General features: G+C 38.4%; 3 protein-coding genes and 1 long non-coding RNA gene across 9 annotated transcripts; all 4 read left to right on the top strand.

The window, feature by feature from the left end:
• The first annotated feature begins 5,276 nt into the window (after positions 1-5,276).
• LOC134332828 (galectin-9-like) lies at positions 5,277-21,139 on the top strand. Of its 3 annotated transcripts, XM_063014657.1 has the most exons (12): positions 5,277-5,403; positions 5,564-5,652; positions 9,110-9,317; positions 10,453-10,572; positions 11,917-11,988; positions 13,055-13,132; positions 13,624-13,656; positions 15,578-15,655; positions 16,121-16,159; positions 17,047-17,135; positions 18,335-18,491; positions 20,712-21,139. In XM_063014657.1, exons 1-12 carry the CDS (start codon positions 5,374-5,376, stop codon positions 20,856-20,858), a joined length of 1,140 nt encoding a protein of 379 aa, XP_062870727.1. In that variant the 5' UTR covers positions 5,277-5,373; the 3' UTR covers positions 20,859-21,139. The 3 variants fall into 3 exon arrangements, with proteins under 3 accessions (XP_062870727.1, XP_062870729.1, XP_062870728.1); XM_063014659.1 differs by lacking the exon at positions 15,578-15,655; XM_063014658.1 differs by lacking the exon at positions 11,917-11,988 and having other exon boundaries at positions 5,278-5,403.
• A 2,213-nt stretch (positions 21,140-23,352) lies between these two features.
• On the top strand, positions 23,353-32,063 carry LOC134332827 (galectin-9-like). Its single transcript, XM_063014656.1, has 9 exons — positions 23,353-23,509; positions 25,227-25,315; positions 26,566-26,773; positions 26,867-26,986; positions 27,081-27,098; positions 27,372-27,467; positions 28,124-28,212; positions 28,297-28,453; positions 30,173-32,063. The coding sequence occupies exons 1-9, from the start codon at positions 23,480-23,482 to the stop codon at positions 30,317-30,319; spliced, it is 954 nt and encodes a 317-aa protein (XP_062870726.1). The 5' UTR covers positions 23,353-23,479; the 3' UTR covers positions 30,320-32,063.
• A 2,764-nt stretch (positions 32,064-34,827) lies between these two features.
• LOC134332170 (uncharacterized) lies at positions 34,828-39,518 on the top strand. 2 transcript variants are annotated; one of them, XR_010015223.1, is made up of 2 exons: positions 34,828-34,912; positions 38,189-39,518. It is a non-coding gene; the product is annotated as an uncharacterized LOC134332170 (long non-coding RNA). The 2 variants fall into 2 exon arrangements; XR_010015222.1 differs by lacking the exon at positions 34,828-34,912 and adding an exon at positions 34,925-35,077.
• Positions 39,519-40,211: 693 nt separating this feature from the next.
• On the top strand, positions 40,212-52,080 carry LOC134332169 (galectin-9-like). Of its 3 annotated transcripts, XM_063013697.1 has the most exons (10): positions 40,212-40,289; positions 41,335-41,417; positions 47,063-47,270; positions 47,368-47,487; positions 47,575-47,610; positions 47,848-47,883; positions 47,985-48,017; positions 49,042-49,130; positions 49,214-49,370; positions 51,693-52,080. In XM_063013697.1, the coding sequence occupies exons 1-10, from the start codon at positions 40,260-40,262 to the stop codon at positions 51,837-51,839; spliced, it is 939 nt and encodes a 312-aa protein (XP_062869767.1). In that variant the 5' UTR covers positions 40,212-40,259; the 3' UTR covers positions 51,840-52,080. The 3 variants fall into 3 exon arrangements, with proteins under 3 accessions (XP_062869767.1, XP_062869768.1, XP_062869766.1); XM_063013698.1 differs by lacking the exon at positions 47,575-47,610; XM_063013696.1 differs by having other exon boundaries at positions 47,368-47,610.
• Positions 52,081-52,863: the final 783 nt, after the last annotated feature.

Raw genomic sequence — 52,863 nt, 5'->3', positions numbered from 1 at the left:
CTCAACAGCTGTAAATCTCTGTTGCATGGAGTTTAGTTAATGTGAACATATCACATATTTGCTGCAGATTTAATATCTAAACGTTTATGCTGCAAGTCTTTCATTCTACCATAAAAAGTGCTATTCTGGATTAAAAATTAGTGACTGGGGGGGGGGGGGGGGCAGTAAAGCACATTAAACACATTGTCATGTTTATGGAACCAGTTTTAGATGAGTTGTGCTTTGTGTCATGGTGCATAATCAAGCTGGATGTAGCAGTTATACGATGGTAAATTGTGGCCATAAAGGGATGCACATGGCCAATAGTAGTAAAATAATACTAAATACTGTGGCAATAAGTACATAAATGATGCTTGATTGATATTAAAGAGCCCAGTGAGTACAAAGAACAGGCAGGCGGAACTATTGAGCAGCTGTGCTCAAAGGGCATTGTCATCAAGTAAGAAATGGCTTCTACGAGTGTTATTCAAAAAGTTTCCACACTATTTATTAAGAATTTAGATTTAAAAATTGTAAAAACTTTTCTACATAGTCACCGTCCTTTGCGATGCATTTTTTCCAGTGTCATACTATTTTAATGCCATCAACAAAATGTTTTTGGTTGACCCTGTAGCCACTGATGCACCGCTGCTTTCACATCATCACATGAAAATCTTCTTTCCCTTAAAGCTTCTTTGAACGGTCCAAAATGATTGAAATCAGATGGCACTAAATCCGGACTATAAGCTCTCTCTCAGTCTCTCAGACACGACCAATTACTACTCCTTCCGCCCTCACCGCTTCCAACAAAAATATAAAACTGTAAAAAATCAGTGGACCTCGAACATTTAGATCTGCACTGTCCTCTTGGTGTATGCCCAAATGCAGACATTGTATTAAAACAAAAGCTTAGTAAGTAGTGTCTAAATAAACCCTGATTAATGAACCTTGATCTTGATTCATAATTGAGGGGGAGCGCTGTTAGTTATTGTTAGGAATTGCATTTTTTTCTTTTCTCCCTAATCTAGTTGTGTCCAGTTCCCCCACAGTAACTCTGTCCACTGTCCTGACAGCAAGTTGCATAATATCACGTGAACCCCTTCAGACATGTGCATTGTTTGGTCACCTCACACACTGACTGTATAAATATGAATCCCAAACCCTCATGTAGGTGCATCGAACTGCCAGCAGAGGCCGCAACTACCGCAGCAATGAGGAACTTGGGCTTAGACAGTTGTCCTGAAGTCAAAAGCTCAAAAGATTGAGATTTCATTAGTGGTGAGCTGGTGCATTAGACCCGTGCACCACCTGAGAACCTCATAATATAGGTTAGATGGGACTTTTCTCCACTGGATAGTAATTATTTAACTGTATCATACACCGATCAGCCATAACATTAAAACCACCTCCTTGTTTCTACACTCACTGTCCATTTTATCAGCTCCACTTACCATATAGAAGCACTTTGAGGTTCTACAATTACTGACTGTAGTCCATCTGTTTCTCTACATACCTTTTTAGCCTGCTTTCACCCTGTTCTTCAATGTTCAGGACCCCCACAGGACCACCCCAGTGCAGGTATTATTTAGGTGGTGGATAATTCTCAGCACTGCAGTGACAATGACATGGTGGTGGTGTGTTAGTGTGTGTTGTGCTGGTATGAGTGGATCAGACACAGCAGCGCTGCTGGAGTTTTTAAATACCATGTCCACTCTATTAGACACTCCTACCTAGTTGGTCCACCTTGTAGATGTAAAGTCCACCTTGAGACGATCGCTCATCTATTGCTGCTGTTCGAGTTGGTCATCTTCTAGACCTTCATCAGTGGTCACAGGATACTGCGCACGACGCTGTTGGTTGGATATCTTTGGTTGGTGTACTGTTCTCAGTCCAGCAGTGACAGTGAGGTGTTTAAAAACTCCATCAGTGCTGCTGTGTCTGATCCACTCATACCAGCACAACACACACTAACACACCACCACCATGTCAGTGTCACTGCAGTGCTGAGAATGATCCACCACCCGAATAATACCTGCTCTGTGGTGGTCCTGTGGGGGTCCTGACCATTGAAGAACAGGGTAAAAGCAGGCTAAAACCGTATGTAGAGAAACAGATGGACTACAGTCAGTAATTGTAGAACTACAAAGTGTTCCTATATGGTAAGTGGTGCTGATAAAATGGACAGTGAGTGTAGACACAAGGAGGTGGTGGTCATCTGGTAGAATGTACTTCAGTTTGCCATCTATCTCTGACCTTGTCTACACAAGTACAGCACTTGGGATACTTCAAATGCCATCCAGTATGGTAACTTATGGGAATATTTAACATATCTTTGACATTTTACCACATATAATTATGAATCATTACATCTGATTGGCCAGGCATGCTGAAGTTGCATTTTTACAGCATTTTGCAGTTTTTTTAATGTAGATATCCATTTTAATATCAGATTTAACTGGAAGTACAGCATACCAGTAGAATAATGTTAAACTGAATGTGTTATGCTTTCATCCCGTTAGCAACTGAACCGTCAAACATGCAATGACATAAAATGAGGGGGGAGTTTAATATTTACAGCATTTAGCAGACACTATTATTCAAAGTGATGCAAGCATTGAGATTGAAGGGCCTTGCTTAGTTTCAGCTTCGTGGTGGTGACTCTTCACCCAGCAACCTTCTGATCATTAGTCCAGTATCTTAACCACAGAGATAGCACTGAAAGTTGTGTGTGTTTGATTTGCTGATTTGACTCCGAATGAGTCAGGATGAAATGCTGGACGATCTTGCGCTGTAAGAGCCATGGCTATGTCAGTCAGGGCAATAAATGATTACTTTTTAAAATAATGATATCATTTGCATAACTAATTGGGACGTGCACGTTGATTTTACTGAAATGAGACAATGAGCCAAAGAGAAATGCGGCCGTTTGTAGTAGATGTTCCTGCCTATGTAGCGTTTAGTGTTTATAGTAGATTATTTGCACTGGTTTTAGGTCGTCCTAGCACGGATGGTAGTGTTTCTTACCGAGCTGAGTGAAGACCTCTGTAATGTTTGTTTGCGTGTGGTGTTGTGTACATGTGAATGTGTGTGAATGTGAATGGGTGTGATATGTGGGAAATGTTAAAGCCTTGAGTGTATAGTGATATGGACAATAATAATGACATGTACAATTTGTATAAATCTGATTTATTTATTGTACAGTGAATCAACATATTTCTTTACACACACACACAACGTTTTTAAATATGTGATGCTCCCTTGTTCCAGATGTGTATATAAATATCTATATTTTTCCATGTACAAAAATGCTGTACATTAAAACTGTAAATTTTTTAGAACGGGCCAACACTTGTACAAATGTTCTGTCGTGTACAAATGCATATTTTTGTATTGCATGTGGCTGTTATTCTGTATACAATCAACGTTTCCTGTTTTCATCTTTGAGAAACAATAAAGCTGGATGCGTCATGTTGCCGTGCTTGCATTTCTGACATCAAGAAAACTGAAGATATTACAGGAACAGGAAAGTAATTAGCATTAGACTGCCTTCAGATGCAGCTGGTGACTTCTCTGTGTTCATATAAACGAATTGAGCTTGACTGCGAGCAACCTGTTAGGCAGAGCCACAAGCTTGTACAAATGTCAAAAACAGATTACATATAATCCCAACATATAACTCTATTGTATTTCTACACTCACTGTCCATTTTATCAGCTTCACTTACCATATAGGAGCGCAATTACTGACTGTAGTCATTTGTTTCTCTAAATACTGTTTTAGCCTGCTTTCACCCTGTTCTTCCATGGTCAGGACCACCACAGAGCAGGTATTATTTGGGTGGTGGATCATTTTCAGCACTGCAGTGACACTGACATGGTGGTGGTGTGTTAGTGTGTGTTGTGCTGGTATAAGTGGATCAGACACAGCAGTGCTGCTGGAGTTTTTAAATACCGTGTCCACTCACTGTCCACTCTGTTAGACACTCCTACCTATTTGGTCCACCTTGTAGATGTAAAATCAGAGACGATCGCTCATCTATTGCTGCTGTTGGAGTTGGTCATCTTCTAGACCTTCATCAGTGGTCACAGGACGCTGCCCACTGGGCGCTGTTGGCTGGATCATACCAGCACAACACACACTAACACCACCACCACCACACTGCAGTGCTGAGAATTATCCACCACCCAAATAATACCTGCTCTGTAGTGGTCCTGGGAGAGACCTGACCATTGAAGAACAGGGTGAAAACAGGCTAAAAAGTATGTAGAGAAACAGATGGACTACAGTCAGTAATTGTGGAACTACAAAGTGCTTCTATATGGTAAGTGGAGCTGATAAAATGGACAGAAAGTGAGTGTAGAAACAAGGAGGTGGTCATAATGTTATGTCTTATCACCTTATCAGTACAGTATATATATATATATATATATATATATATATATATATATATATATATATATATATATATATATAAACGACAAGTAAAGGCATTCTACTAGTGTTTGGAATTGTTCTTCTACACATGATCAGAGCATGTACAGTGGACACCCTTCAGCAACGTGTCCTGAGGACTTAGGTTCAGTCCTGCCTCCGGTCACAGTCTGTAAGGAGTTGTGCGTGTGTGTTTTCTACATGTACTGCAGTTGCTTCCCTGATCCAAAACATGCTAAATGCAAATTAGCTCCTCTTAAATTGCCCCTTGGGGGCGACACGGTGGCTAAGTGGGTAGCACTGTCGCCTCACAGCAAGAAGGTCCTGGGTTCGATCCCCAGGTGGGGCGGTCCGGGTCCTTTCTGTGTGGAGTTTGCATGTTCTCCCCGTGTCCGCGTGGGTTTCCTCCGGGTGCTCCGGTTTTCTCCCACAGTCCAAAGACATGCAAGTGAGGTGAATTGGAGATACTAAATTTTCCATGACTGTGTTCGATATAACCATGTGTGAACTGATGAACCTTGTGTAATGAGTAACTACCGTTCCTGTCATGAATGTAACCAAAGTGTAAAACATGACATTAAAATCCTAATTAACAAACAAACAAACAAATTGCCCCTAGGTGTGAGTGATTTGGAAAATTAGTGAGTGCATGATGATGGCCTGCGATGAATATCCGCTTTGTCCTTGGCGCAGGACCCACCTTAACTAGAATTCAGCAGTAAGTGAAACTGAATAAAAGAAGTAAACGTGCTATCGTGATTGCTGCTGCTTATGTTAATCATTAACCTGAGCTGTTTGTTTTAGCTGTGGCAGGTGAGATAACACACATTATTGCTATGATATGTTTTGTCCAGAAAATCGAAACTTATTCTGTAAACTAAAACTCAGGAGCAGCTTCTGATAGCTGACAGGTACTTAAAGAAGTCGAATCTTGTACCCTGTTCATTTTTACCTTGCTTTGCCATGGCCTACCAGAATCCGTACTTTAATCCGGTAAGCACTGTGTTTTAAAATGATTGTATATTTTAATTTGTACCAGGCTCTTAAAGAATGTACTTGTTCTGGTCATAAAAATCCTGTTTTTAATGATTTATTTATTTCTATATGAAATTACAGCCTTAAACTCAAAAATATGTCAATCTGTCTCAATTAGAAACTCCCATTTATGGGATTTATCCAAGGGGGCTTGTATGAAGGGAAGTCGATCACACTGATTGGACGAGTCAAGCCAGATGCAGAGAGGTAAGGTATACGCTGCCTGTTTGTCCATATATAACAGGCAGATTGTTTTTTGTACATAACACATCAAAGAAAAGATGTTTTTTTGCAACACAATCACAAAATTAAGATGATATATCAGAATCTGGTGTCCTATATATTCGGTGTGTACACTAGGATGAATATATATGTATGGCAACTAAGTGGTGTAGAAAGTTCTGAATTTCTGAATTCTTGTCAATAATTAAGGTTGATTAGGATTAGGTGGTGCATTCACTGGCTAGTTTAATTTATCCGATTAAAAGATACAAGAAACACTGGTCACTTGCCAAGGTCAGACAAGACAAGCTTATGCATAAAGGACATTTGTCTGGATGGCCAGACCTGAATTAAGAACAGTTTGGTTTTTCTTTATGACCTTGACAAGAGACCACTGTTTTATTAACTTTGTATGGGGTACGGTATGAGTAGGGTTGCCAACCGCCGCGTAAAATACGGAATCGTTCCTTATTTGGAAACCAAATGTCGTGTTTCGTATTGAACTGATATGGGACGTGCTTTGTTCCATATTTTATCAATGGGAGAGAAATGCTGCAGATTAGACTGAGACAGGGCGATATGTATGAAACAAAAGGAAACTGCTGCTATCGTGGGAATTAGAAAGCGTGTGGTTATTATTTTAAGGAGTGTTTACTTTTAGTCACACAGTGTGTGCGCAGGCATATCAGCATAACAACCTGGTTTTTTTTTTTTTACCCCTTTTTCTCCCACTTTAGCGCATCCAATTTCTACCCGTCAATCATCCTCACGGAGGGCCACACCCTCTACCGCACTCCTTCACCATCTCCGCACAGGCGCCACCAACCAGCCAGCAAAGGTCGTAATCGCACTAGTCTGAGAGAGTCCCCATCCGGCTTAGTCCTGCCCCTTATCTGAACAACAGGCCAATCGTTGTTCATGTAGCTACTCAGCCTCAGCCGGCAAATCTCAGCTCCGAGATTCGGTACGATGTATTCGAGATCTCAGCTCTGGTTAACAGCGTGTGTTTTACCGCTGCGCCACCTGAGCGGCATAACAACTTGGTTATTATTCCGCTGTTTGAGTAGTGCAGTGGGCAGAGCGCACATTCTTCCGCTCTAGGTTTGTATCCGGCTTAGGGCGAAACTAAAGCATTGTTTGGACTAAGAACAATGCAATAATTTCAACACAAAACAGTTACACATATCATTTAAACCCCATCAGAATGATCTTAATTAAGAATTAAGGACCCAGTGGCGCAGCGGTAAAAACACACGCTGGAACCAAGGTTGGGATCTCGAATACATCGTATCCAATTTCAGCTCAGCCTGCCGGCAAGGCTGAGCAGCCACATGAACAACGATTGGCCTGTTGTTCAGATATGGGTGGGATTAAGCCGGAGAGGGTCTCTCTCTCTTGCATAACTAAAGCAATTATGACCTCTGCTGGCTGATTGGTGGCGCCTGCACAGAAATGAGAAAAAAGTGCTCTCAGGGTGTGTCTCTCCGTACGCAATGCCGTGTCGGAGGGGGTGTGGGTTTGCTTCGTTCTCCTCAATCAGAGCAGTGACTGGCATTGGTGGAGAGGACGCATGACGCAATCGGGCAATTGGACGCGCTAAAAGGGAGAACAAAGGAGAGAAAATGCATAAATAATATATATATATATATATATATATATATATATATATATATATATACAGTGTATCACAAAAGTGAGTACACCCCTCACATTTCTGCAAATATTTCATTATATCTTTTCATGGGACAACACTATAGACATGAAACTTGGATATAACTTAGAGTAGTCAGTGTACAACTTGTATGGCAGTGTAGATTTACTGTCTTCTGAAAATAACTCAACACACAGCCATTAATGTCTAAATTGCTGGCAACATAAGTGAGTACACCCCACAGTGAACATGTCCAAATTGTGCCCAAATGTGTCGTTGTCCCTCCCTGGTGTCATGTGTCAAGGTCCCAGGTGTAAATGGGGAGCAGGGCTGTTAAATTTGGTGTTTTGGGTACAATTCTCTCATACTGGCCACTGGATATTCAACATGGCACCTCATGGCAAAGAACTCTCTGAGGATGTGAGAAATAGAATTGTTGCTCTCCACAAAGATGGCCTGGGCTATAAGAAGATTGCTAACACCCTGAAACTGAGCTACAGCATGGTGGCCAAGGTCATACAGCGGTTTTCCAGGACAGGTTCCACTCGGAACAGGCTTCGCCAGGGTCGACCAAAGAAGTTGAGTCCACGTGTTCGGCGTCATATCCAGAGGTTGGCTTTAAAAAATAGACACATGAGTGCTGCCAGCATTGCTGCAGAGGTTGAAGACGTGGGAGGTCAGCCTGTCAGTGCTCAGACCATACGCCGCACACTGCATCAACTCGGTCTGCATGGTCGTCATCCCAGAAGGAAGCTGACGCATAAGAAAGCCCACAAACAGTTTGCTGAAGACAAGCAGTCCAAGAACATGGATTACTGGAATGCCCTGTGGTCTGACGAGACCAAGATAAACTTGTTTGGCTCAGATGGTGTCCAGCATGTGTGGCGGCGCCCTGGTGAGAAGTACCAAGACTACTGTATCTTGCCTACAGTCAAGCATGGTGGTGGTAGCATCATGGTCTTGGGCTGCATGAGTGTTGCTGGCACTGGGGAGCTGCGGTTCATTGAGGGAAACATGAATTCCAACATGTACTGTGACATTCTGAAACAGAGCATGATCCCCTCCCTTCGAAAACTGGGCCTCATGGCAGTTTTCCAACAGGATAACGACCCCAAACACAACCTCCAAGATGACAACTGCCTTGCTGAGGAAGCTGAAGGTAAAGGTGATGGACTAAACCCAATTGAGCACCTGTGGCGCATCCTCAAGTGGAAGGTGGAGGAGTTCAAGGTGTCTAACATCCACCAGCTCCGTGATGTCATCATGGAGGAGTGGAAGAGGATTCCAGTAGCAACCTGTGCAGCTCTGGTGAATTCCATGCCCAGGAGGGTTAAGGCAGTGCTGCATAATAATGGTGGTCACACAAAATATTGACACTTTGGGCACAATTTGGACATGTTCACTGTGGGGTGTACTCACTTATGTTGCCAGCCATTTAGACATTAATGGCTGTGTGTTGAGTTATTTTCAGAAGACAGTAAATCTACACTGCTATACAAGTTGTACACTGACTACTCTTAAGTTATATCCAAGTTTTATTTCTATAGTGTTGTCCCATGAAAAGATATAATACAATATTTGCAGAAATGTGAGGGGTGTACTCACTTTTGTGATACACTGTATATACGTATATAAATAATTAAATTTTTCTATTTTGTGTGGATTTGTATTTGTGGATTTGTATATAACAATGTAATATCTCACTTAGTATTTTATTTATGAATTTTGATTTAAAGTAAAATACTAATATGGTTATTTTAACAACATATTTAAACAAATTTTTATGGTCAGGTTTCATGTGAATTTGCAATGTGGCATCCAAGCATCGGCAGATATAGCCCTCCACTTTAACCCACGCTATACCGGCAACTCAGGCTACGTGGTGTGTAACACACTGCAGAGTTCGTCCTGGGGTACAGAAGAACGAAGCAACCACACTCCACTTCCCAGAGGCTCTAACTTCATCCTCACCTTCTTGGTCAATCGGGACTACTATTCGGTTTGAAAGCAGAATTTTTATTAACCATTTTTATTCTCTTATTGCATATTTGTCAATGTTTAATTTAAGTTCATTAAACTGTTTAAATATAAATAATTTGATCCTCAACTCTTTTATGGAAGTATTTAATTATATAATTATTTGATAAGTCTGCAAAAATATAAATACAGAAATTTAGATTATTAACTTATTGATGTAGTTATATAATGTCATTTAACTTACTTCACCATTGTTCCTTGTTGGTGATTATGACTGACTACGGGGCGACACGGTGGCTTAGTGGTTTTGCATGTTCTCCCTGTGTCCGCGTGGGTTTCCCCCGGGTGCTCCGGTTTCCTCCCACAGTACAAAAACATTCCATCAGGCTCATTGGAAACACTGAATTGTCCTATAGATACCTAGCTGCTAGATGCACAAACCAGTGCATCGTAGTGCTGGTCCCAAGCCCGGATAAAATAGGGAGGGTTGTGTCAGGAAGGGCATCCGGCGTAAAATTGTGCCAAATCAATGCGGATCATGATCCGCCGAGAGCCGACCCCGCAACCAAACGGGACAAAGGCCGAGTTAGAAGAAGGAGAAGATGACTGAATACAGCTGGTGACTTCTCTGTGGCCATACAAATAGGGCTAGTTTGACTGTACCTATTACAAAGTACACAACAGTGAACAGTGATCTTTTAAAAGTTACCATGCTAAGCTTCTTCTTCCTTGACAAAACATGAATTAAAAGCAGCAGGAACATAGATGACACTCTCTACAGTCAATCAAGCATTACACTGCCATGGTTTTTAGAAAGAAGACAGAAGCCCCTACATCTGCCTCTTCTAAACCACTGCAATCAACAAGCTTTAGTCAAACCCATTATCATTATCAAGTTCATGGCAAAAAAAGCTGGTCTGATAATGAACAGTGCCACCTACAGTATGCTCCAGCAGCTCCTAATTCATGGCAGAATTCCTGCAGAACAACAAAGACTGTTGTTACATCTGCTTTTTATTGGGTGCAGTTAACTTAGATCTATTTTTATGGGTGCAGAGAAATTACTGGCTACAGCAATCATAAATATTAACTATAGTTCAATGACATTATAAAATCTAATATAAATATAAAAATAAAATTGTGTTATTCTGTCTCAGGTGTCCATAAATCAATCCCAGTTCTGGAATTATTTGCACCGCCTTCCTGTCTCCTATGTGAATGCCATCTCTGTGCAAGGGGGTGTGGAGATTACATCCATCACTTTCCAAAACACTTCTGTAAGTATCAATATTATCTAGTCGGCACGGTGGCTCAGTGAGTAGCACTGTCGCCTCACAGCAAGAAGGTCCTGGGTTCGATCCCCAGGTGTCGTGGTCCGAGTCCTTTCTGTGTGGAGTTTGCATGTTCTCCCTGTGTCCGCGTGGGTTTCCTCCGGGTGCTTCGGTTTCCTCCCACAGTCCAAAAACATGCAAGTGAGGTGAATAGGAGATACAAAATTGTCCATGACTGTGTTTGGCGTTAAAGCTTGTGAACGTTTCTGTTATGAATGTAACCAAAGTGTAAAACATGACATTAAAATCCGAATAAACAAACAATATTATTTAGTGCACTGATTAACTCAGTCAAGGTTATGATCATCAGCGCATGCAATGGTATCACATTCTTTATATAAAGATTCTGCAGGTCACCCAACTGAACTTTTTTTTAAATGTTAATGTAGAAGCCAAATACAGTATATCCAGACATGAGAGACATCAAAAAGATCATCATCTCAGTCATGTCTGATGGCCTGAGCTCATTATAAATATTTTTGGACTTCGGGGGGCTTTTCTTTTAATCTAGTTGTTTCCACTTCCCAATTGCAATTTTACTAACACACGCCCACAAACACCAGCTGCTTCTTTTTACCTGCCAGTGGCAGAGAGCTGTAACGCGTACAGAGAGCCACACTACGGCTCCCATCAATTATCCACCTCTCATGCAGGTTTCTCAGCCAAACAGCAAATTTCTTCCTCTATTCTCCCTTAGACACAATCATTTGTGTCTGTTCAACAGTAGGCAAGGCTGATTAGCACGGCTGAAATTTGAACTCAAGAGCTCCAACATTACGCAGTAGTGAGCTAGTATTGAAGACCTTACCAGCACCAGAGTGCCCCTAAAATTTTGACTTGTAATTCCAAACTTTGGGCAGTCTGGAGAAGAGATTATGTTTCTGATGTCTCTAAATAATGCTGAAATCTATTTTGTTGTACTGTATTTGGGATATTTTTTATAAATCAAAATATATTGGTTTTTTTTATTTTGGTGCTGATTATTTGGCATTGCAAAAGGCAAACCTATTTAGAGTTACAAACCTTCAACCTTTTAAAATTACTCAATATTTACATTACGGAACTGAGATAAAATGATTTAATAATTAATAAAGATCATTTCTAATTATTTTAATTAGTTCACAAAGACTGATTTATACCCTGTTATATGTTTTTATTTATTTAAATATGTTGCCACATAGAATCATTATTATTACTGGCCAAATGTAAATATACAGATATTATTATAATTATTTAATTATATATTTAATTAAATTATGCAAAAATCCTTCATAATTTTTTTACATACAGGAGCCACTGGGTCATCAAGGAGGATTACACCCTGAATTCATGGTAGTTCGGCCCAATGCTGGTCTAGTGCATGTAATACTCTTATTTTATTACTTTTATTTAGCATATTCTCTCAGCTCCAGAGTCTTGGTACCTTGGGTTAAGATGTGTGAACTAAGTTGGTGTGTTTAATTAGTTCAAAAATCAAATCTACTGTATAACTGTTTAGATCTGAAGATGTAACTGTGTTTGATTCATGGTGCATTTGATAAGGAATGTGTATTGATGGAGTTATTTTAGTGAACTGATTTTGGTATTTCATTTGGATCATTACATACAGAGCTGTAGCATTATTCCAAAAACATTGTTATTATCATTCTAAGGTACCTCGATAATTTATGATCGGCATACGGTGAGACTTTATTTGCTCTTTTCTAAATTGTTGAGACTTTATTTGCCCTTTTCTAAATTGTTGAGACCTTATTTGCCCTTTTCTAAATTGTTAGACCCACTTTTATAAATCTTGATTTAGGTTTTCAAATGATATGTCTCAGAATTCGGATCCTCTGGGCTACCCACACTTTACCCCTTGTAAACAATCCCATTAGTGATTTACTGGTCTATTTTTTGTTGTACTTTAATTTATACATTAATAATAAAATATTATACACATAAGTATATAAATAATTTGTACATAAGTAATAAATCAAAATTTGTTTTTGTGATTATTTGGCATTGCACCTTCAACCTTTTCAAATTAATCATATTAACATTAACATTTAGAAACATGATTTAATTATTAATTATTTAAATCATTTATTTCTAACTTTCTAATTTATTTCCAAATCAAATATTTAACTAAGCCTGATTCATAACATGTTTTTTTAAATTATTTAAATATTGTGCAAGATAGAATCCATATAATTACTGGCCAAATGTAAAAGTACAGATAATTATTATTAAAATAATTTAATTATATAATTAAATAATGTTATGGTGTAATTATATATTTAATTAAATAATGTAAGAGTTATTTATAAAGCGTGTAAAAATCTACATATTTGATGCAATCATGTAAGATAAATGGACTCTGTGGAGAACCATGAAATAAAAAATATATAGTTGAACGTCATAACATGCACAATTTTTTTACGTACAGGAGCCACTGGGTCGTCAAAGAGCATCACACAATAAAAAATTTGTCAAGACAATTCTGCCCAGTGCTAGTCTAGTGCAGGTAATACTCTTATTTTATTACTTGTACTAACTGTGTAAATTATTTTACCTTCATATTGTTGGTACCTTGGGTTGAGATGTGTGAACAAATTTGCCATATGGTTAAATGTGTTTAATATTTAAACAATCTAATGTATAGTTACTTTAAATGCACAATTAATTACTAATAAAATTAAGAATGGAGATGACTTTAGATTCTTTGATATTGATTATTTAATCTAATTAAACATTGTAGGAAAAGATAAATTAGTGATATATTGGTGGAAGGTGGCTGCACAAAGTACTAAATGCAGGGCTGCCATGTCCACAAGCACCTACACTTCCTTACTTGGATCTGGTCACATTTGTCTAATAAAAGCTCTTTAAGAGAAAGGTTCTTGTTCTGGTTTAGAGCTGCAAACAGATGTTTAGACTTAGAATTAGGCTTGATTGTGTCTAATCTTTCACAGTTTATCATCTGTCTAACCTGATACTGCTATTTTTTTTCCATAGCCACCTCCTCAGTGCAGAGCTCAACCGGCTTATGTAAGAACCACAAACACACAGTATTGCATGTGATTATGTGTAGTGGTCAGTAAACATGATTTCTTTAGTTGTTTTTTTATTTGAATTGGTAATTAAGACTAATTCAGTCTTGTGCAACACTTTGCCGAACTCTTTCTGATGTCTATCCGTGTGCTAGAGACTGTCCACAGAATCAATGAACATAGGATAGAATCAGTTGAACATTTAAAATATTTAAATATCTAATTATAGAAAAGTTCAGATGTGGAAAAGGACACATGCGTATGTCAAAGATTCTGAACATTCTGAAGTGAATGACTACTAACAAACTACTGTCTAGGTTGTTTAAGACTGAATAACAAAATGGCAGAAAGTTTTATTGTCTGATGAGACCTCAGTGCTTTTTAGCTTGGATTAAAAGTGGCATGTGTAAAATGTGGTGGTGGTAGTATTGGCAGTTAATGCATTTTAACAGACTGGATTGGCAATCTGGTTAGGGTTGATAATAAAATAAACGGTGCATGGTATGAAAAGATACTGGAGGAAAAACTGTCCGTTAGCAAGACTTTGACACAAAAGCAACACTGCAGTGGTTTCAAAATATAAATCTTTAAGTGGTGTAACGATTCCTTATCATAACCCTACCAACACGAATACCACCAACCAAGGGTGTAACCATAAATGAAATTTATTGGGATGGGGCTGGGGGCATATTAATAGCTAAGGGGAACACTGATGTATTCTAACATTACATGAAGCTTATGGGTGAAACATGTTTATTCATAAATTTAAATCAGTACATAGAGGGGCCTTTTGATTAATTTAAATGGTGATGGGGGGCATGGGATAATGGTCTTGCCACCAACCACTTCCGAACTAACCTGCTAAGGCTGAATTTTTTTTGTATTTATTGCATTAAAACACTAATGTTATAGCCGAAGAAAAGCTAAACTATGCAATAAACAAAGTAGTAAATATTTTTAAATGTACTGATATTTTAGTTTTAAAATGTGTCCTTTATAACTAGAGGGTGTGTTTGATCAAAGGGTGTGTTGGGTTGAGATGTGTGAACAAAGTTGCCGTGGTTAAATGTGTTTAATATTACACCAAATATTTGAAAAATCTAATGTACAGTTACTTTAAATGCACTGTGTGTACTGTATAACTGTTTAGATCTGAAGATGTAACTGTGTTTGATTCATGGTGCATTTGATAAGGAATGTGTATTGATGGAGTTATTTTAGTGAACTGATTTTGGTATTTCATTTGGATCATTACATACAGAGCTGTAGCATTATTCCAAAAACATTGTTATTATCATTCTAAGGTACCTCGGCATACGGTGAGACTTTATTTGCTCTTTTCTAAATTGTTGAGACTTTATTTGCCCTTTTCTAAATTGTTGAGACCTTATTTGCCCTTTTCTAAATTGTTAGACCCACTTTTATAAATCTTGATTTAGGTTTTCAAATGATATGTCTCAGAATTCGGATCCTCTGGGCTACCCACACTTTACCCCTTGTAAACAATCCCATTAGTGATTTACTGGTCTATTTTTTGTTGTACTTTAATTTGTACATTAATAATAAAATTTTATATACATAACATTTAGAAACATGATTTAATTATTAGTTATTTAAATCATTTATTTCTAACTTTCTAATTTATTTCCAAATCAAATATTTAACTAAGCCTGATTTATATCATGTTTTATTTTATTTTATTGATTTAGATATTGTGCAAGATAGAATCCATATAATTACTGGCCAAATGTAAATGTACAGATAATTATTATTAAAATGATTTAATTATATAATCGTGTAAGCGTGTAAAAATCTACATATTTGATGCAATCATGTAAGATAAATGGACTCTGTGGAGAACCATGAAATTAAAAATATATAGTTGAACGTCATAACATGCACAATTTTTTTACGTACAGGAGCCACTGGGTCGTCAAAGAGCATCACACAATAAAAAATTAGTCAAGATTATTATGCCCAATGCTAGTCTAGTGCAGGTAATACTCTTATTTTATTACTTGTACTAACTGTGTAAATTATTTTACCTTCATATTGTTGGTACCTTGGGTTGAGATGCGTGAACAAAGTTGCTGTGGTTAAATGTGTTTAATATTTAAACAATCTAATGTACAGTTACTTTAAATGCACAAATAATTACTAATAAAATTAAGAATGGAGATGACTTTGATAGATTTTACTTTGATATTGATTATCTCATTAAACATTGTAGGTAAAGATTAATTAGTGGTTAATAATTAATGCAGGGCTGCCGTGTCCACAAGCACCTACACTTCCTTACTTGGATCTGGTCACATTTGTCTAATAAAAGCTCTTTATCAAGAGAAAAGTTCTTGTTCTGGTTTAGAGCTGCAAATAGATGTTTAGACTTAGAATGAGGCTTGATTGTGTCTAATTTTTCAGAGTTTATCATCTAACCTGATACTGCTATTTTTTTTTCATAGCCACATTCTCTGTGCACTGCTCCACTTCCACTGCTTCATGTAAGAACCACAAACACACATTATTGCATGTGATTATGTGTAGTGGTCAGTACACATGATTTCTTTAGTTGTTTTTTAATTTGAATTGGTAATTAAGACTCATTCAGTCTTGCGCAATGCTTTGCCGAACTCTTTCTGATGTCTATCCGTGTGCTAGAGACTGTCCACAGAATCAATCAACATAGAATAGAATCAGTTAAACATTTGAAATATTTAAATATCTAATCATAGAAAAATACAGATGTGGAAAAGGACACATGCGTATGTCAAAGATTCTGAACATTTTGAAGTGAATGACTACTAACAAACTACTGTCTAGGTTGTTTAAGACTGAATAACAAAATGGCAGTTTTATTGTCTGATGAGACCTCAGTGCTTTTTAGCTTTGATTGATGTATTTTGCAATTAATGCATTTTAACAGATGCAGATGCAGAAGTGTTGAGCAATGGATACTGGTGTGCTCAGGTGGCAGAGCGATCAGGTGGTGCAGAATTCAAATAGCCTAGCCCACCATCTCCAAGACTCGAGTCTTATTTTCAAGCTCGATTTTCAACGTTCACGATCATCCGTGTCTGAGGGAAAAGAGGTTGAAAGTAGTGCCGTCTTGATGAAGCAAATAAAAGAACAATATGGCAAGAGTAGCATGGTCAGTACATCTCTGAAAATCAAATGCAAGATAGTAAAGATGTAACAGATGTCTTCACACGTGCTGGATGAGACCTGGATGATTGTGTGCAACCAGCAGAGGTCACTAAAGTGTAAAATAAAATTAATGTTCGAATTTAGACAATGCAAAAAAAATGCAAACACACACAAAAAAAATCCCAATTATTTGAAAAAGAGGGACGTGTTTGGTTTATTGTTTTAATCTATTCTATATTTGCAGGTTTTGCCATATAAAGCAGTTATACGGGGTGGATTTTACCCAGGAAAAGCCATTATAATCCAGGGCTCCATCAACCCAGATGCAGACAGGTGTGTATAAAAATACAAAATGTTTAGATTATTCCTGGATTAAAGTGGCTCATTCATTCCTCATCTGTTTACTTTATTAAATTTTTAGTTATGCTTATTAACTGCTTTAACCTGACCTGTGCCGAACCCACACTACCTGCTCCCCCATCAACCCATCCAAGATATGATTCATTTACTGATTCATTCAGTCATGTTTAGTGACTGCTTGGTCCTCATCAGGGTTTCAGTTGATCTAAAGCCACCTGGAAACACCGGGTGCAAGTTTGGAGTTCGACTCCGGACAGAGTGCCAGTTCATCACAAGGCATCAAACACTCGCTCATTTACATTTGCTTACATTTAGAGGTCATTCAAAGCAGCTGATCTACCTTTTGCATGTATCTAAAAGTGTGAGGAAATCAAAGTAAATAGGTCAAGGGAAACCCAAATGGCCACAGGGAGGACAAACTTTTCAAAGACTGAGACTAGAGGAAAAGATCAAACCGATGACTCCAGAACCCTGAAACTGTACAGCCCCCACACTACCTGTTGAATCACTAAGCCATCCTGGATATGGCTAAATTACTCATTTATTTATAATTGAGTGGAGTCAATCCACGTTTTGCTTGAACTTAAGCGTAAGGAAACCAGATGACACAGAGACCTATGCATATAATTTGAGAACATGCTCAACTCTCATTAGACTGTAACCAAACAGGAAGGTCCCCCCCCCATTTTCCTTCCAATTTAGCGCACTCAATTTTGTCTTCTGCTGCTGAGAGATACCAGATTGCATCCGAGGAGAGCACATCGCTGTACACGTCTCTTCTGACACTTGTACAGCCCTCCTCTTCTCGCCCCTGCTTTCTGCACAGGTGTCTCTTCCGCCAGTCAGGGTCCTTACACAGCGTATGAAGACCCACCCACCCACACATAGTCCGGCCCCCACCAATTAGTATCTGCTGCAGGCACTGCCAATTATGCCTGCTAGATGCGCCCAGCCGACCGGTGGCAACACCGAGTTTCAAACCGAGGAGTTCAGAAACTCGGTGCTGGTGTGGTAGCGGAATATCCCACTGCGCTACCTGGGCGCCTCAAACAGGAGGGTTTAATATAAAAAAAAAAAAATAAAGGTTCATAACCTCACTACCTGCCACAGTGTCATCCTAGACATAGCTTGTATTGCTGTTAATGGTATTTGTTTTTGATTGTTATTTTCAGCTTCTCCATTAACCTGCGTCATAACTCTGAAATTGCGTTCCACTTTAACCCACGCTTTAATGAGAACGTAGTGGTGTGTAACAGCCTGATGAAAGATATCTGGGGTCCAGAAGAGAGAGCAGGTGGCATGCCTTTCTACAGAGGCCAGCAGTTTACGGTAATACAAATCAAAATTAGTTAAGAACAATTACATACAGATTAACAGTGAAGGGAAACAAGTGTTTTGACCATGTACATGAAAATTACAACCCTTACTTTAAGCTCTCTGAACACCTTTGGGATGAAGTGGAGGCTTTCTTGTTCAAATGCTTGTTGGCATATGAGCACATGCCAACAGACACATTACAGAACCTTCCAAGAAAAGCAGAAGCTAATATAGCTGCAATAACGATTATATGAATGCCAATGGTCAGTCAGATGTCCACATACTTTTGGTCAACTACTGCATATTTGAAAAAGTTAAGTTATTTATATCTTTTCTACTGTCCCAACTTTTTTGAAAGGGGGTTGTACAGCAAGTTTTATACACACCAAGTTTTAATGTTTTGCTCTCAGTCAGTATTAGCAAGTAATGCCTAGCTCACACTACACGATTTTTGCCCTGACTTTCTCTCGGCGACAGGTTGCCGCTAGATGTGCCAGCTCGGAGGCAAATCGGCATTTGCTTGGGGCTTGAAAATCGGCTCGATCAGAGTGGCTTGCCGAGCACTCGCAGACTCAATAAATATCAGGCATGCTAAATATCTGGACCTGTTGGCGACTTATGTAGTGCTAAAGGTGTTGTGATCAGGTTGTAATTGTTGTTTACAGAAGAAACACCCTGGAGAGGAGGGGTTGTAAATGTGTGGGGAAGGGGAATAATATAGATTCTATCTGAATACATCGGCACACACACAAGCTTTACAGTATTTGTGACCTTATCGTTCATGGCAAACCAAAATACCAACGTTGCATTTTTGGACATGGTATCATTAACCCCTTTAAGACCAGACAGACTAGTCTGAGATTCTTCCTGGTGATATATCATGTAGTTTGTGACCTTCTATTGCTGATCATTCATGTAGTGTGAGAACCACAACGATTTAAAAGACTCATGATTACAAGAGATCAAGTTGTTTAGTGTGAACAGTGATCTGAACACTTAGTGTGAACTTAGCATAAGCTAAAACAGCCTTTATATACAAAAACAACCACAAAAAGGTTCACATGTTCAAGTCTCCCAAGTCAGGTTGGGTAACTGTATGATTCTGTTCAATACACAACAACAATTAGCACTTGTGCAATGTTGATCAACCGTGTGTCAACATAAAGCAGTGATTCCTGCGAAGTCAGCACAGTGGGGCAGCTTTGCTATTGGTTCCAGATACAAATTTGCAAGTTAGAATTAAAGCCATTTGAAATCTGTGCCTAATTTTATTTGCATTAAAGTTATATATTATCAATTGTTTAGCTTTGTGACACCTGTTTACATGCATGTCATGGCGGCACGGTGGCTAAGTGGGTAGCACTGTCGCCTCACAGCAAGAAGGTCCTGGGTTGGATCCCCAGGTGGGGCGGCCCGGGTTCTTTCTGTGTGGAGTTTGCATGTTCTCCCCGTGTCTGCGTGGGTTTACTCCGGGTGCTCCGGGTTCCTCCCACAGTCCAAAGACATGTAAGTGAGGTGAATTGGAGATACAAAATTGTCCATGAATGTGTTTGATATAACCTTGTGTAGTGAGTAACTACCGTTAATGTCATGAATGTAACCAAAGTGAAAAACATGCAATAAAATCCTGATAAACATGCATGTCATTTTTTTTTAAATGAATTTTCTCCCCCTTTAGCGCGTCTAATTGCCCAATTGCATCATGCTTCCTCTCCGCCTATGCCGATCCCTGCTCTGACCAAGGAGATCGAAGCTAACCCATGCCTCCTCCGACACGTGGGCAGCAAGCCGTATGCATCTTATCACCCACACATTGACGAGTGTTGTGCCACCTAGCGTTGTGTACGGAGAGACACACCCTAGGAGCACTCTTTCCTCATCTCTGTGTAGGCGCCTCTAATCAACCAGCAGAGGTCATAACCAGTCTGACAGAGACAGACCCCTATCCGGCTTAGTCCCGCCCATCTGAACAACAGGCCGATAGTTGTTCATGTGGTCGCTTAGCCTCTGCTGACAAGGTAGATCTGAGATTCGATACGATGTTTTCGAGATCCCAACCCTGGTTGCAGCGTGTGTTTTTACCGCTGCGCCACCTCAGCAGCACATGCATGTCATTTTATATGGAAATTTTACATTTAAAAAGCTGGTGTTCCACAGTTTGATAATAATGTTATCAGCACATCAATGTCTAATTTAAAAATTGATATAATAGGTGTGTAATATTCCTTTTAGGTGAACATCACATGTGACTTTGAGTGCTTCAGAGTCACAGTTGATGGAGTGCAAATGTTCACCTACAATCATCGTCACCTCCTCTTTCAGCAGATCGACATCCTGGAGGTTGAGGGCAACATCAGCCTCAGACATGTAACAGTTTAATAATCAAGATTGTGGAAAGATTTACTGGTTGTTGTGTAGCTATTTTACATAGCGTGTACTGGGAGGAAACATTACTGTTCCATTTACATTATCAACTAAAGTAAAAATGTAAATCATTTGAGAAATGTGATTCTATAATAATTATTTAGGTATACTGTATATATGACTATAATCTGCAGCAGTGTTTGATGCCAATGAAACAATGTTACTGTTTAGTTTTTGTTTCTCCCTTTACAGTATATACATCAATTTCATATAAAACATATAATAAAATAACTATGCTGTCACTTCAAGTATGTCTTCATTTGTCATATATTTGTCATATCTACACGTGTACAGTACAATGAAATTATTTTTCTTTTCCGCATATTCTGGCATGTTTGGAGGCTGGGGTCAAGCACCTTGCTCAAGTGCCCAACAGTGACTGCATAGCAGAGCCTGGATTTGAACTGCCAATCTTCCTTTTCCTTGTTTTTTCACTGTCCAGTCTATGTTTTTTGCATCTTTCCCATTCCAGTGGCCAGGACAAAAAATTAAGTGGCCATCCCAACTCTGTTCACACATAACAGGTTTTAGATAAGTACTGGAAATTGATGAAGGCTTTGATGAAGGCACTGAAACAGAAACTAGAAGAATGAAATTGGTTAAAGGTTTGAAGCATTGACTTGCAAATATAAACAAATCAACAAGACTAAAACTGGACATTGGCTTGACACAAGTGCTTTCCTGACAACATACCCAGCTTATCCAACGCTCAGTATTGGGTGGCAATTACATTCTCATGTAGTGTGGTGGTCCATATCAGACTTTATTCTCAACAAACCCCAGACTTGAAATTATTTTAGGTGTACCAGGTAAACCTGGTGTTAAAAACATACTACACTTACTGTCCATTAGGGGTGGGTTTATAAAATCGATTTTTCGATTCGAATCGATCTTTATTTGAACGATCCGATATCGATTCATATAAACGCGAGCTCGATCTTTTAAATACGCCCCTTTTTACGGTGCACACGGAAATCTGTTACCCCCTTTAATTTCGCGTGCCCAGCCAGTGTTTTTTCATGCAACGAGATCTGACCTGCACATCAGTTTAGCATGGCAGAAGCTCAAGTTATGACCACTACACAACCTTTTGCACTGATTTTCGCTCGGCGACGGGTCGGTGCTGGATTCGGGAGGAACTCGGTGTTCGCTCTGCGATCAAAACTCGGCTCTCAATCGATGTGAGAAACAGCGAGGGGAAACACAGGGGAGAGGTTGTAAACAGGTGGTGGAGCGCAATATAGTTTCTATCAGAATACATCAGCACACGCGAGTTTTACAGTATTTCTGACCTGATCGTTCTCTACAAAACAAAATATTTATTAACCTCCAACTCACTATAGAACAAGCCATGCTGCTCGTGTTGCCAAATCCACTCAGATTCATTTATTTCATCAGCGCACAAACTTTCATCTCTCGCTACTTGTTGATGTGCATGTTTGGACGTGGTATCATTAAACCTTTCATCACTTCTCACGTGTGTTTTCGTGACAAAACGTAGTTTTGGAGAGCAGAGAAGCTCGCCTGTGATTCTCCCTGTTGATGGATGGTGTAGTGTAAAACCCCCCATCACCCATGAGTCGTGCAGTGTGAACATTACAGCGACCAGGTGTTAATCAGAGTGTCGTGTAGTGTAAACTTGGCATAAGCTGTTCAACAGCCAGGTGTATGTTTACATTACATTTACAATGTTGTAGCGTGTCAGACATATAAAATAATAATAAAAAATGAATGTTACTGTTCTCTGTTTTGGATTAATTATTTATGTAAACAAAATACACAAATATTTTTAATAATGAGTGTTCTTTGTACAATTATCACATTCGTTCTCTGAACATCTGTACATATTTAAACAAAACCTGTTAATGTAACTCAAATATGCCTAAATGTGTTAAATCGAAATTGAATCGAAAATCGAATCGAAAATCGAAGATCGAATCGAATCGGGACCTTGTGAATCGGAATCGAATCGATCCAGGAAATTAGTGGCGATACCCAGCCCTACTGTCCATTTTATCAGCTCCACTTACTGTATAGAAACACTTTGTAGTTCTACAATTACTGACTGTAGTCCATCTGTTTCTCTACATAATTTTTAGCCTGCTTTCACCCTGTTCCTTAATGATCAGCACCCCTAAATGACCACTACATATTAGGTATTATTTGGGTGGTGGATCATTCTCAGCACTGCAGTGACATTGACATGGTGGTGGTGTGTTAGTGTGTGTTGTGCTGGTAAGAGTGGATCAGACACAGCAGAGCTGCTGGAGTTATTAAATACCATGCCCAATCACTGTGTGTAGTGTAGTTGCTCAAATGAACTGAACTCTCTGTACGAACAGAAGATTTGAAACAAAAGAAAGTTGCAGCACTGACTGAGGTCAGATCCTGTGGGTTGGTTTTACTCTGGGTAAAGTTCATGTCCACAGGATAGCAGAGGAGAAAAACAAACCACAGAGTTTGCATGCAATGTGGTACTTGCCTGAGTCTCTGCGTATCCGCCCTTACTGGTAAACCGAAACTTACTTCAACTGTGAGATTTTATCTTACTTTTAGCTGTCCCTTATTGCATCAATATGGCATTTCAGACTCCTTATACTAATCCGGTAAGCACTTTATTTTTATGGATTTATTATTAAATGTTCATTTTCTTGAAGAATTTAACAGTATAAGATGTTTATTCAGTTGAACTCTGGACTTCAGCAGATGTTTAACAGAATTGCTTGTGTGCACAAGGAAGGCAGGTTGTGCTTGGTGGGGATGAGGGCTCTCTGATTAAATTATTGTAAAATTACAGCACCGTACTTTCCCTTATAGTGGTGTAAAATAAGATAATGATCCAGAATTGTTAGGCTACAATTAAATTATTTTTCTAAAGCAGAATATTCACTTCTGGATTGTACAGGGTCTTGTAAAGGGTTGGTAATAAATGTAAAAGTAATTTCATTATGTTTATAGATGGGTTTATGTATTTTTTTTCATTTTGTGAGTTTACTTTCCACACTGGTGTGTCAGAGCGCTCAGCAGACACGACTGGCTGTGCCCAGAAGGGTAGAAGTTCTGAAAAGGTTTCACTGAAAGTAAAATCAAAATAGGATTATTTTTGTTTAAAACCAGAGGTGGAAAGAGTACTAAAATATTGTACTCAAGTAAAAGTACTATTACTTTGCTGATTTTTTACTTAAATACGAGTAATATTACTAGTAAAATTACGAGTAAAATCTACTCAAGTAAAAGTAAAAAGTAACTTTAAGTAAATTTACTCAGAGTAAATGTTATTTAGTTACTTATTAACAGAAGGAGGGGCTGTCTCCTGTCTAATGCAAGGACAAGTGGATATAAATCTCACAATAGCTGTTTTTAATTCAAATATAATTGAAAAAACCATGTTGATACAACATTTAAAACATTTAGGGATGTGTATAGTGTCATTTTAGTACAGACCATCATTTTCCAACAGAAGTTCATAGATACATTATACAACAGACTACACACAGCTCACCAGCCATGCAGTGCATATTAGCAGCAACTGTTGTTATCAATTCAAAATAGCTTTATTTCTGTTTATCCTCAATAATAATGTTAGCATTATTTTATAGCTTGCTGGACTTGATGCTAACTAACTTAGTCCAGGTCAATAGTGCCAACTAACATTAGCAATGTCTTGGCAGGCATCAACGTCTTATGGCTAATTTGAGCAACTAAACTATGAATACTACCAATTTTAATTTACAACTGCAACTGTACAAGTATTATTACCTTACCTCTACATGATCGTGCTGGTTTGATGTTGAGTTTTTATGAGCTGATAGTTCAGTCTCTCTGGGTAAACAGCTTACACTGCATAGTAAAGCTTTGCCTTTATTGGGCTTGAAGCCAAAGTGGTCCTTCAGATATGGCCAGGAGTTCGTTGTCTCCTTGTCTGTTGCCATCTTTTTGAGATTTTAGCGCCATCCCAGCATTCACTGCAGCAGTTTCCGAGACGCATGTTTTAAAGCATTTTTTCACTCAGTAACATGTTATTTAAAATGTAGCAAATTACAATTCCTAATACAAAACATACTTAAGTAAAAGTAAAATTACAGGTTGTAAAATCTACTTATAAAAAATACAAGTACACAAAAAAACTACTTAATTACATTAACGCGACTAAATGTAATTCGTTACTTTCCACCTCTGGTTAAAACCTAACCCAAACGAACCTTATGAACAAGCTCACCAGGAGAAAACAAAGAAATTGTTTCCTGAGAATCAATACAACATGAACAGGAAGCATAATTTATCATGTCTTATTCTAATGACATTTTTCTATATACATATTAGAAACTCCCATTTACAGGATTGATCCAGGGGAGCCTGTTTGAAGGAAAGATCATCTCTCTGACAGGTCGGGTCATGCCAGGAGCAGAGAGGTGAGCTACAGTACACAAAATATGATGGAAAACTTTTTCTTAATAAACTGTGGAAGAAACAGAACAGCGCTTTAGGAATACACAGGCAATGCATAACATTATGACCACTGACAGGTGAAGTGAATAACACTGATTATATCTTCATCACGGCACCTGTTAGTGGGCGGGATATATTAGGCAGCAAGTTGATGTTTATCCTCAAAGTTAATGTGTTAGAAACAGGAAGAATTCAAGTATGAAAAGGGCCAAATTGTGCTGGCTAGACGACTGGGTCAGAGCATCTCCAAAACTGCAGCTCTTATGGGGTGTTCCCAGTCTGCAGTGGTCAGTATCTATCAAAAGCGGTCCAAGGAAGGAACAGTGGTAAACCGGCGACAGGGTCATGGGCAGCCAAGGCTCATTGATGCACGTGGGGAGCGAAGGCTGGCCCGTGTTGTCTGATCCAACAGACGAGCTACTGTAGCTTAAATTGCTGAAGAAGTTAATGCTGGTTCTGATAGAAAGGTGTCAGAATACACAGTGCCTCACAGTTGCAGCGCTGTTTTGGCAGCAAAAGGGGGACCAACACAATATTAGGAAGGTGGTCATAATGTTATGCCTTATCGATAAAAATGCGCCATTATAATATATTTTTCTAAAATCATAATCATATTACATAATCATATTGTTTTACAGTGTTCTCACTGCTAGTTTTCCTTCTAGGCATGATGGACCAAATTCATTCGACCTAGTATTGCAAGCCTTTATAGGCTGGACAAATACTTTTTACATTATTAATTAAGAAAAAGTTATTTTAAGTAATATGAGACATGACTACAGAAAATGTGCGGAAATGACGATTGAACTTTTTAACCAAACATGGGCACGGATGTCAAATATCTAACATTTTAAAGTTCAGCAGATTTCTTGTAATGTCCTATCAATTTATTTTACTAACTAACTACATATAGCTTACGTTGGGTCTTTGAGAATAGACCAATTTTCGATTACACCTCTGCTTCAGCTCATAGACAGATAACCTTACATTTTCTATAAGAATGTATCATTGTCTTAACAATAGCAACGCTACCTTATCAAAATAATCCAATAAATACATTTGCTATAGGCTGCAATTAAACTGTTAGTTCAGGTTGTGTAAACTGGATTGACAGTATTTGCATGGAATATTCACAACAGTTTTTGTTCTATGACCAACCCAGGAATGTCTGCCAGGTTCTTATTTATTTATTTTATTTTTTTTTAATGGTCAGGTTTCATGTGAATTTGCAATGTGGCACCCAAGCATCTGCAGATATAGCCCTCCACTTTAACCCACGCTACTCCGGCAACTCAGGCTATGTGGTGTTTAACACACTGCAGAGTTCATCCTGGGGTACAGAAGAACATAGCAGCCCCACTCCAATTCCCAGAGGCTCTGACTTCACCCTCTCCTTCTTGATCAACCGCGACTCCTATTCGGTTTGAAAGCATAACATTCCATTATATGACTTCCTTATGATATTGTCTTAATTTCTTATTACACTGTTTATCTATTTTGTGAATCTGATTCAGGTGGTTGTGAATGGAGTTAATTTCCATGAGTACTTGCACCGCATCCCTATCTCCCGTGTGAACGCCATCTCCGTAGGTGGGGGTGTGGATATCCAGTCCATCTCTTTCCAAAATCCTGCTGTAGGTTTTGATCAATGCAGATGTATAAATAATGGTCAACATTTATCTCCACTAAACTGTTATAAAAAAAATTTTTTTTGTATTTACACCACAGGTCGGAAAGTCTGACTTGGTAAGAATTTAAGATCATCACAGACACTTTTTTATGATTCTGGCAGATTTAAGTTTTATGTCATGTTAGGTTCCTGTCAGAACAAATAGTGAAGCATATACATCATGCTAGGGCTATGTGCAGACCAGATGTTAACCCACAGATCAGTTAGCCTCCCAAGACATGTCATGAGATTTATTTTACTGTAAATCATTGGCAAAGACTGTGGTACACATGAGAGTTATGTCTTAGAAGCATCCCTGGTAAAATTATACCATATGATTTCTATTTCAGGTGAAACCTTCTTATGCACAGCCTGGTGTATGGGCTATGCATACAGGCAGTTCTTTTTTACAGGCACCTCCTCCATACAGTGCTCCAGAGACTTATGTAAGAACCATTTATATATTGGTCACATGCACTTTGGCTGCATTAGAACAATGCAAATGACTTTTTGTCACTGGTTTTCCTCTGTAAAACTCATATGGCTCAAGTGGTTCTCAATTAGATGCTTAATTAAAAGAAAAAAAAAACATGAAATTAAGCTTTGCAAGAATAACTTACCCAGACATGGCTGATTGTGGTGGCAGTGCCATGACTCAAAGTCAGAGCGTTTTAGTCACACCCTTTGCAAACAGGTGTATAAAACAATTATTTAACTTATATGATATGCTTTTATATTTCTGACAACAGTCTAGCATGACCACAAAGCAACATCCATAAATACATGGCTTGATGAGTCTGGACTTGAGGAACTGCTTTGATCAGCACATAATCCAGAGTTTAACGCTATTAAACACTCATAGAACAAACTGAAATGTTTATGGCTTTTTTTTTATGAAATAGGTCCTTAACCCTCAATTGCTTACATGTCAAACCCTGGGTTGTGGCCCTTAGGGTTTTTTATTATTATAATAATTAAATAAATTAAATAAATAAATTTTAACAGGAACATAAACACACATGAATGTGGAGCCCCTTGTGGAGGCTTTATGTTACATCTTGTAAAGCACAGTGGGACCATGCTATTTATTTGATCTCTCCAGATTGTGCCGTATAAAGCTGTTATCCAAGGTGGATTTTACCCTGGCAGAGTAATTATGGTTCAAGGCTTTGTTAACCACGATGCAGACAGGTGCGTCACGCCACTGTGTATAACTTCATCCTTCATTCTTAATGCTTTAAACACACTCTATATTTAAAGCTTTTTCTCTCTTAGGTTCAGCATTAACCTGCGTCATAACTCTGGAATTGCGTTTCACTTTAACCCACGTTTCAACGAGAATGTAGTGGTGCGTAACAGCCTGATAAAAGAACAATGGGGTCGTGAGGAAAGAGAGGGTGGTTTACCCTTCTACAGAGGCCAGCAGTTTACGGTAACAAAAAGCCAAATTATTTTGTCACCAAAAATTTTAAAACCTACATTTTAAGGTTTTAATTTACATCTTAAAATTGATGTTTAAAAAAAAAAAAAAAAAAAAAAAAAAACTATGCTGGAGTATGTTCATCAACATTTCTAACCATTAATGGTTAGCCGTAGCCTAGCCATAGCCTAGTGGTTAAGGCACAGGTGGTTAAGGCACAGGACTAGTAATCCAAAGGTTGCTGGTTCAAGCCCCACCACTGCTAGGTTGCTGCTGTTGGGCCCTTGAGCAAGGCCCTTAACCCTCAGTTGCTCAGACTGTATACTGTAACTGTAATGTAAGTCGCTTTGGATAAAGGCGTCTGCTAAATGCTGAAAATGTAAATTAATGAACTATAACTAGGGCCCTACTACATTCACAGACCTTGTTTTTTAAAAATTACAGATTTCACGAATTTTTACAAAAGTGCCACATTTCATGGCAGTCATTAAATTACATTCATAAATGAAATGATAGAATAAATGGAAGCTACAATACAACACCTAGTTTTCCAAACATAGACATTTTGCCTAACTGATTGCTAACTGAATGGCTGTAGGATTGCTAGGACCGCCTCATAGTGCAAACTAACCAGTAAACGTGAGGCACTTGAACACTACGCGAATGAAAAATGTTAAATTGCTAAATCCAAACCTTAAAGTTTGAATTTTTGAAACTTAAAGGAAAAAGGCTTGGTTCGCGGTCCGTGACGCGATTTTCATGGTCGTGAATTAGGTAGGTCCTGAACTATAACAAATAAAAAGAACAATTTCCTCATCCTCTGGAGTGTAATACATGTAATGTGAATATTAACTGCTACATTTCCCCTGATTGTGACCCTGGTCACATTCCATTGTCAATGTGCTTCCTGTCCTGTCTGTCCCTTTGGCTCAACATTGTCCTTATACAGTATATTAAAGTATAAGTAAAATTTGGATTGCTTTCTAAAATGCAAACCTGGTCTCCCTGTTTTACAGCTCAGTAGTCACCTTGCTGTATTTTTCTTACAATGCCATGGTTATGTGTAAAGTGAAATCAAACATTCCAAGGTTTTTTATCTAGAATAAGTTTCTCTCCACCGTGTCTGTGCTTCACTTTTAGATAGATAGATAGATACTTTATTAATCCCGAAGGAAATTAAGGATAGGATACACAAAAAACACACTAAATACACACTAAAAGTAACGCGACACGGAGCTACCGAGTAGGCAGCCACTCGCTGCGGCGCTGGAAGTGAAATTTAATGGTATTTATGAACAGTATGTCTCATTGGTGGCGCTAACTGGGTCAAAAGAGCAGCAGCAAGCTGGAAAACCCTTATATTCAATGTATGATATGAATGTCAGTAGGCAGGTTACTCTAAATTGCCCCTATATGTGAGTGTGTGATATCACTTTATTAAGAACCTGTCATGTCAGATGTCATAAATTGTTATGACAGCTTTTACCATATGTAATGTAACAGCTTGTCATATGCTAAAAAGCTTTCATGACATCACCTGCTACCAGCTTTAATGAAATAATGATCAGAAACGAATGAATGACTTTCAATTCTCTGACTAAAGTTGCAATCATGTCAACTCGGCTGATCCTCGCTTTTTATATGTCCTAGTGTATCATTCTGTCAGTCTTATTTATTACTTCTGCATGTGTTATAAAGCCTTTAAGTAGTATTTCTGTGTATTTGTTCCAGGTGAGCATTACGTGTGAACCGCAGTGCTACAGGATAATTGTCAGTGGTGTACAAATGTTCACCTACAACCATCGTTACTCCTTGTTTCAGGAGATCGATATCCTCGAGGTTGCTGGCAATATCAGCCTTAACTCTGTAAGAGTTTGAGTCTTTTTTTTGGGTTCCTGCAACCCCAACACAACTGCACTCATCAGTGATTTTTTCATTAAAAGGTCAAAATTAAGTCATTAGTACTGTTTAAAAGTGTGAGGGGCGCTGAAATTATGACGATTCCAAGTGCTCTAAGGTTGTGAACCACTGGTTTAAGTGCTATTGAACTAGTAGTTATAAGTATAATGGCTGTAACTAAGAGCTTACTAGGAGATACTTTCTTTTTATATACACTTCTTATATTGTATTAAAAACCTTTTTTCTTCAGTTCTTCAAAAATACTTTTGTTCTATAGTTCATTGTAATCATTAATTTTTTTTATATATTTCATTGTAATCTAATCCAATTGTAAATCGAGTGATACTATTTTTGTAAAGCAGAATAACTGTATATGACTTTCATGGTATATCAGTAAAGAACATTAGGCTGCAAAACAGGGCCGGAGTGGGCCCCTTTTTCAGCCCGGGAGTTTCATGCCCAAACCCCGCCCACTTTTTTCATGGAGGAATTAATGTGAATAAATGAAACAGCAGCTAGCTCTTACAATGCCTTTTTATTGGGTATATAACAGAAAACACTTCACTTCAAATTTAAATCAGATAAAGATTTAAAGGGTAAAAAATGTGATAAAAATGAAAACGTATTTACATTTGTAGAGGAGCAATAAGTTAACGGTGTCATTGTCTATAGACATGATACATGGCTTATCTGCTGCTCTGAGGCTAAAAAACATTTCATTAAGGGTTAGCCTATTTTGCTGAATAACATAACATGCTTGAAGTTTTTGTTTGTTTTTAACAATTTAGCCTATATTATGATGGTGTAAAATTGATAGTGATTTAGGCTATTTAGTGATTTAGTGATTAGTCTCTACTTGTTAAAATAAATTAGGCTATCATGCTGACATCTTTCTGAATGTCTAAACAATTTAACATATATCATGTATATTCTCTACGTTATATTTTACATTACAAATAACTATCTTAGTTTAAATAACTCTGTTAGACTATCCTCTACCTGTCCCTGCAGTAGTCATGGATCATCAGTACAGTAGCGTCGGAACAAAAACATTCCATTAATGAGTTAGGCTATTTAATATATTACACTTCAAATTATGTTTATTATTTTCATCTTGAAACTGGATATTTGTGATGAGTGGTGTGTATTGGGTTCTACAAAATAAACTACGCTAAGTTGACATTGCAATTGTTGCTTAATAGCCTTAGTGACAGTACAACATTATTTCCATATCTCTCTTTACCGGCTGCAACTGGGGTCCGTCCTCTGGAAAACAGGTCTGTTCATTTGGCACATTTGGCAGCTTTTTTTTTTTTTTTACCTGGCCTTTTCGGCTTCACCTGGCCTCTTCCCTCCCTCCATCACCACTGACTGATGGTTTGCGCTACTTTTACCGGCGCTCCAGAAAAGAGGGGGGGATTCCCTCAGATGGTAGAACCCATCTAATTGACTGCGGTGTAGGGGCTGCGCTGTCAGAGGAATGCAGAATGAATGCAAGAATAAAATTAGATAAGTGACATAAATGTCAAGATTATTTTTCCCAACCGGCCCAAACTCGAGACTGACATGAGCTGGCCCTTCGGGAATCCTCCCGAATCTCCCGATTAGCCACTCCGGGCTTGCTGCAAAATACATATGTAAAAATTCACAAATGGTGAAAGCCGTATCTTTAAGATAAAAATGTCCCATGTAATGAGCATATTAAAACAACATATAATTCTAACTCTATATTTTTTGTGTTTATTTTAGTCTTTCTTCATTTTAAACATACAAACCTCAATTAAAAAATCGCCACTGTGGCGTCCAGGTGGCGCAGCAGGATATTCCGATAGCACACCAGCATCGAGTTTCTGAACTCCTCGGTTCGAAACTCTGTGTTGCCACCGTTTGCCGGTGGGGGCCAGACTATAGCTGCGTCCGAAATCGCATACTTCCATACTAGATAGTACGCGAAAGCAGTACGCGAGAACAGTTAGTATGTCCAAATACATAGTATGCATAAACAGGTACACAAGAAGTACCCAGATGACCTACTTCTTGGGCAGCTTGTTTGAGTATGCAAACGATGCACACTTTCGGTCCGCTAATGTATCCCATAATTCAACTGGAGCTGCGTAGGCATTTGAATGGAAGAAGAAACAAGAAAGATGGCGGAAAACAGAGCGACCTCTATTTACAAGTGTAAGTAAAATAAACAAAATAAAAATGTTATTATTGCATACAACCCTAAATAACGTTATTATTAGCGCAAAAATATCCAAAATCTTGGCGAGTGGGGCTTGTACTGAGCATGCGGTCTGTAACTATGGTGATATTATATTTGATCATCATCACGTCATCACTTGACGTTGGTAAGATGGTGAACGTAGTACTCTACAGTCTGTACTGAAAGTGTGTACTTCCTCGAATCTAGTACGTACTCTGTAAGTATGCGATTTCGGACGCGGTGGGTGGGTCTTCATACGCTGTGCAGAATGCAGGGGCGAGAAGAGGAGGGCTGTACACCTGTCGGAAGAGGCGTATACAGTGACGTGCTCTCCTTGGATGCAATCTGGTATGTCTCAGCAACGGAAGACAAAATTTAGTGCGCTAAATCAGGAGGAAAATGCATTAAAAAAAATCGTCACTGTATGTAAACACAAAAAACAGACAGCATTTTTCTGATTTGTAAATCTACTGTGACCTAAATTCAAAACAGTACAAAGACAAGATAATGTATAATAAAGTAATAATAATAAACAAAAAAACTGGTAATAAGCATCTACAAATTGTTGAGTCTCACCACTTAAAGGGATTTTTGGTATTTTACCCTCTACAGTGTAGTATCATCAAAAGATTTAAGTTTTCATTGAAATCTCTTTGTAAAAAAGCATATATTAGTGCTTATGGCATCTGTTAGGCCAACATTAACTCTACAATAGATGTACACATTTCGGGCCAAAATATGCTGCCTTCTAGGTAATATTATTCTAATATTATTAATATTATTATTATTAATATACCATCTATGCCTATTTTAACTTGATGATGATGTAAACTCACATTCCATACATGTTACAACAGTATGGCTGTTTAATTGGGATTCTGGGTGCTTAATGGTTTACTGCAGTTCAGACTTGTTTTTTACTGGAATGAAGCACAAAAAAAATAAAACAAAGCCCTGTATGTTAACACAGTTTATGAATTACTCAAGACAAGAATGCAATATAAAAAAAAAAACATAATCAGTTGGTGTCTTCAGTATACAGACAATAACAAGTGTCAATAAAAATGGAGGGTGGGGTAACAGTGGTAAACATGAAAAAATGGTACCATTTCCTTTTTACATATGTAATGCATTATTTACAGTGTATTTAAAATTCTCTCAGGTCTCTTGACTTTTTGCACATGTTATTGTGTTGTGGATTTGATTCTGAATACATATATTTGGCATTTTTGCTCATCAATCTACACTTAATCACCCAGAAATACATGCTTTGATATTTTTTTTAGTTAATTAAAAAACAAACATAACAGTATTTAGATACTTTGCTGGGGCTTTCTATAACATGGTAGACTCATGAAATAAAAATGAAGTGGGATGTGTGTTCTAAAATTGTTTCATTTTCTGTTTACCTTACCACAGAGAGTGTGTTTTTAATAAGGTAGCTATGTATAACCTCAAAATGAACCACAGCCTCAGTAAACCAGTGCTTAATTCTCAGAAATCAGGAAATCGACTCTTCTTGTAAACGACTCTTAGCCTTTTGATTCTGTACTCATTCGACTCAGACCAGGATGGAGGCATGAATGATCAAAATCTAGAAATTGTAGACCTGAAGATAATAAAAGAGGGTAGTGTTTATGAAGCTGCTCCACTACTGGATTGATTAAATAGTTTGCCTACATGATAAGCTACTTAACGTGAAAAGGAACAGCGCCACAGTTACTAAACAATGTGGTTAAACAGTTGTATTTGGGATGATGGGGAGCTATGGTAAGGAGAAGGGGATGGTTGGGGTGGTTATTATGCAAGCCTAAATATAAATCCACCTTAAAAATCCTGCACTTATTGTTTTTTTTTTTTTTTTTTATAAAGTGAATTGCTAAGTTGGTTTAAACATGAGATACTATCTCTTTTTATATAAAAATCTATTTTTGTAAATTAATACATAATTTCTGTGTCAACCGTACTGTGTCATGCAATGGGCACAGTCTCTACTCTGGGCAGCCAGGTGTTTCTGAGTATGCTGTTTACAATGGGTAGACACTGGGCACCTGGACAAGATCCATTTCTGCTCTGTGTATTGACTCCTGTTTGGAACTGCTTATAGTTAAGCTACTGCTCTGAACTGGTATTGCAGCATGGTTAGTGTAGGTGTAGCAGGATGGGGTTTTGTATTGATTTCATCTAAATTGCTCTCCAGCTGAGGATGATTTGTAGGTACTTTTGCTGGGAGGTCCTTTCCCATGCTATAAGTATGGGCATTGGTTGGCTACCTGTGGTGCACTTCCTGCTGTTTCCTCTTCCGGGGCATCTGACGTCCGTGCCAGCGGAGTTCAGCATGGACGAATTCGGCTTCTTGTCTCCCGGTGAATCGCTTCTTAACGATTAAAAGCCATGTGGGCTTGTGTTTGTAGTACCGGTGCTATGTTGCAGGTTCTCTCTGCGTTTCTGTTGGCGTGTTTCGCTTTCAGTAAAGTGATAATAGCGGCCACATTGCACTACTGTGACTACGGTAGCTGCTGTGCCTGCTGGTCTGTACTCTGACTTTACTTTTGATCAAAAAGTATGTCATAATAACTTAATTAAAATTAATCTAAATGAGCATCATGAAAACCCTAGTAAGGCTAAACTAAAGTTAGGACTTCTAAACATCAGGTCACTGGCATGCAAAACAGTAATTGCAAATGAAATAATTACAGATAATAGTCTTAGTGCACTTTGTTTAACTGAGACCTGGGCTAGACCTGATGAGTATCTAGGTTTAAATGAAGCATCTCCTCCGGGTTACAGTTATGAACATAAGCCACGTCTTAGCGGTCGTGGTGGAGGAATAGCCACAATTTATGATAAAGACATAGGTCATACTGTAAAATCATCTCCCATAACAAACTCGTTTGAAGTTCTTATCTCTGACATAACCAATAAAGGTTCATCTGATAAAAATAGTATGTTTAAACTGGCTACTGTTTATCGACCCCCTGGTCCTTACTCAGAATTTCTTAACGAATTTGCCGATTTTCTTTCTAAATTAGTCTTATCAACTAAGAAAGCTTTAATTGTTGGTGACTTTAATATTCATTATGAGGATAAGTGTAATCCACTCAAAATTGCGTTTGATTCTATTTTAGAATCCTTAGGCATCACCCAAAATGTAACAGGACCCACTCACCGCTGTAAACATACCTTAGATTTAATACTTACTTATGGTATAAACATAGAAATTGTACCACAGAATGACTTAATTTCTGATCACTCCCTACTAATTTATGAAGTGTCCCTGTCCAATAATATACAGCAACCACATCGTTTTAAATGTAAGCGCACTATTACATCTGCAACTGCAGCAGCGTTCATAAACTGCCTACCAGAATTACCAAATATATCAGCATCAGAACCTAAAGAACTAGATCAGGCAACTCAAAACCTAGAGACCGTATTGCGCACAACCTTAGATAACGTAGCCCCACTCAAAACTAAACTGATTAGGGAGAAAAAACTTGCTCCATGGTACAATGACCACACATGCGCACTTAAACAAGCAGCACGGAAATTAGAACGCAAGTGGCGTCACACTACACTGGAGGTGTATAAGATTGCTTGGAAAGATGCTCTAACTGAGTATAAACATGCACTTATAAAAGCTCAATCTTTATATTATTCGTCCCTAATAGAGAAAAATAAAAACAACCCTAGATTCCTTTTCGAGACAGTGTCCAAATTAACTAAAAACGTCAATGAAACTGAATCTAATATACCGCCTGACTGTACCAGCGATGATTTTTTAAAATTCTTTAATGACAAGATAGAAAAAATACGACTTCAGTGTCAAAGTGTGTCACTTGCCAATGTTAAGTATGGACTCACTCCGAGCAGCACTGGTGATAATAGTAATGAGTTAATCCAACTAAATTCCTTTAATCCAATCTCCCAAAATGAACTAACTGTGTTGATTAAATCATCTAAGTCATCATCGTGTATAATTGATCCTGTTCCAACTCGTTTACTTAAAGATTTACTCCCAGCTATTGTAGAGCCCCTGCTTACATTAATCAATGCATCCCTTAGCCTTGGGTATGTACCTAAATTGTTTAAAAGTGCCGTTATTAAACCCCTGATTAAAAAACCTAATCTTGATCCACATGTACTAGCTAATTATAGGCCAATTTCAAACCTTCCTTTTGTCTCTAAAATATTAGAAAAAGTAGTTTCCAAACAATTATGTTCTTATTTGAATGAAAATTGTATTCATGAAAAATTTCAATCAGGATTTAGACCCAACCATAGGTTGGGTCTAAAGATAGGCTAGAAAATACAGTAGGTGTTAAAGGACTCGCACTCTCTTGGTTTCAATCATATCTGACTGACCGCTCGCAATTTGTTTATGTAAATAATAAATGCTCGGAAACTAAAAAAGTAAAGTGTGGTGTTCCAAGTTTCGCTATTATTTACACTCTATATGCTTCCACTAGGTGAAATTATTCATAAACATGGCATACAATTTCACTGCTATGCGGATGACACACAGCTGTATATATCAGCCAAACCAAATGATACTGACACAATCAGTAAGATAGAAGATTGTGTAAACGACATAAAAAACTGGATGTCGTGTAATTTTCTTTTACTTAATTCAGATAAAACTGAGGTTTTACTTGTTGGCTCTAAAGCTGCAAGAGACAAGTTGTCTAACCTGGTGCTAAACCTAAACACGTTCTCTGTTACTCCCAGCCCAGATGTAAAAAACTTGGGTGTCACGATAGATTCAGATCTTTCCTTTGATACACACATTAATAATATTACTAGAGTTGCTTTCTATCATTTGCGAAATATCTCTAAAATAAGAAATATACTATCTGTTAATGACGCTGAAAAACTGATCCATGCGTTTATAACTTCTCGGTTAGATTATTGTAATGCTCTTCTAACTGGATGCTCTATAGATCCATAAACAAACTCCAGTTAGTTCAAAATGCAGCAGCTCGAGTGCTAACTAGAACAAAAAAATTTGATCATATCAGTCCTGTTCTATCATCTCTACACTGGCTGCCAGTTAAATTCCGCATTGATTACAAAATACTTTTACTAACCTATAAAGCGCTACACGGTCTGGCTCCACAGTATCTAAGTGAACTTATTAATCACTACAACCCAGCGCGTCCACTTCGTTCACAAGATGCAGGGTTACTTATAGTTCCTAAAATTAAAAAGACCACAGCTGGTGGAAGAGCATTTTCTTACAAAGCTCCACAACTTTGGAATAATCTTCCTGCCTCTGTTCGGGATTCGGACACAGTCTCAATGTTTAAGTCTAGACTGAAAACATATTTATTTTCTCAGGCTTTTGATTAATATAGACAAAGGCGCAGAGCTTGGGGGTTCTTGGTCATAGAAACTTGTGGTGATCAGGGATGTTGGGTTGCTGTCGTTCTGCCTCTCTTATCCGATCACTCAGGTTTGATGACGGTGGGGAGATGGGCGCTGATGTCCTGTGAAAGCCTTCATGACCTTGTTACCTGCTCGCTCTCCCTTTTAGTTATGCTGTAATAATTAGGGCTGCCGGAGTCTAAAACTCCCGGTAAAACTGTTTTACTCAACTAGCATTGTACATTATTAACTACATTCTTTGTGGTTTTACTCCAAAGGCATTCTGATGGAAACCTGTTTACCCGCCGAGGTTAAGGATTAAAGTCGAGACTGCCGTGACAACTATGCTGCTCGTGCCGGATGTGACGGGTCTGGAGTAATTGCACCAAGAATGACAAGAAATCACTACAGACTTTATTGAAGACTAGAGCGAAGAACAACTCTGTTATTATTTATCTATTTATCTATTTATTACCAGTTATAACTTTTAGATTATTTAATTCTGTGTTTGTATGATTTGTGTAAATACTATTTATTTAAAGTATCCTCCAGACCACCCAAGAAGGATGGGCCCTGCTGAGTCTGGTTCCTCTCAAGGTTTCTTCCTGTAATTTTCAGGGAGTTTTTCCTTGCCACAGTCGCCCTCGGCTTGCTCAACAGGGGTTTTTTGTATCTGTTGGTCCTAGATTTTGTAAAGTTGCTTTGAGACAATGTCTATTGTAAAAAGCGCTATATAAATAAAGTTGACTTGACTTGACTTTCACTGTGGGGGAAACTGCATTGCTGTATCCTGGTCCTTTAGCCCGGATCGTGCTGGCTCGGTTCCAGTTCCCTGAGAGCTACTGTTTTGCCTGAGCTACTGTTTTGCCTGCATTGGTGTTTTACCTAAGCTACTGTTTTGCCTAAAATACTGTTTGGTCGGACTTTGCCATTTTTGTATTAGTGTTTTGTCTGAGTCATATTTTGATTTATTGTTTTGTATAAATACATTTTGTTTATATGATTGATTGTTTCCATTTATTTTGATTTATGGTTTATTTTATTGGAGTACTATTGTATGTGTATTTTCTATTTTTGTCTTTTGTTTGTGTGGTGTAAGGGGGCTGCAAGAGACTAGGGACCCTGTGCTTACCTCACTGAGAGAGAAGCGAGAGAGATAAGTGTCCTTTGCCTCTTGAGCTATTAATTATCATTGGTCTTTTCCCCCTCCACCACCTGTTGTGTTTTATAATTATTTTTTTCTCTTTTCCTCTGGCTGAACAGGAGCTGTGGGCCAAAGCGGGAGGCAGACGGACTTTGGTGGTGGAACCCCTTTCACTTGCCCTGCAGTCTAGAGCACGTTGGGTGTTATTGAGGTGTGCGGTGTGATCACGTGTGGTGTGTAGTGTAGGAGCTTCCTTTACTTCCATATTTTCCGCTGCCGTGGTAAGCACTCAGCCCTCTTCCTTCCTGCCTTGGCCTTGTTTTTAAATTGTAAATGGACCCATAAAGTATTAAGTGTGATGCGCTAATAATTTTATACTAATCGTGTCTGTGTTTCAGAACATGGTTTGTCTCTTGTGGAAACTTTTGTAATCAATTGCTAATAAAATTGACTAAGTGTTGGAAGTACGTCTCTGGTCTCCAAGTGTCTTTGAACCTGGGTGTCTTTCTTTCTGGGCCTTAAGTGCCAATTATATTTCCTAGGGGTGAAATTGCCCTGGGTGGCGTTGTCGAGCAACTTGAACTACGACCACTCCGTCACACAGGCAAACCTTATAAATCCAGCCACATGGCTTAGTGTTTAGCCAAAATTATTATTATTATGAATCCTCAGGAAAGTGAAGGGAGATTAGTTTATGCAAAAATCTCTTGAATTTCTGTACTGTATATTGTCTCTACTACTTAATGATATCGCATTATGTAATGTATGCTAATATAATGTACTGTGTGTTAACAAGAACGACCTATTAACAAGTCATTATAAACATCAATCTTCCACTTCATATACCAAATTGACATTAAAGCAGATGCAGTAAATGTAAAGGCAGTTGAAAATACCCAGAAATTGTACAAATGTTTATTATTTACCGTTTAATATTTCATTCACTGCTGCCTGTCCCACATGACAGCACGGGCTCTGTTTGGAACTATTGAAGGGGCACATGAACCACGTGACTGCGTTGCGGCGAGATCAAGGAGTGTCTGACTGCAGTAAGAACAAAGCACAGAGCATTTTTGCATGCAATATGATACTTGCCTGAGGCTCTGCATATCTGCCCTTATTGGTAAACCGAAACTTACTTCAGCTGTGAGACTGTGAGCTGTGTTTATCTTCTCTTATTTTCAGCTGTCGCTTATTGCATCAATATGGCATTTCAGGCTTCTTACATTAACCCGGTAAAAATGATTTATTATTAAATGTCGATGTTTTTTATGTTGCAGTATTTTGAGAGTCAGTTTTAAGATCTTTATTTGGTAGAACTCTGGACTTGTGTGCACAAGAAAGGCAGGTTGTGCTGGTTGTTGAATACTGGGCACCCCAAATTAGAAAAAGTTGGGACAGTATGGAAAATGCAAATAAAATAAAAACCCAGTGCTCCTCACATTTACTTTGACTTTTATTTTATTGCAGACAGGGTGAACCTGAGATATTTCATGTTTTGTCTGGTCAACTTTATATGATTTATTAATAAACATTCATTCCTGCATTTCAGGCCTGCAACACATTCCACAACACTTTGTAATGTTGCCATTCCTTTTCACCACTCTTAAAATACATTTTGGCACCGAGGATACCAAGTGATTTAGTGTTTCAGCCTTTATTTTGTCTCATTCTTCCTGCAAACACGCCTAAGATGTGCAACAGTATGGGGTCGTCGTTGTTGCATTTTTCGTTTCAAAATTCTCCACAAATTCTCTACTGGGGACAGGTCAAGACTGCAAGCAGGCCAGTCCAGTACCCATACCCTCTTCTTCCACAGCCATGCCTTTGTAATGTGTGCAGCATGTGGTTTTGCATTGTCTTGTTGAAAAATGCATGGACATCCCTGAAAAGGAGGTATATTAACAAATGAAATGAAGTTGAGCAGACATGAAGTATCTTGGGTTTAAACTGTCTGCAATCAAAAGTCAAAGTAAATGTAAGGAACACTGCATTTTTATTTTAAATTGCATTTTCCATATTGTCCCAACTTTTTCTGAATTAAATTGGTTTCTAAAGCAGAATATTCACTTCTGGATTGGAGTTCTGTAAAAGAGTTGGTAATAACATGAACCAACCCTCACCATTGTACATGAACACGTTAAGTTAGTTGTAGAGCATTTTATAAAAAGATATTTATATGACTGTATTAGCCACTTAATGTATTTCCTAAGAATCAATACAGTATGAACAGGAAGCATAATTTATTGTCTTATTCTAAAGCCATTTTTGTCATACTAGAAACTCCCATTTACGGGATTGATCGAAGGGATCGAAGGAAAGACCATCTCTGTGACAGGTTGGGTCATTCCAGGAGCAGAGAGGTGAGCTACGGTACACAAAATATGATGGAAAACTTTCTTTTCAAATAAACTGTGGAGGAAATAAGAAGACCCTTCTGAAATGAATGGGCAATTATAATAATAAAAAAAAAAATCATAATAATATTACATAATCATATTACTTTACAATGTTCAACCCTAAATTGGAAAAGGTTGGGACAGTATGGAAAATGCAAATTAAATAAAAATGAAGGTTCCTTACATTTACTTAAATTTAATTTGATTGCAGACAGTACCGACAGTAGACATTATAAGATATTTCATGTTTTAACTTCAGGTCATTTGTTAATATACCTCCATTCCCGCATTTCAGGCCTGCAACACACAGAATTTTCTCTGCTCTCGCATGAATTCACCCCGCTCGTTCACCTATAAGTTGTGCTCGCGCACGAATTTGCATGCGCGCGCTCGAAACGCTTCTCTCGCGCTCAAATCGTATGCGTGCACTCAAAGCAAACTGCGCTCGCGCTCAGATATTTCCTGCTCGCTCTCATAACTGCACTTGCCCTCGCGCTCGGAGTCTGAACGTTAAAACAGTGCCAAAAGTCGTCGACCAATCAGAATGTGTTTTCGGCTTCGACCAATGAGCCACAACTTCCCGTTGTAAAGAGAGTAATGGACAATCAACGACCTCAGGTAAGATTATTATTTATTTTATTTTACACTTATTTTAGAGTACATAAAAATCATCATTTTAAAAGGGTAGAATTTGTTAAAGCTTTAACAATCAGGCATATTCTGACTATACTCATCTTTTAACATGCATGTCTAATTATCTTAAGTTTCTTGTTGTCTAGGCCTTACTAAGACATAAAGCTTTGGAGGGGTAGCTGCATAAAAAGCAGTATGTAGTAAGCAGTCTGCCTTATGTATTGATCTGAATTATTTACATTTCATTAGCACACATGAAATGATTATTATTGATTAATTAGTGGAAAAAAAATCATATTCCTGAAGATATATTAAATGCCCTCAGGCAAATTCACATGTTGGTGAGTGAACATGTGGAAACCAGAATGCCATCCATCAGGGTACAGACAGTTCCACAAGTAACTGAACTTAAATCCATGCTAGGATTCCCACTGGCCAAATTTGGGCATACTGGCACAAATGTCCTTGATTGTCTAAGTTATAAATTTCTTCAACATATACAGTGTATCACAAAAGTGAGTACACCCCTCACATTTCTGCAGATATTTAAGTATATCTTTTCATGGGACAACACTGACAAAATGACACTTTGACACAATGAAAAGTAGTCTGTGTGCAGCTTATATAACAGTGTAAATTTATTCTTCCCTCAAAATAACTCAATATACAGCCATTAATGTCTAAACCACCGGCAACAAAAGTGAGTACACCCCTTAGTGAAAGTTCCTGAAGTGTCAATATTTTGTGTGGCCACCATTATTTCCCAGAACTGCCTTAACTCTCCTGGGCATGGAGTTTACCAGAGCTTCACAGGTTGCCACTGGAATGCTTTTCCACTCCTCCATGACGACATCACGGAGCTGGCGGATATTCGAGACTTTGCGCTCCTCCACCTTCCGCTTGAGGATGCCCCAAAGATGTTCTATTGGGTTTAGGTCTGGAGACATGCTTGGCCAGTCCATCACCTTTACCCTCAGCCTCTTCAGTAAAGCAGTGGTCGTCTTAGAGGTGTGTTTGGGGTCATTATCATGCTGGAACACTGCCCTGCGACCCAGTTTCCGGAGGGAGGGGATCATGCTCTGCTTCAGTATTTCACAGTACATATTGGAGTTCATGTGTCCCTCAATGAAATGTAACTCCCCAACACCTGCTGCACTCATGCAGCCCCAGACCATGGCATTCCCACCACCATGCTTGACTGTAGGCATGACGCACTTATCTTTGTACTCCTCACCTGATTGCCGCCACACATGCTTGAGACCATCTGAACCAAACAAATTAATCTTGGTCTCATCAGACCATAGGACATGGTTCCAGTAATCCATGTCCTTTGTTGACATGTCTTCAGCAAACTGTTTGCGGGCTTTCTTGTGTAGAGACTTCAGAAGAGGCTTCCTTCTGGGGTGACAGCCATGCAGACCAATTTGATGTAGTGTGCGGCGTATGGTCTGAGCACTGACAGGCTGACCCCCCACCTTTTCAATCTCTGCAGCAATGCTGACAGCACTCCTGCGCCTATCTTTCAAAGACAGCAGTTGGATGTGACGCTGAGCACGTGCACTCAGCTTCTTTGGACGACCAACGCGAGGTCTGTTCTGAGTGGACCCTGCTCTTTTAAAACGCTGGATAATCTTGGCCACTGTGCTGCAGCTCAGTTTCAGGGTGTTGGCAATCTTCTTGTAGCCTTGGCCATCTTCATGTAGCGCAACAATTCGTCTTTTAAGATCCTCAGAGAGTTCTTTGCCATGAGGTGCCATGTTGGAACTTTCAGTGACCAGTATGAGAGAGTGTGAGAGCTGTACTACTAAATTGAACACACCTGCTCCCTATGCACACCTGAGACCTAGTAACACTAACAAATCACATGACATTTTGGAGGGAAAATGACAAGCAGTGCTCAATTTGGACATTTAGGGGTGTAGTCTCTTAGGGGTGTACTCACTTTTGTTGCCGGTGGTTTAGACATTAATGGCTGTATATTGAGTTATTTTGAGGGAAGAGTAAATTTACACTGTTATATAAGCTGCACACAGACTACTTTTCATTGTGTCAAAGTGTCATTTTGTCAGTGTTGTCCCATGAAAAGATATACTTAAATATCTGCAGAAATGTGAGGGGTGTACTCACTTTTGTGATACACTGTATTTCCCTACATTATTTATTGTTTCTACATTTTAAGGCTATTGTTGTCCTTGAATTCTATACAGCTACCACTTTTTCACAGATGTTATTCAGTCAAGAAAGTATTACATTTTAAATTATTTTTTTGTCTTACAGAAAGGCTGTTGGTTGATGTGTGGACAGCTGTGACCTCCACATTTTATGATATCCTGCACAATCTTGAACAAGTTGGGATGCTGGACATTGCAAATACCCTGCACTTCTTTCTGGTACACCTTGTGTTTCTTCTCCGACCTTCAGATCTTTGTTGAAGGCTGGAACCACCATCCCCTTTTATGACCCCGGAACAAATGTGGCAAATGTAACTTTTGTACTGACTCTGACTTGTACTGACTCTATTCTCATAGATACTTGTACTGACTCTATTCTCATATATATTACATATAAATAAATAACAGTACACATCGTTTTACTTATTTATTGAATGAGTACAAATATCCACAGACAAATACTGAGCCATTGAAAGAATGTTCTTGGACAAAGAGAGGGCGAACCAGCTGTCTTAACCATAGGTGGTAAAGTCTGCATTAGCCTGTTCAGAAAGAAACACCAAAAAGCAAAATAAGCATTGACTTTTGTATAGATTACAATGTTTCTTGTTATTAGGGATGTCCCGATCCGATCTCAAAGATCGGGATTGGGGCCGATCAAGGCATTTTTTAACTGATCAGAATCGGCTTTACTAATGCCGATCATAATCCGATCATAATCCGATCTTTTGTTTTACATCAGCATGTCCGCTGTGTGGAAATAGTTTGAATTGGAAAGTGAAACAAGTCCAGCAGCAGTGTAATGTCTGCAATGTGAGCATTTCAGGAGGCGGTAGGAGCAGAGCTGCATTCATTACTGTACAATTTTACTGTTTATATGGTGTGTGAGTCAAGGATCACTCCGGTTTACAAAACAACGTAGTGATGCACTCGTTTAATAAAGAAATAACTACACGGTATATTCACATATTGTCGGGAGCAGAACACTTTATTAACTTCTTCTGTTACGGTACCGAATAGCGGACAGCTAGAGTCAAGCACGCTATTCCATGCACTATGGAAGCCCCAAAGGGTCAAAACACACTAGAAATGTCCATCAAACCACTGACACAATACAAGCACTTTAAAAACTGGCTTTCCTTCATAACAAAAGAGCCTTTCCATTTTATTTTGGTATTCAGGTTTTACTGTAATGCTTTTAAGTAACTTTTTTTCTTATATTCAAGTTAAGCTGCTACACAGATTTCTGTTACATTCGAATGTAAAGTTTAAAGTAAAACTGTAATTATCTCTCTCATTTTGATTGATTTTGTAAAAATACAAAAACATTAAGCCAATAGCTTGGATGCAGCATTTTTCCCTACAGCACTGCAGAGCTATTTAGTTGTTAAACATATACATTGGATTAATTTGAATAACTGTAATGTACTTGAAGTGTGCACTGTGTGAACAGTATTATACAGTTCTTATCTAGACAATATCTAGAAAATACAAGTATCGGTTTGAGACTCGGTATCGGATCGGGATCAAAATTAATAATCGGGATCGGTATCGGGAACAAAAAAACGTGATCGGGACATCCCTACTTGTTATATACATGTACATACCACTCTGCAAATGTATTTATAGAAGTGTAGTCAATCATATTTTTACAACAGCTTAAACACACACAAGCTGGTGTTATTATAGCAGGTGAACAAAGCAGAATTGGAATTAAGGTCCATATTTAATGCATTAACTCAATAATTATAACGGTGTCCTAATATGATAGTACTGTCCTTATAATTTAATTATAGGAGTAATAAAAATAAAGATAATATCAAATACATTGTTATCTTTTTCCACACTAGCTGGCATGAATTTCTATACAATCCAATGAAAAATATATTTGACACACTGAACATAAAGCCTAAATAAAAACATTAGTGTTAACAATATCAATACACAATAAGTGCACCATATTAAATGCAGACTGGTTGGTACTATAATATTGTTGATATTGCAGATATGTTTTTACCTTACTGCTTGGTGTTCTAACACTACTTGCTTCCTTGCTGGATTCTGGTGGGGGAATCTCAGCTACAATAGATGCACCAGGGAAAAGCTGTCATTGTATGTGGCTTTTTCTTGAACACTGCAAATCATTCAGAAACCTACATTTAAAACATTACATTATGCATGGTAAATATGCAATGTTCACACTTTATATAATAGTAAATAAAGCAAAAGCCTGACATACTGGTATCAAAAACTATCAAATTGCTGTAATAATAAAAAAACAGCAAAACATTCAATTGTAAAACATCTTTATTTTAAAGAGTTGAGGTTAAATTATTTAATGTGTCATGTTTGATATTATAGTCTTGGTTGGGAAAGTAAAAATAATATGTTCACTATCGTGTTAGAGATAGTTCATCATATCGTTTAGGTGGCTATAGCTTCCTGATCTACCCACTTTGATTTACTAAAATAGTCCATTTTTGTACTGTAATGATACATATTCTATAAGAATGTATCATTCTCTTGATTTTAGCAAGGCTACCATGTCAAAATAATCCAATAGATACATTTGCTTATCTGAGTTGCAGTGTATTCCATATGTAAACTACTGTATATGGTATATTCACATCAGCTTTTGTTCTATGACCAACCACAACACTGACCAGAATAAAGCAGCTGCTAATGTTATGCTAGAATTAATTTAAGTGATTAAATTAAGCATGATTTGCTACAAAATTAAACAGTAATACCTTTCTTGTACACATAGGATGTCTGCCAGTTTCTTATTAGTTTTTTTATGGTCAGGTTTCAGGTAGATTTGCAATGTGGCACCCAAGCATCGGCAGATATAGCCCTCCACTTTAACCCACGCTACTCAGGCAACTCAGGATATGTGGTGTGTAACACACGGCAGAGTTCATCCTGGGGTCCAGAAGAACGAAGCAGCCCCACTCCAATTCCCAGAGGCTCTAACTTCAACGTTACCTTCTTGATCAACCGCAACTCCTATTCGGTTTGAAAGCAGAACATTCCACTATACAGTATGACTTCATTATAACGTTTTCTGTATTTCTTACTAAACTGTTATCTATTTTGTGAATCTGACTCAGGTGGTTGTAAATGGAGTCCATTTCAAGGAGTACTTGCACCGAATCCCTTTCTCCAGTGTGAATGCCATCTCTGTACGTGGGGGTGTGGATATCCAGTCCATCTCTTTCCCAGATCCTGCTGTAGGTTTTGATCAATGCAGATGTATGAGTAATGGTCTACATTCATCTCCACTAAACTGTTATAATCTTTTTTTATTTACACCACAGGTCACAAAGTCTGATTTTGCTAACTTTTCCTACATGGTAGGATGATCACAGACACATTTTCATGATTCTGGTTGTCGTTTTCTACACACCAGACAAAACATGCCTTTATAAAGCATAGACACCTTGTTAGCTGTACACAAGGGCACAAATTTGGTTTGATTTACTTTTTTAGTTTCAACTGTAATTCATTGACAAATACTGTGGTAAATTTTAGAGTTATGTCCTAGTAGTATCCCTGGTAAAATTATACCACATGCTTTCCACATATTTCAGGTGAAACCTTCTTGTGCTAACCCTGGATTAATGGCTGTGAGTGGATCCCTTTTATGTAGATTTCAAAACTTCATATGATTATCTTATCATTTGTGTGGGTAACATTTGTTTAAATATATATTTTTGCTTTTTTACAGGGACCTCCTCCATACAGTGCTCCAGAGACCTATGTAAGAACCGTATATTCCAGAGTTCAGTGTGGTGCTTGGTCACATGCACTTTGACTGCATTGAAATAATGGAAAGAACTTTCTGACCCTGGTCCCCTATGTCTTAAGTGATTCTCAGTTGGATGCTTGAGTGAAAGAATAGCATGAACTTAGGCTTTACAATAAGAACATTCTAGTCTAAAGCTTCACCCCTTTTTTCTTAATTGAATAATGTCTAATTCCCTCTTGCACCCACAACTCTCCCTTATGGATGGGGGTGAGAAGGGCCACAGGCTAGCACACCTCTAGCTACCAGCTGCAACTTTTTCTCCTATACAGTCCTATCCAGACCAGGCTCTTTGGATACCTCAGCTGCTTGTGCTAGCACTTCTGTTAAACAGTTGATGCCACAGTTACAGCATGAAATGAAATGTCCAACAAGCAGTTGAGGTCTAGTGGTTAAAAAACTGGACTAGTAATCAAAAGGTCACTGGTTTAAGCCCCACCACTCCCAGGTTGTTGGGCTCTTGGGCAAGGCCCTTAACCCTTATTTGCTTAGACCAGGAATTCAAACCCTGGGTCATGGCCCTTATGGGGTTCTTTGTGACCCAGAAAATGGGTTGCAGAGAAAAATAATAATAATTAAATAAACAAATTTTAACAGGCACATAAACATGAAATGAACTTTACACAAATGCCCTCTTGTGGAGGCTTTCTGTTACCACTTGTAAACCACAGTGGGCCCAGACTGTACAGAGCAGAGCAGAAAGAGTAAAATGCATTGTTTGTGTTGCCTGCTTCGCGTAAAAAAAATCATGGACAAAATGTGGGTCACTTGAAAAACAGTTTGAAAAGCCCTGGCTTAGACAATATAGTGTACCAGTACTGTAAGTCGCTTTGGATACAAAGCGTTTGCTAAATGCCGTAAATGTAATGTAAATGTAAAAAAAGCTCATGGTCAGGTGTCCCCATATTTTTGTCTGTATAGTATACATAATATGCAGAATGTTTTATAGTGAATCATGCTGTTTATTTGATCTCTCCAGATTGTGCCATATAAAGCTGTTATCCAAGGTGGATTTTACCCTGGCAAAGTCATTATGGTTCAGGGCTTTGTTAACTATGATGCAGACAGGTGCGTCTTGCCAATGTGTATAACTTCACCTTCATTCCTAATGCTTTAAACACACTCTATATTTAAAGCTTTTTGTCTCTTAGGTTCAGCATTAACCTGCGTCATAACTCTGGAATTGCGTTCCACTTCAACCCACGTTTCAATGAGAATGTAGTGGTGCGTAACAGCCTGATGAAAGAACAATGGGGCTGTGAGGAAAGAGAGGGTGGTTTGCCCTTCTACAAAGGCCAGCAGTTTACGGTACCGAAAAGCCAAATCAGTTTGTCACTGAAAATGTTAAAACCTACATGTCAAGGTTTTAATTTATGTCAAAAATTGACTAAATGTTTTTAAAAAATGGTGTTCGTAAAGCCTATTTGAATACTCATTATTAAACTATAGCAATATAAAGAACTATTCCTCCTCGTCTGAAGTATAATGCATGTAACTTTAACATTAAGTCCCACACTTCCCCTGACTTTGACCATGATCACATTCCGTACTCAATATGCCGCTTGTCCTGCTTGTCCCTTTTGGCTCTCCATTGTCCTCATATATTAAAGGAAAAGTAAAAGTGGGATTGCTTTCTAAAATGCAAACCCAGCCTCCCTGTTTCACATCTCAGTAGTCACCATGCCATCTTTTTTTCTACAGTGCCATGGTTCTGATTTAAAGTAAAATCAAACATTTCATGGTTTTGTGAAATACAGAATCAGTTTCTCTTTACAGTGTCTGTACTTCCCTTTTGACGACCTCTTATAAACAGTATGTCTCATTGGTGGCACTTTCAAAAGGACAGGGCTAACTGGGCACAGTGGCAAGCAGTAAAACACTTACATTACTTACAACCACAAATCATAAAAAGTTGGGACAGTATGGAAAATGCAAATAAAATAAAAAAGCAGTGTTCCTTACATTAACCATTATTTTATTGCAGACAATTTGAACCCAAGATATTTCATGTTTTATCTGCTCAACTTAATTTCATTAATTAATAAACCTCCATTCCTGCATTCAGGCCTGCAACACATTCCAAAAAAAGTTGGGACGGGAGCAGTTTAGGGCTAGTAATGAGGTGAAAAATAAACTAAATAATGTGATTCCAAACAAGTGATGTCAACAGGTGATTGTAATCATGGTTTGGTACAAAAACAGCATCCAGGAAAGGCTGAGTCTTTGATGAGCAAAGATGATCAGAGCATCTCCAGTTTGTCAACAAATGCGTGAGAAAATGATTGAAATGTTTAAAAACAGATGCCTTAAGTTAACCATGTCCAGAAGTGGCATCGACTTCTCTGGGCTCTGAGGCATCTAGGATGGACCATCACACAATGGATTGTGGTCAGATGAATCAGCATTCCATTTCTTTTTTTGGAAATAAATGGACGCCGTGTGCTCCAAAGAGAAAAAGGACCATCCAGACTGTTATCAGCAACAAGTCTAAAAGCCAGGGTCTGTCATGGTATGTGGTCGTGTCAGTGCCCTTGGCAAAGGTCATTTACACTCCTGTGATGGCAGCATTAATGCAAAAAGTACATTGAGATCTTAGAACAACATATGCTGCCTTCAAGACGACATCTTTTCCAGGGACGTTCGTGCATTCATCATTCACAAGACAATGCAAAACCACATGCTGCACACATTACAAAGGCATGGATGCGGAAGAAGAGGGTACGGGTACTGGACTGGCCTGCCTGCAGTCCTGACCTGTCCCCAATGGAGACTGTGTAGAGAATTTTGAAACGAAAAATGCGACAACGACGACCCCGTACTGTTGCACATCTTAAGACGTGTTTGCAGGAAGAATGGGACAAAATAAAAGCTGAAACACTAAATCACTTGGTATCCTCTGTGCCAAAACGTTTTTTAAGTGTGGTGAAAAGGAATGGCAACATTACAAAGTGGTAAATGCGTTATTGTCCCAACTTTTTTTGGAATGTGTTGCAGGCCTAAAATGCAGGAATGAATGTTTATTAATAAATAAAATTAGGTTGACCAGACAAAACATGAAATATCTCAGCTTCATCCTGTCTGCAATCAAATAAAAGTCAACGTAAATGTAAGAAACTTTTTAATTTTTTCATGCTGTCCCGACTTTTTCTGATTTGGGGTTGTACATTCAATGTATAATATGAATGTCGGTAGGCAGATTGGTTACTCTAAATTGCCCCTATATGTGAGTGCATGATATCACTTTATTAAGTACCTGTCGTGTCAGATGAGAAAGCTGTAACGAGTTGTTATAACAGCCCTTACTATCTGTAATGTTGTAACAGCTTGTCATATGCTAAAAAGCTGTCATGACATTATCTGCTACCAGTTTAATAACACTGTTACAATATCTGCTATCAGCTGTGATGTCTACTTATGATGACATAACATCTGGCATGACAACTTTATAAAATTCTTATGTCAGCTTGTCATATGTCATATGGCAAAGGGTGATGCTTCACCTCGATCAGTATGAAATAATGACCAAAGGTGACTGAATGACTTCCAGTTTTCTGACTAAAGTTGCAATTATGTCATACTTCTGCATGTGTTATGAAGCCTTTAAGTAGTGTTTCTGTGTATTTGTTCCAGGTGAGCATCATGTGTGAACCGCAGTGCTACAGGATTATTGTCAATGGTGTACAAATGTTCACCTACAACCATCGTTACTCCTTGTTTCGGGAGATTGATATCCTTGAGGTTACTGGCAACATCAGCCTTAACTCTGTAACAGCTTAAGTTAGAGATTCTTTTTTGACCTCCTGCAATCCAAACCCAATTGCACTCATCATTTTGTGATCTTTTCAAGTTCAAGCATGAGGGGAGATGAAATTATGACATGCTGAAAAATGTAATTTTTTTGTTTATTTGTTTTAATAATAATCTGTGAGTTACATTTATCTTACTATGACTAGAACATTATGGTTATCACCTGTGGTTCATCAATATTTCATGTGATCCCAAGTGCCCTAAGGTTGTGAACCGCTGTTCTTTAAAAACACTTTTTAAGTATAGTTCATTGTAATCATTGTTGTTCAAGTGAGGGTGCCAGAGGGGATTCCTCATAACTGCTGCAATTATGACTTCTGCTGGCTGATTGATGGTGCCTGCACAGATGCGAGGGATAATATGATCAGGGTGTGTCTCTCCGTACACAAAGCTGATCCACATATAAACTTGCCTTGTGTGGGTGAAAAGATGCTCCTGCTCATTACTCGCTAAAATACAACCCCAAATCAGAAAAAGTTGGGACAGCATGGAAAAAGCAAATAAAAATAAAAATGCAGTGTTCCTCACATTTACTTTGACTTTTATTTAATTGCAGACAGGATGAACCTGAGATATTTCATGTTTTGTCTGCTCAACTTCATTTCATTTATTAATAAACATAAGGGCAGTGATAGCTCAGTGGTCAAGGTACTGGACTAGTAATCAAAAGGTTGCCGGTTCAAGCCTCACCACCACCAAGTTGCCACTGTTGGTCCCTGCACCACATTCCAAAAAAAGTTGAAACAATAACGCATTTACCACTTTGTAATTTTGTCATTCCTTTTCACCACCCTGGCTTTTGGACTTGTTGCTGATAACAGTCTGGATGGTCCTTTTCGTCTTTGGTCCAGAGTACATGGTGTCCATTTATTTCCAAAAAAGACCTGGAATGCTGATTCATCTGACCACAATACATGTTTCCACTGTGTGATGGTCCATCCTAGATGCCTCCGAGCCAAAATAAGTTGACGCCGCGTCTGAACATTTAGCTTCT

Source organism: Trichomycterus rosablanca, chromosome 18 (assembly GCF_030014385.1).
Source record: "Trichomycterus rosablanca isolate fTriRos1 chromosome 18, fTriRos1.hap1, whole genome shotgun sequence".
Taxonomy (NCBI): Eukaryota; Metazoa; Chordata; class Actinopteri; order Siluriformes; family Trichomycteridae; genus Trichomycterus; species Trichomycterus rosablanca.
Note: the sequence above shows the minus strand (reverse complement) of the source record. Positions and strands in the feature narration are given on the sequence as shown.

What these genes read in the sequence shown, in the direction of transcription:
- LOC134332828 (XM_063014657.1), top strand. Translation starts at nt 5,374, where the DNA reads ATGGCCTACCAGAATCCGTACTTTAATCCG. An exon ending in TCAATCGGGACTACTATTCG is followed by an intron (nt 9,318 to 10,452) that starts GTTTGAAAGCAG and finishes ATTCTGTCTCAG; the next exon opens with GTGTCCATAAATCAATCCCA. An exon ending in ATCAACCCAGATGCAGACAG is followed by an intron (nt 17,136 to 18,334) that starts GTGTGTATAAAA and finishes TGTTATTTTCAG; the next exon opens with CTTCTCCATTAACCTGCGTC.
- LOC134332827 (XM_063014656.1), top strand. Translation starts at nt 23,480, where the DNA reads ATGGCATTTCAGACTCCTTATACTAATCCG. An exon ending in AGACTCCTTATACTAATCCG is followed by an intron (nt 23,510 to 25,226) that starts GTAAGCACTTTA and finishes TATACATATTAG; the next exon opens with AAACTCCCATTTACAGGATT. An exon ending in TCAACCGCGACTCCTATTCG is followed by an intron (nt 26,774 to 26,866) that starts GTTTGAAAGCAT and finishes AATCTGATTCAG; the next exon opens with GTGGTTGTGAATGGAGTTAA.
- LOC134332169 (XM_063013696.1), top strand. Translation starts at nt 40,260, where the DNA reads ATGGCATTTCAGGCTTCTTACATTAACCCG. An exon ending in AGGCTTCTTACATTAACCCG is followed by an intron (nt 40,290 to 41,334) that starts GTAAAAATGATT and finishes TTGTCATACTAG; the next exon opens with AAACTCCCATTTACGGGATT. An exon ending in ACAGTGCTCCAGAGACCTAT is followed by an intron (nt 48,018 to 49,041) that starts GTAAGAACCGTA and finishes TGATCTCTCCAG; the next exon opens with ATTGTGCCATATAAAGCTGT.